At 38.7% G+C, this 72,089-nt stretch overlaps 1 protein-coding gene across 1 annotated transcript; it reads left to right on the top strand.

Annotated features, from left to right (window-relative positions):
- Positions 1-39,035: 39,035 nt before the first annotated feature.
- On the top strand, positions 39,036-39,488 carry LOC140015107 (uncharacterized). The gene has a single exon (XM_072066991.1). The coding sequence runs from the start codon at positions 39,036-39,038 to the stop codon at positions 39,486-39,488; it is 453 nt and encodes a 150-aa protein (XP_071923092.1).
- The last annotated feature ends 32,601 nt before the right edge of the window (positions 39,489-72,089 follow it).

The following is a 72,089-nucleotide window of genomic DNA, read 5'->3' as shown; positions in this document are numbered from 1 at the left end:
TCAACTATATCTTAAGCTACAAGCATAGGATTGAGGTACTTCTTATACCATTTTGAAGCTAAGAGATAGATCTACATTTTCCATGAAGACATCAAAATCCAGTTCAGTTGTTTTCCTCATCAAAATGTTGAAATACGGAAGTGGATTTTTATGGTCGAAAGCTGAAATAAACTTTTCTAACTAGTCAAGGGTATTTTGGTCATTTCTTGATCCACAGAGCTCCAATTTGAATGATTCTTAATGCATTGAAAAGTAACGCAAAGGGATACAACTTTTATGTTTTATACAAAATCTAGTTCAACCTATAACATCAAGAAAATATCAGTTGAATTTGGACCAAAAACAGAGCAAGGAAGAATTCTGCCCAGAAAAGTGCAAACCTACAAAAGAGTAAAACGGGGGGTCAAAACGTAAGCACAGGCCTCGTTTTATTCCCGCGTTTTAGTGGATTTTGGCTGCAAATTGCTCTGCAACTTGTGCTCTTTTCACACAACCTTTTTTACCACTTTTTCTGCAAAGATTCCGACTGGAAATGATCAGATGAGCATGGAAACTTTGAGAAGCAATCTTTGAGAGTTTCAAGAGTCAAAAATGATAACTACAAACAACTCCTTTGGCTCTTGAATTCCTCTATAAATATAGGCCTTGGAGACCATTTTCACAACTTTGGAAGGCTAGAGAAACTCACTAAAAATATAGTTTTCACTAGAATTTCCTTAGTTCATTAGTTAGGGTAGTATAGTATAATTAGAGTAGTTTATCCTTCTTGTATTTGTAGTTAGATTTGGATGAAGAATTGGGGAGCAAAGATAGAGAGTTAGAACTCATGTAATAAGGGTGATTTCTCTCCTATCACATTCTCTTTTGTATTTAAGTTCATGTTTAACTATAATACAAGTTTGGATCTTGTTTTTTATGTTTAGTTAAAGTTTATGCCTAGAGTTATGGATGAACTTTCTATATCTTGTTAGTGATGTTTACTTGGTTATTTGACGGTATTATTTTGAGCAAGTTATTTATCACTTTTACTTTTCTAATCATGATTAACCGGCCATTAATTGTGATAATCTTAAGGTGTTAAGTTTGCAATGAGAATTGGAATTTAACACTAGTTCAAGGAATTGATAAACCTAGGGAGTACACTCAAGAGAGTAGAGGTGCACCTTTGTGGCTTAACTGACTTGTTTCATGTAATTTCATACAAGAAATGAACTTGTAGTTAATTCATAACCACGAGAGTAGGTATGGCTTAATAACAAGTATAGTTGATTCACTACAAGAGTAGGTTTCACATACATTAAAAAATTACGCCATAACTAACCAAGATAATAGCATTCCCTTAACTAGTAACTTCACTTGCAAGAATAGTAAGGAATTCCATACCTCTAAGAGTTTTCTATTGTATTTTTGTTACTTTTATAGTGTAGATTTAATTTCTTGTACTTGTGATAGCTTAAATAATAAAGGAGTTCGAAAAACATCGGTAATTGAAAATCTTCCTTGTGGGATCGACACCTATACCCCTATACTCAATAAACAACTCGTATACTTGCGAAAAGTCACGTATGGGGTATTTAGTATTTTATAAATGTAAAGTTTGATTGTGGATGAGCTAATTGATATATGTATACCCCGTGCTCGTCAAGTTTTTGACACCGTTGCCGGGAAAGATTTGTGAATATTGATGCTAAGAGCAACTTTATTAATGTAGACAATTTTTCTTGTTTTTGGTATTTTTGCTATGTCTTATGTGTTATATGACATTTTTAGTGTTTTGTTGAGTCATATTTTTTGTTTTCTATTTTAGTTTGTGTCTTTTAAGCTATCCTTCTTGACTAATCTTGTTTTTTAGATTGTTTAAAAGTAATTTTAGTTGATGAGGAGGGTAGGTCAATTTGGAGAATAATGCATGAGAAGTGGAAATTCGGCAATGAATGGTTATTACGTGCAAAACTCCATGAATAGAGGTAACCAAGAAATTACCAAAGGTATGTCATTTGATGATGCCTTGAGGTGCTTAAAGGCTAAATGCAATTATATAACATTAAAAGTTCAATTGCACACCATTACAAATATACTTGAATAAAAGGGAAATTTTAATGCTTTCAATTCTTATCATGAGATTTGTGACTTGTGTGGAGGTGATCATACTACTTATATATGTAGGCAAGCACACAATGAACGTTATTATGATGAATTGGGGCATTACAATCCTATTTTGATCAAAATTGACTTAATTGGAGTAATTCTTATATTTATGGTAGGGATAATCACTGTACTTATAGTGATTTTTCATATTTTTATGATTACCAACCCGAATTTGTCCAATATGAATCTAAACCATCTTCGGAATTAGCAATAGAAAAGTTAGTTAATACACGTTCACCTTGAGAATTAGAGAGTGAACCATTAGCTAATGATTCTAATGCATCTTGGGAGCTAGCCATAGAAAATTCTTCTAATGAATTTGATTTAGCTATAGAAAGGCTAGCTAATGTGACCTCTGATCGTTTTACTAAGATTGAAGAAAAAATAGATGAATTAGCTTCTCACTTTTGTAGAATTCAAGAACAATTACATGTTTTGTATAAAATTATTTCTTCTAACAATATGCAAATGATCCTAGCATGAATGGTAGGAATGTTGTATGTGAAAATGGATTATATTTTGATCAAAATGATGAATCCAATTTGAGTTTCAATGAGGAAATGTTCATTTCACAAGATAATATCTTTGGAACTAACTTTGAATCTCAAGATATGAGTATTAATGTCTCATTTTTCAACCCCTTCAGGAATGTATTGAGAATATAGGTTTTAAAGGTATTATTCCCCAAGAAAGCCATGCGGGCGTTCCTTTGGTGGGTACTCAAGTGATGCACATTCAAAGTAATATTTATGAATCACTTGAGATAGGTAAGCCACTTCCACCTCTCACATCATTAGAATACGTGGCTTTTGTTGTTAAATCACCTTTAATGATCCACCACGTCCAAAAATGGTGGATTATTCTTTAACAAAACCTCATTGAAATATAAGGTGAAATAGTCAAACTAATAACTATAAAAAAGCGCTAGTTGGGAGGCAACCCAATGCTTATTTAAATTTATGTTATTTTGGTGTGATTTTATGTTTAAATTATGTGTTTAAGTTGTTTTGTTGTTTTTCATTTGTAGGATTGGGAAATAGAAGCAAAGGTGGCCAAATGAGGTGAAATAGGCGAAATTTGACCAATGATGTCAACACCTCAAATTGAGTAATTATGATTTTTGATGCATTAAAGAGGTTTAGAATACATGTTTAGATCATCTTACATGTGCGTGAATTGTTTATTTTGACAAAGAAATGATCTACGATGTGTTTTGGACAATTGGGGTCATGTGCGCGATTTTTAGAAAATTGCAGAAATTTCTGTACTAAAAGTGCAGAAATGGAAAACGCACCCATGAAAACGTGGCCAGCCTCGCGTTTTATGGTCACATTTTAAGCTATCTTCAAGAAAATGAAGAAAACGTGGGCAAAAACACAATCCTACTTGCTTTTTGACCCTCGTTTTTAGCCTGGATCACAAATAGAAAACGCGGGCCATAAAACACGACCTCTGCCGCGTTTTCTTCCCTCGTGTTTTTGATTCTGCAAGGACAAAATGAAAAAACGACACATAAAATGCGACCCCCACCCCCCTCCCCGCGTTTTAGCCCACGTATTTTCTCCTCCTCTTTTAAAACAAAGAAAACGCAGCCATTGTTCTTCTCTTCTTTTTTCACCCTCAAGCCGCGTTTTCTTTCTTTCCCATACCCACCTTCATATATCACCAATATTACTTCATTTTCTTGCAAGAAATTATCAAACCAAAAGCATTTAACCTTCATAGACCTTTTTTAACTGATTAAAATCCAACAAAAATACCTCAAAAATCGGCTTTAAGGAGATTGAAGGTTAGGGTTTCTCAACTTTTATCTAAACAATTGGGAGTCAATTAGAGGGTGTTTCGTAGGGTTTTTTTGCATTATTAGCATCACCAAACATCCTTCTATGTGATTGACGTAAGTTTCTTCATCAAATTTTTGAATTTTAGAAGTTGATATTTTTCAATTTCCTGAACTTTTTGACATCTTTTAATTTTGAATTTTTGATGATATTTATTGGTGTTTTTGGCCTCCATTATGTATTAAGGTTGATTAAGCATGTTTACATGTTCAAATGTAATAAATTGATGAATTATTAGTTGTTTAAATTTTTAATTTACTATATTTAGAAAAAATTAGAAAATTAGCTTTGATTGTTATTGAGCCCTTTTTAATGGATGTTGATGATTAAAAATGGTTAGTTGATGATATTTTAGCATGTACATTGTGTGTAGAGAATAATTTTGATGAATTTTGTGATTTATGTAGATAATTTTTGCTTAATCATATTTATAGCTCAATGTGGATTATTGTTACTAATTAATGATTGTTATAAACTTGATTATTGCTAATTTCATTAATTGGAACATATTTGTTGCCTATTTTAATAAATTGCTGATTTTGGCAATTTTTGATAATTTTAATGACATGTCTCTCATGTTATAATATCGAGCATTATTGAATATTTAGTTAATTCTTTACAATATGGAGATGTGTATTTGTGGTTATTGGTGCCAATTTTAATCCCTATACATGAAAGATAATTGTATAAAATGGCTACATTTACTATAAATGGAAAGTTTCTTCTATTAGGTGTTTTATAGAATTTAATTCTTGTATAATGTGAGTGTGTGCTAAACTTTAGAAAGGTGTATGGGAAGTTTAATGATTTTTTTTCTTTTTAGACACCATGGTAAGAAGAGGACGAGCTATTATTCGCGAATCATCTAGCGAGAAAAGTGTCGAGAGGACACCATCTCCGGTGCCCCAACAAAGAAGATCGCGAAGAAGCTCATCTAGGCGACCACCTCCTCCAAACTATGATGTTGAGCGATTCACGTCAAAAGATAATCAAAATTGGTTCGAGGAGCGTGAGCACATGGAATTTATCTATGAGATGCACATAGTTCCGGACATCGATGTCATATATCAGATTACGAAAGCTTTTGAGCTATTGGAATTGGCGCCTATTCTTAATCTCCCTCACCACATATACCCTGAGTTGGTCCGAGAATTCTATGTCAATATCGACAACAATTGTGGTGAAGAGATTAGATCTTTTGTTTGAGGGAGGCGATTGACCATCACTAGAACTACAATTGCTCGAATTCTTGAGTGCAATAATCAAGAACCGGTCATTGGTTTGAAGAAGGGATTTACTTCACCCAACAAGCATTGGGATCCTTCACATACCATGACAAGATTTGGTCTACAATACCAACCGTTTCGTTCATCGAGGAAAGAGGCCATACTTGCACGAGTGTTCAACTATCGACACCGCCTCATTATTTATATCATGGCGCACAATGTGATTCTCAAGAAATGCTGTCAAGGAGAGGTTCGACATAACGATATCTATTTCTTGGATCACTTGTTCCATGACTGGGAGTCTCCTTATGCTCGTATTCCACTGCCGAATATCATAATTAGCAACATAAGGACAGCCACCCGACAAAGTACGACTTCCTATCGATTGGGGTTTTCACGTATCGTATCCTTGATTTTTGAATGGGAAGGCGTCAATTTGGAGGGCACCCACAAGCTCCGGTGTGACCTATGGATGAGTTAAATGTTTCTACTTTCATTGGCATGGGCATTCCTAGGACAATTTACCTCGTCCAGGAAGAGATAGATCAAGATAAGCTGGTCACACTGAGCAAGGCGCAGCCGGTCCCTCTACTTCTACTAGTACATCGACTTCTGTCAGGCCATCTACTTCTGCCCCACCACCGCTGCCACCTCCTCCACCTCCACAACGTTCCAACTGTCAGCAACTCTTTAATATTCTAGACTGCCATCAAACTCAAGTCATTGAGCGACTTGATAGAATCGATTCTCGCCTAGATTCTTATGATGTTAGGATGTGTCAAATAGAGGATCATTTAGGCATCACTCCTCAACTTTGTCCTACTCCTGGAGATAGTGGTGATGGTCACGAATCCGCTAGTGAGGGAGGCATTGGGCCGATACATTGAGCTGCATTTTGTTTTTCTTTTATGTTCCTTTAGTTTTTCTTTTCTTTTCTTATGTAGGGTGACGTTCAGTTTTTCTTTTCCATTTAATCTTTTGGGACAGTGTTAGTAGATGTTTATGTCTTTTGGCGAAGGTTCGTGATTCATGGTTGATCTAGATTTCAGCCATTACACTGGGGGTAATTCTTTCTATCTTTTGTTGTTTTTCTTTCTCTACACATTGAGGACAATATGTATTTTAAGTGTGGGGAAGGAAATGTGTGGTACTTATAGTATTTTTGTGCTTATTGCTTGGACTTGATGTTGGAATATGAATTGCACTTGAATGTTGTCAATCTTGGGTTTGTTGGCAGGGAGTTTCATCCAGTTTTAAGGGGAAACTCTGCCAAAATTTTTTCAAAAATCTTGTCCAAATTTGCCCCAAAAAGTTTCAAATTCTTTTTACTTCTGAGATAAATATATGTGACTTGAAAATTTCTTTTCTCATTTAACTTGGAAATGACTATTATATGATTATAATTTGTACATTTATAGGAAAGTATATCTTGCAAAGTGGAGAAAATTATGTTTACATTTTACAAATTTGACGAAATTTCTTCTCTTTACTTGATTTTACATAGTTAAGTGATAAATATGGTCAATAAGTGCAATACTCTTCTCATGATTATATATTTGAGGGACTTACTTTGAAAAATGAAAAGAAGAAACAATGAAAAAAAACAAAAAACAAAAAAAAACAAAAAGAAGAAAAAAAAACGAATTAGATTTGTTCTACTCCAATGGTTCTTGTACTTAGTAATCGGGAGTCTTCATCTACAAATGTCAACTTTCGCGTAAAATGGTGCTTGAATTAAGAGTATGCAAGGCAACTTGAGTATATGAAGTGTTGAGTAACCGACGATTTTCATCTAAAAATGTCATTTTTTGGGTCAAAAGGCACTTTCACAATTTAAGTAGATATTTAGCTATGTTATATGAATAAATCCCTCTTTAAGTTGAATAAGAAGATGATCATGGGTTTAGGAAGCATTTTTATTGATAAGATGAGTTACTTGGTTGTGAAATTGAGTTGAACTAGTTAAAATTATGGCATAATTGGCTCTCCTTTACTTGATATTATGAGTACTTGAACTTAGTTAAGTGATTGCATAATAGTTCTTTACCTTGTTTTTGAGGAAATGAAGTTGAATGGTGCACATATGTTTATTTTCAAAATTTTGGATCATTATTGGTTTGTATTTCTTATTACTTGAGGACAAGTAATGGTTCAAGTGTGGAGGAGTTTGATAAGTATGTGTTTTTAGTGTATTTTATTAGTTAGTTTTGGTGTATTTTAACTACTTGTATAGCTAATTAACTAGGATTCTAGTGAAAATATGTATTTTGTGATTTAAGTGGTAAAAATTGCATTTCTATGGATTTTAATGATAAAAACTTCATGTTTTTATAGGTTTGAGGATTCAATCATCAAATGGCATAAATTGAAAAGATAATTGGATGATTGATGATGATTTGAAATGATAAAAAAGAATATGAAGTGCAAGAGATAAAATGCAATTAAAGGAATTTTTCTAGTTTTGTTATCTTGTGGTATTTCAGCTATATCTTGAACTACAAGCATCAGATTGAGGTAATTCTTATATTTTGAAGCTAAGAGATAAATCTACATTTGGTATGTAGACATCAAAATCCAGTTCAGTCGTTTTCCTAGTCAAAAAGTCGAAATACAGAAGTGCATTTTCATGGTCGAAAACTGAAACAAAGTTCTGACTAGTCAAGGGTATTTTGGTCATTTCTTGGTCCACAGAGCTTCAATTTGGATGATTCTTGATGCATTGAAAAGGTAACTCAAAGGGTTACAACTTGTATGTTTTAACAAGAGCTAGTTCAGCCTGTAACATTGAGAAAATATCCATTGATATTGGACCAAAAATAGAGCAAGGAAGAATTCTACCCAGAAAAGTGCAAACCTGCAAAAGAGTAAAACCGCGGGGGAGGGGTCAAAATGCAGGCATAGACCGCGTTTTATACCCACGTTTGAGTGGATTTCGGCTGCAACTTGCTCTGCAACTTGTGCTCTTTTCACACAATCTTTTGACCACTTTTTCTACAAAGATTCCGGCTGGAAATGATCAGATGAGGATGGAAACTTTGAGAAGCAATCTTTGAGAGTTTTAAAAATAAAAAATGACAACTAGAAACAACTCCTTTAGCTCTTGAATTCCTCTATAAATATATGCCTTGGAGACCATTTTCACAACTTTGGAAGGCTAGAGAAACTCACTAAAAATAGTTTTCACTAGAATTTTCTTAGTTCATTAGTTAGGGTAGTATAGTATAATTAGAGTAGTTTGTCCTTCTTGTATTTGTAGTTAAATTTGGATGAAGAATTGGGGAGAAAAGATGGAGAGTTGAGCTCATGTGACAAGGGTGATTTCTCTCCTATCACATTCTCTTTTGTATTTAAGTTCATGTTTAACTATTATTCAAGTTTGGATCTTGTTCTTTATGTTTAGTTAAAGTTTATGCATAGAGTTATGGATGAACTTTCTGTATCTTGTTAGTGATGTTTACTTGATTATTTGATGGTATTATTTTGAGTAAGTTATTTATCACTTTTGCTTTTCTAATCATGATTAAGCGGCCATTAATTGTGATAATCTTAAGGTGTTAAATTTGCAATGAGAATTGGAATTTAACACTACAAGAAAGTGATAAACCTAGGGAGTACACTCACGAGAGTAGACGTGCACCTTTGTGGTTTAAATGACTTGTTTCATGTAATTTTATAGAATAAATGAACTTATAGTTAATTCATAACCACGAGAGTAAGTATGGCATAATTAGAAGTATAATTGATTCACTACGAAAGTAGGTTTTATATACATTAAGAAATTACGTCATAACTAATCAAGATAATAGTATTCACTTAACTAGTAACTTCAGTTGCAAGAATAGTAAGGAATTCCATACATTTAGGAGTTTTCTATTGTATTTTTGTTACTTTTATAGTGTAGATTTAATTTCTTGTACTTGTGATAGTCTAACTAATAAAGGAGTTCAAAAAATATCGAATTGAGCATGATTGTATGTGTAATAGCATCTACTATATCAGGAATATCAATGAACCCGATTATTGCAATTGCTCAGGATAGCCTTTTTTAGCTTCTAGGGTCTATTTCTTAGTTCAAGATCCCTCTTACTAACTGGAATCAAAGAGGAGGCTCATTTACTTATGTTTTCTCATATGAATCTTTTGTCTCTAACTATTGGGGATCCCATTTCAGTACCAACTCAAGATATGCTTATGGGGCTCTATGTATTAACGAGCGGGAATCATCGAGGTATTTGTGTAAATAGATATAATCCATGGAATATGAGTTGTGGATTGGGGAAAGTAATAGGGTCACCTGGAAGAAGCTTGTTTCACCAAGAACTTCTTTACATCCGGCTGAACCTCCACAACTGGAAAAAACTAAGCTTAAACAGATGCATGCAGTCATGGGCCATGGGCAGAAGGGTCAGCCTTCCATTTCTTAGCAGGGAAATGAGCAGCAGGTGTTGATTGCAGAGACTGAATCTGTTCAAGATGCTACGCTCATGCAAGAAGAAGAACTAGGGCATGGGTTGGAGAAGGGAAAGACAAAAGTGGGAGAGGAAGCATTGAATTCTGCTAGGTTAGAACGGAGAGCTGTATTGTTAGTTGCAAAGGATCCTTGTGCTCAGCCTTCTCTTCAGATTGTGTCTGTTCTTCAGCAACCTCCTTTGTTGCTTGAATCAACAAGAAATGAGGGGAATGAGCAGCCTATCTCCAGTGATGATTGGGATTCAGAGGAGGAAGTTGTTGTTGCCACATCGAATTCATTTTAAGTGTTGTAGGAATTGGAGGAGTGGCATATGGCAGTGGGGAAGCCTGCGATTCGATTTTGATCCAAGTCGCCTCCTCCAGTGGTAGGCAACTCTTTTGGTGTATCTGGGGGTGGATTTCGGAGGAGGTCTCTTACTCAGCTTCCTGAGTTAGAGGTTTCCCTTATGTAGTTGAAAGGATTTCAGAAAGAGGTTGATTCCAAATTGCACAGCCAAGAGCTTCTAGAAGTGGATTTCCCACGTGTAGATTCTAAGGATGGAAAAGGCTTTCGACAGAGTAGAATGGCTGTTTTTGTTGCACATGCTGTGAGCATTTGGTTTTCAGGAGACTAGTGTTGACCTCATTTATCGCATTATTTCTAGTAATTGGTTTTCTATCTTAATTAATGGAGAACAGTCTGGTTTCTTTAGATCTTCTCAGGGGGTTAGACAAGGTGATCCTCTCTCCCCGGCTTTGTTTGCATTAATGGTATAGTTTTTGGGCGGGGGTCTTCAACATTTGTTAACGACAAACGAGAGTTATTCCTTCGTCTCGGCTGGGGAGCATGTATCATATTTATCCTTTGCAAATGATATTCTAATTTTCACTAGGTGTTCGTGACATTGCTTGGAAGCATTACGGGGATTTTTGGGTCATTATCAGGCTATCTCGGGGTAAAAGGTTAATGTGACCAAGAGCTCTTTCATTTGCTCCCCTAGGGTTTTAGATGCTCACCTGTCATTGGTTCAAAGTGTCTTGGGGTTTCAACAGTTGCAGTTACCTTTTGTTTATTTAGGAGCACAGCGGTTTTGAGTTTAGATGCTAAATCTTTTATATTTATACGTAACGTGGTTGTAAAAGAGTAATACTCCTCGATCATGTATGTTTCATTATTTTGGATTGATAAGTGCATATTTTACATGTTTTTTAGAGTGTTTTATTATTTAGTTTTGGTGTGTTTTAATTACTTTTATAACTAATTAACTAAGTTTCCGTGTGGACCCGAATTTTTTCTTATTTTTTTATTGGCTTATTTAATCATTTATTCATCCGTTTATCTCAAATAATTTATTTCATCCGTTTCAAGTCCATTTGTATGTAAAAATATCCCTTTTAAAATTTTAAAACGTTTCGTTAGCAAATTTAATTTTTCTACGGCTCGTTTAGCGAGAAATAATGAGTACACGTTTTTCGAGGCTATGTTCGGTCCGAGAGTGCAATAACCTTGGAGAATTAAGAATGATCAATAGTAGACTAAGAAAAGTTAATTGAGGGATTGGATGTGAGTGAGTTCAAATTAAGCTTTTACCGCACGCGCGTCAATAATTTCCCGAAAGTCATGCTGGTACGACTAATTAGAGATTTGAAGAATTAATATTAGACTACTAAGAGTGAATAATTATGGTGTTGAAGGAATTACATTTGAGGATTAGTGCTCAAGTGAAACAAACAAGAAAGAAAAGTGATAGTACGGGACACTATTCGCGCACTATTCAAAGTTGACCTTGGACACCTTTTTGCACCTTTTTCCCTCCAATCTTCCAAGGGAAGATTCACAACACAAACCCTTCTCTCTCTCCTCTCTATTGGTCGGCCAAACAGCAAAGGAAAAGAAGAGAAGAAAGCTCTCTTCATCTTGCACCATTTTTGCTTCCATTTCCCTCACAAATCTTCACCCAACTCACATACTACTTGGAGGTTAGTTCTAGCTTGGAGAAAGACATCATCTAGTGGAATTTCTTGGAGGTTTTGTGGTGAAAATTTCTGGTTTCTTCAAGGGTTAAAGAGGTAACCCTTCACCTTCTTCAATATTTCAAATTTCTTCAAGAATCATGGTTAGTTTGCATGGGTTTACAACTCTAAGCAAGGAATAGGCTAGCGGACTTGAGGTGTTTCATTTCTTACTTTAATCTTTAAGGTAGCGGCCTTGAGGTGGATTATAGATAGCTAACTTGAGGATTAAATGCTTGGTTGATGTTGTTTATGCGTGATAGGGTGTAGTTTGTTAGTAATTTTTATTAGTAATTTCCCCTTTTATCCCTGATAAATAGTGTGCTAATTTCTGATATTTACTCATATTTGGTATCTGGACTTAATTTCAGGAATGAAGCAGGAAACCACTAAAAAGGAAGGACTTTATGGAAAATAGGGAGACTTCTAAGGGCTTCAATTCTTGGGTCCTTGAATTGGTGGGGGACCACAAGCTAGTGGAAGGCATCTACTCCTTTGGGCTCCTAAAAGAAAGCTACGGAAAGAGACTTGGGGCAAGAAATACTTTGAAGGTTTTGTCCACATGTGTGGGGACCACCTAGATAGCCTTTAGTCATCTTTCTTTTATTGCTTAAAAATAGAGATAACGGAGAGTAGCAGGGACATCTCTAGTTTTTAGTCTTTTAGTGTAGTTTTAGTTTTTCCTTCTTTTGACTGGCCTCTGACACACGCCAGGTGTTCGACAAAATTTCCCAACGGGAAAAACACCTTTTATTCCTTGCTTCTTAATAGAAAACGCTATGCCTTTGCAATCCATTAATTCGTGTGGTGATTTAATTATGCGGCGTGGCTAAATCTCCCATCTAGTCAAGGGTCAACTCGACGGCGCAGTCCCGAAAATCTGTGAGATCTAATTAGTTTTCACGTGTTCCTTTATTTATTAATATTTGCACGTTATCTGCTTGAATTTTCATGGGATTATTTTATTAATTGGATGTCAAGGGCCCGATGTTCAATGTGATTTATTAATCTCGTGCCAATTTAGTCAATTAAATCCGTAATTGTTTGATTGATTAATGTTAGTGGCAACTGGTGTGTTTACACATTAGGGGAACGTGCAATCTAATTTAAATAACCCTCGTAGCGTGTTATTGGTTAGGGCTAGGTTTTTCTAGTTATTAATGCAATTGGAAAATTAATTCCTACGGTCGTACCTAGGAGTACTTTTCTGGTTAGAGGTGATTAATGGTCGTACCTTGGTCATCTATAATTTAAGGAAAAATTGGTCGTCAGACTATAACTAGCCTATTAATACATTAAGTGAACCTCTCTTGCATCAATGATCGGATGATTGGACTGTGCCTGAGTAGTTGTATCCTTGGCTAGAATTTATTTATTCTTGATTTAATTCCTGCTCTACTTGTGCTAGTGATTTATTTATTTTTAATTAAATTATTTAATTATTTTTAGTTTCATTCCGGTGAAATCCCCCCTTATCAATTGGACTTTAAAAAGAGACAGATATCCCCAGTCCCTGAGGAGACGACCCTACTTGCCACTGTCTACTATTTAGTAATTTTTGTCAATTAATTAATTCTGGTATATCGGGTTAAGCAAACTCTTCGGGAACAGGGTGAATCAAGTAACCCATTGCACACCTAGAGTCCCTGCTCCAGTACCTAGGATTAATTATTGACTGCTTTTGGTGGTAGTTAGGATTTTATTATTATTATTGCACAGGCTGACGACCTGTCAATTTTTTGCGCCGTTGCCGGGGACTGGCGTCATTATTTGTTTCTTTATTAAGTTCATTTTTGCTCTAATTTTCTGGTATTTTTTCTAGTGTATGCCTCGGTCTTCTCGTATAGGTAATTTGGTTTTTGACCCTGAGGTAGAGAAGACTGCGCGTAGGACAAGAAAAGAGACCAGACAGCTCAGAGAGGAGCACTCCAGTGCTACATCTCAAAGACCTGAGTCAGAAGTTGAACCAACAGATTCATTTGGTGATACTTCGAGTGACTCAGAGCAAGAAGAAATTTCCATGGCTAATGCACGAACATTAAGGGAGTTGGCTGCCCCTGATTTAAATCAGCAGCCTTTATGCATTACTTTCCCGAGTTTGAGTGATAACACTTCCTTTGAATTGAAATCAGGTCTAATTCATCTTTTACCTTCTTTTCATGGCTTACCAGGTGAGGAGCCGTATAAGCATCTGCAGGAGTTTGATGTCGTGTGCAATAGTATGAAACCCCCGGGAATCACTGAAGAGCAGATAAAAATGAGGGCGTTCCCCTTCTCCCTGAAAGATTCTGCGAAGGACTGGCTGTACTACCTGTCACCAGGTAGCATCACCACGTGGGACCAATTGAAGAAAAAATTTTTAGATAAATATTTTCCTGCATCCAGGGCTGCAAGCCTAAGGAAAGAAATCTGCGGGATCAAGCAACATCCAGGGGAGTCACTCTATGAGTATTGGGAACGGTTCAAGAACTTGTTACACAAGTGTCCCCAGCACCAGATAAGTGAGCAGTTGCTCATTCAGTATTTTTATGAGGGGCTCCTATTCAGAGATAGGAGCATAATTGATGCTGCAAGTGGAGGGGCACTGGTGAACAAGACCCCTCAGGAAGCACGGGAGCTAATAGAGGGGATGGCAGAAAATTCACAACAATTCGGTACGAGAGAGGATGTCCCAATACGCAAGGTGAACGAGATAGAGACACCATCTGTCCAGCAGCAGCTAACTGAGTTAACCTCGTTTGTGAGGCAACTGGCTGTAGAGAGAGCAACTCAGGCCAGGGTGTGCGGGATTTGCACAGGTATGGGACACTCTGCTGACATGTGCCCAATGCTTCAGGAAGAAACTGCAGAACAGGTGAACATGGCTGATCACGCGCCCGCGCCAAGAAGAGCCTATGACCCGTACTCGAATACGTACAATCCCGGCTGGAAGGACCACCCAAATCTCAATTATGGAGGAAATAGGCAGCCCAACTATACACCGAACAGGCAGTCTAATTTCGTGCCAAATAAGCCACCAGGGTACCAGCAGCAGTACCAACCCCGACCACCTCCGCCCCCAAGCTCTGGTCCATCTTTGGAGGAGATGATGAAACAAGTGATGGCAACCCTCACGCAAAATCAGCAGAGGACGGACTCCGAAATGCAGGACATGAGGAATCAGATAAGTCAAATGGCCACAACAATCAACCGTTTGGATTCCCAAAACCAAGGTAAATTGCCGTCTCAGCCCGAATTAAACCCGAAGAATGTTAGCGCCATGACCTTGAGAAGTGGCAAGGAGGTCCAAGGACCTGACCCGGTGATTCCTAAGGACAAGGACGAAAATCGAATTGAAAAAGAGCTGGAAGAGGAGGGCGGTGACAATAAAAATTCAAAGGTAATCCCGGACCCACTCATGCCAGTTAGATCCACCCCACCTCCCTTCCCAAGCAGATTGGAGAAACCAAGGAAGCAGGACAAGGAGAAAGAGGTCCTAGAGATCTTTCGCAAAGTGGAGATCAACATTCCTCTTCTAGATGCGATTAAGCAGGTACCCAGATACGCAAAATTTTTAAGGGACCTGTGTGTCAACCGAAGGCGATTGAAGGGAGATGAGAGAGTGGTAGTGGGAGAAAATGTGTCAGCGATCCTGCAACGAAAGCTTCCACCGAAATGCGGTGACCCAGGTATGTTCACTATTCCTTGTAGAATAGGCAATATCTTGATTGGAAGGGCTATGTTAGATCTAGGAGCCTCAATTAATGTGATGCCCAAGTCTATATATGCCTCGTTGAAGTTAGGACCTCTGAAAGACACTGGAATAATAATCCAACTGGCTGACCGGACCAATGCATACCCTGACGGGTTGATTGAGGATGTTTTAGTGAAAATTAATGAATTGGTTTTCCCTGCTGATTTTTACGTGCTTGATATGGATGATGAATACTCTCACGACCCATCACCTTTACTGTTAGGTAGACCCTTTTTGAGCACAGCTCGAACTAAAATAGATGTTAATAAGGGCACCCTATCTATGGAATTTGATGGTGAGATTGTTCATTTTAACATTTTCGAATCTATGAAGTATCCGTCAGAATCACATCCTAGCTCTGTCTTCTCTATAAATGCTATTGATTCTGCTGTACGTGAAGTTTTCGAAATTGAAGGCAGGGATGAGCTGGAAGTTGCCTTGACCAGGCACTTCGAGTCAGAGATGACCGCTGAGATAAAGTTGAGTGAAGAGCTCAAATGTGTGATTGGAGCGTTGCAGACGTTGCCAACCACAAAGATAAGGTATGACCTCGCACCCGTTTTTACACCTGAACCTCACCAAAGGCTACTTCCATCTGTGGTGCAGGCGCCTGTCTTAGAGTTGAAACCGCTGCCAAAACACCTAAAGTATGCGTACTTAGGCGAGGGGGAGACACTCCCAGTGATTATCTCCGCCAGTTTATCAACAGTCCAAGAAGACAAATTGATTCGAGTTTTGAGGGACCATAAGCAGGCGATAGGATGGACTATCGCCGATATCAAGGGAATTAGCCCCGCGGTATGTACACATCGGATTCGACTCGAAGAGGGCGCTAGACCTATTCGGCAGGCTCAAAGGAGATTGAATCCTCTCATGATGGAGGTAGTGAAGAAAGAGATCCTAAAACTATTGGATGTGGGGATAATTTTTGCTATATCAGATAGCCCCTGGGTAAGTCCAGTACAGGTGGTCCCAAAGAAGGCAGGGGTGACGGTAGAATCAAATCAGGAGGGTGAGCTCGTGCCAGTCCGGAAGCCCACTGGGTGGCGGCAATGCATAGATTATAGGAAATTGAACGCCGTCACGAAAAAGGATCATTTTCCCCTTCCTTTTATTGATCAAATGGTAGAGCGATTAGCAGGTCGAGCTTATTATTGTTTTTTGGATGGCTTTTCAGGTTATTTCCAGATTGCTATCGCACCTGAGGACCAGAAGAAAACTACCTTCACGTGCCCGTTTGGAACATTTGCATACCGGAGGATGCCATTTGGGCTATGCAATGCACCTGCCACCTTCCAGCGCTGTATGGTAAGTATTTTTTCAGAATATGTTGAGAAGATTATTGAGGTTTTTATGGATGATTTCAGTGTGTATGGGGATAGTTTTGATAACTGCCTAGATAACCTGAAATTAATTCTAATAAGGTGCATAGAAGCTAATCTCGTACTCAATTGGAAAAAATGCCATTTTATGGTCGAGCACGGGATAGTTTTGGGTCATGTGGTATCGTCTAGGGGTATTGAGGTTGATAAGGCAAAAATAGATGTTATATCTACTTTACCTTACCCCGCGAGTGTGCGGGAGGTACGTTCTTTTTTGGGTCACGCAGGTTTCTACCGGAGATTCATAAAGGACTTCTCCAAGAATGGAGCGCCCCTGTTCCAACTTTTGCAGAAAGAGGTACCCTTCGAGTTCAATGAGTCATGTAAGGGGGCGTTTGATAGGTTAAAGGAGCTACTGACCTCCTCACCTATTATCCAACCCCCTGATTGGAACCTACCGTTCGAGATCATGTGCGATGCCAGCGACTATGCCGTGGGCGCAGTCCTGGGTCAAAGAGTGGGGAAGGCAGCCCATGCTATATACTACGCCTCTCGAGCCTTGAACGGGGCTCAGTTGAACTATTCGACCACCGAAAAGGAGCTTTTAGCTGTAATTTTCGCTTTAGAGAAATTTCGGTCCTATTTACTTGGTGCTAAAGTTATTATTTTCTCTGATCATGCAGCCCTGCGGTATCTGTTGACCAAAAAAGAGGCGAAGCCGCGACTGATAAGGTGGATACTACTGCTCCAAGAGTTCGACTTGGAGATCAGGGATAAGAAAGGGGCTGAAAATCTGGTAGCAGATCATTTAAGTCGAGTGCAAGTCGTAGAAGATAATATCCCATTGAGAGAAACTTTTCCCGATGAGCATTTATTTTCTATTAATTTGTCTTTGCCCTGGTATGCGGATATGGTTAATTTTCTAGTTACTGACAAGTTTCCTGCAGGATGGTCTAAGGCAAAAAGGGACAAATTAAGGAGTGACGCAAAGTTTTACATCTGGGATGACCCGTACCTTTGGAAACGTGGCGCTGACCAAATCATTCGTAGATGTGTAAGTGAAAATGAATTCCAATCTATTTTAGCTTATTGTCACTCTTTTGCATGTGGAGGTCACTTTGGACCAAAGAGGACTGCTCGTAAGGTTTTAGAGAGTGGATTTTATTGGCCGACCCTCTTTAAGGATACCTACTTATTTTGTAAGTCATATGATAAGTGTCAACGAGTAGGTAATATTTCTCGAAGGGATCAAATGACCCAGACCCCAATGATTTTTGTTGAGATTTTTGATGTTTGGGGTATTGACTTTATGGGCCCTTTTCCTTCATCTTTTGGTTTTTTATATATATTGCTTGCTGTAGACTATGTCTCGAAATGGGTGGAAGCAAAGGCCACCCGTACTAATGATTCCAAAGTAGTTGCAGAATTCATCAAGTCTAATATCTTTGTCCGCTTTGGGATGCCGCGAGCAATTGTAAGTGATCGGGGTACCCATTTCTGCAACAAGACAATTACTGCACTTTTTAGGAGATACGGGGTCTTGCACAAAGTCTCCACGTCTTACCATCCGCAGACAAATGGTCAGGCGGAAGCATCGAACCGGGAGATCAAGTCGATTTTGGAAAAAATGGTTCGACCTGATAGGAAGGACTGGAGTGTGAGACTTGAAGATGCCTTGTGGGCATATAGAACGGCGTACAAGACACCAATCGGCATGTCTCCTTACCGTTTGGTATTTGGGAAGCCATGCCACCTCCCTGTCGAGTTCGAGCATAGAGCATTTTGGGCGGTCAAGCAATGCAACATGGGTATCGAAGAGGGCGGAATTCAAAGGAAGCTACAGTTACAAGAATTGGAGGAGATTCGCAATGAAGCCTACGAGAATGCTGTGATTTATAAGGAGAAAAACAAGATTTTTCATGACCAACAGATCTCTAGGAAGACGTTTGAATGTGGACAAAAAGTTCTACTGTATCACTCCAAATTGAAGTTATTTCCAGGTAAGCTACGTTCTCGTTGGATTGGTCCCTTTGTTGTAACTAATGTCTTTGATTATGGTGCAGTGGAGATCCAGAGTCTAAAGACGGAGAAGAAATTTGTGGTGAATGGTCATCGCCTCAAGCCATATTATGATGAGGTTCCAGTTGAGCGGGTAGAGATGATGCATTTGGAGGACCCAATTTGCTTGGTTTAAGCAGATTATGGGCTATGTCTAGCCAAAGACACTAAAGAAAGGCGCTAGTTTGGGAGGCAACCCGAATATTAGTTTTGTTATTTCTAGTTGTTTTGGTATTTCTAGTTGTTTTTCTTTTGCATTGGGTCATTTACTCGTTGGGTAGTATCAATACTAATATTTCCTTCACTGAATCAGGAAGTGAAATCTTGGCGTGCCCACGCGGTGTTGGTGCCCCCTGAGGTCAGTAGATGAATTGCAATCTTGGCGTGCCCACGCGGCGTTGGTGTCTCCTGAGATCAGAGGACGAAGACCAATCTTGGCGTGCCCACGCGGTGTTGGTGCCTCCTGAGGTCAGTAGATGAATTGCAATCTTGGCATGCCCACGCGGTGTTTGACGACCTAAAACATGAAAAAAAAAATTTTAAAATTAAAATTAAAAAAATTTTATTACTATTGTTATTATTATTATTATTATTCTTTTTGTTTTTGTTATTCCTTTATAAAAAAAAATATATAAAAAAAAGGGAAAAAATAAAAAAAAAATTTAAAATTTAAAATAAACAATGTCCGATTTCGGATTTTCGTAAGCATTGTTTATATAATAAAAAAAAAAAGGAAAAAAATTTCTTTTTCTTCTTTTCTTCTTTTCTTTTCTTTCCTTCTTCTTCTTTCTTTCTTCCTTCTTCCCCGCTACCCTGCTTTCCCTTTTCCTTCTTTTCTTTCGCTTGGTCAGCCGCCGCCGCTAGCCATTTCCGCCGCACACCATCCGCCCTCCATTGTGCGCAGCTCAACCTCTCGCCGCCACCCACGGCCTGCTCCACCACCAACTCGCCATCGCCGCTCCTCGCAGGCCACCTCTAAGCTCGCGTCGCCCTGCGACCACCGCCGCCACCCAGCCCGCGCGCCGCAGCTCCACCAGCAGCTCGCGGCCAACAACCCCAGCGCCCGCCTCACCTCTGCAGTCGCGTGGCCTCAGTCACGCCTCTCTACCTCCACCAGATCTCCTCCACCGCGCGGACCACCCACGCAACCCCAGCTCTCCTCCAGCTTCGGCCAGAGTCCACGAGCCCGCCGCCGCCGCAGAGCCCCATCCGACGCCACCAGCCTTCCTCTCGTGCGCGTCACTGGCCTGTCCAAGAGAAGCTGCGCCGCCGCTGCCTTACGCACCTCCATTGCAGTGCATCACCACCTGCTTAAATTAGCAGGTGGAGGTATTGTGATTTCTTCCCCGATTCGCATTAATTATTGGATTTTATGTGTGGGTTTCTTGCGGGGTAAACAAAAGGGTTGATTTGGGTAATTTCTAGGGTAATTTTAGACAGAATTTGGGGGTAATTGCTGCCATTTGTGGGAGAGTTTCTGATAGATATTGATTGAGTTGGCCTTTTGCTAGCACCCTATGCAACCTCACAATTTCATCTTAGTATAGCAAGTTTCTCCAAGGACTACTTCATGTTAATTGGCAAGTAGTGTGGTTGCTGATATTGCCCATTGCTTGGCTACATTGCTAATTTGGTAAATGGTCTTGGGTAATTGACTGTCCAGTTAGTGATAGAGGTTCCCTCTTTGGGTCCAGCTGTGTCTGATTCATATCTTTGGTGTCAAATTTTGGGTGCTTTGCTGCTTATATTTGCTTATTGGGGGCGCCCGTGACGCTTATACTTGTTTATTGGGGGCGCCCGTGACGCTTATATTTGCTTATTGGGGGCGCCCGTGACGCTTATATTGCTGCTTGATTGTTTTGGGTTTGCCTGTTGGTCACCATGGTGAAGCCTCGATCTTCTTCCAAGTCTAGGACCCCTAGGACTCCTCAGCCCCCTCCGCCCCAGCATTCCATTCCCGCCTCTGACCCCTCACACGATCCTTCCTCCTCTGGGAGGCGGGCTCGTCTTGGGCGACAAAGAGGCGTCCATATCGCTGACCCTGCACATTTTGGGGGTCATTTGGCCTTCACCCGGGCAGCCGACAAGCGGCGCTATGAAGCGGCTTGTGAACGACGGATCATTCCTTGTCGTTATCGGGACCCCGCCACCTTGGGCCTTCTAAATATTAGCGTTCCCTTTCACGATTTGATTGAAGCGATCGGGTGGCGCCCCTATTCTCGTATCACTGACCTTCCGGCTTTTGTCGAGTTGGTTAGGGAGTTTTATGCCACGTTTGAGTTTGACCTTCCCACTAATTACACAGTTTCTACCCCTGATGTCATCCGCTTCCGTTTAATGGGCCAGGAATTCCACCATTCCATAACCGACTTCAATCTGGCCTTCGGTTTCATTGACCCTGCTTATGCTGAGTCTAGGGAGTATGCCGAGAGTGCATGTGACTATGTCCAGCCGTTTTTCTCCCGCTATCGCTTTCTTTGGGATGATATGTCTGTAGACAGGGATAACTATGACCATCGTCTATCAAAGGGGTCCTATCTGAAAGACCCGGCCTCTCGCTATATCCACCGTTTTTTGGCTTACAGTTTCTCTGGTAGGCGAGATAGTTCGGGCATTCTGTCTAAGCCAGAATTTTTCTTTATATGGTGCATGCAAAACAATATTAAGGTTAATCTTGGGTGTTGGCTCGCGTCTCAATTCAAGTCCATTTTGCCTAAAAAGAAATGCCCCTTGATTCTTGGTTCTTACATTACTCACTTGGCGATTAATTTGCATGTACTTGATATTTCTAACCATAACTTGCATATAGCCTGCCAAATGGAGCCTTTGGATATCCCGTGCCTAGAGAAAATGGGCTTAGTTCGGGAGGGCGACAATGGTTGGGAGGTTGTTCCCCCGGGACCGCTACGCCCTCCCCCTCGATCATCCTTTGCCGGTGCCTCCACGGTGGGCGGCGACCCCGGTCCCTCTTCTTCCATTCCCCCCCATTCCGGCCATACGGATGAGGAATGGAACCACCTACGCAACACAGTCGAGCGGCTTGAGATTCGGCAGAAACACATGGACGTTAACATTCACAATATGGCGCAGAATCTAGCGGCATTTATGCAGCAGGCCGGGTTCCCTCCGCAGTTTCTGCCCAATCCCCCCTTGTCTTGACGACGTCAGGGAAGTACCGTTGCCCCTTCCGTTTTCTCTGCTATTATATTATCACATTGAGGGCAATGTGCCATTTAAGTGTGGGGGGGTCTTTGTTTGAGTGCTCGATATTTCCCATTTCCGTTTCTGGGGTGTTTTCCTATGTCTTTAGTTCAGTGTTTTCTGTTTTGTGTTTTCCGTTTTAGGCGTTGTTCCTTTATCCCTTTTAGGTGTTTGTCCCTTACTTTTGTCTTGGTGAATATGTTTGGCAGCTTACTTTTCCATTGCTAGTGGTAGTTTATACTATGAATTGGGTTTTAGTGGCGAGTAAAAGCCCGCTGTCTTGATGAATGCTTTGAGTTTAACGACTTGGTGCAATTTATGGCTAACTTGTCTAGGCAATGCAAATATTTTGCTGGCAATGTTGTGTGGATTGGTCTCCTGTCGACCTTAGTTCTCCATATTTAGGAAATGACGCAGGCTATGATCTTTAAATACTTGGTATTTTGGTGTTATTGGTGAATAACGTATGGCTTTACTCCGCTAGTGTCGCCACCCAGTAACCGGGGTCTTCACCACACGTGTCGGCTCTCGCGTCAAAAAGTGGCGATATCTATGAGTAAGTGGTCCTGGAGCTGTGAAAAGTTGAGTAACTGGGCTCTTTCATCCAAAAATGTCAGAGTTCACGTCAAAAGACTTGAATAGCTCGGGACTAAGCATTATTCGTGCAATTTATTAAAAAAAAAAAAAAAAGGAAAAAAAGAGAAAACGAAAAGGAAAAAATCAGATGTGGAAAATGTGAGTTTATGATCATGTTGGCCTGCCGATCCTTGGTTCGCACTGTTGAGATTTTGGTTGTCAGTTGACTGAATTGCTGACTGTTGCTAGTTAATATTTGAATTTCCTAGGTGAGTTAGCCATGAATTGGACAGGTCTAGGAACTTGGGAGCTAACCGGGAGGGATATGTCTTGACACTTAGCCACTAGATCTTGATTTCGGTACAAGCACAGCTGGCAATGATATTGTTTAAGCTGGCCATTGTTGGGTTGAATTGTCCTCATGCTTGAGGGCAAGCATGATTCAGGTGTGGGGGGAATTGATAGGGTGTAGTTTGTTAGTAATTTTTATTAGTAATTTCCCCTTTTATCCCTGATAAATAGTGTGCTAATTTCTGATATTTACTCATATTTGGTATCTGGACTTAATTTCAGGAATGAAGCAGGAAACCACTAAAAAGGAAGGACTTTATGGAAAATAGGGAGACTTCTAAGGGCTTCAATTCTTGGGTCCTTGAATTGGTGGGGGACCACAAGCTAGTGGAAGGCATCTACTCCTTTGGGCTCCTAAAAGAAAGCTACGGAAAGAGACTTGGGGCAAGAAGTACTTTGAAGGTTTTGTCCACATGTGTGGGGACCACCTAGATAGCCTTTAGTCATCTTTCTTTTATTGCTTAAAAATAGAGATAACGGAGAGTAGCAGGGACATCTCTAGTTTTTAGTCTTTTAGTGTAGTTTTAGTTTTTCCTTCTTTTGACTGGCCTCTGACACACGCCAGGTGTTCGACAAAATTCCCCAACGGGAAAAACACCTTTTATTCCTTGCTTCTTAATAGAAAACGCTATGCCTTTGCAATCCATTAATTCGTGTGGTGATTTAATTATGCGGCGTGGCTAAATCTCCCATCTAGTCAAGGGTCAACTCGACGGCGCAGTCCCGAAAATCTGTGAGATCTAATTAGTTTTCACGTGTTCCTTTATTTATTAATATTTGCACGTTATCTGCTTGAATTTTCATGGGATTATTTTATTAATTGGATGTCAAGGGCCCGATGTTCAATGTGATTTATTAATCTCGTGCCAATTTAGTCAATTAAATCCGTAATTGTTTGATTGATTAATGTTAGTGGCAACTGGTGTGTTTACACATTAGGGGAACGTGCAATCTAATTTAAATAACCCTCGTAGCGTGTTATTGGTTAGGGCTAGGTTTTTCTAGTTATTAATGCAATTGGAAAATTAATTCCTACGGTCGTACCTAGGAGTACTTTTCTGGTTAGAGGTGATTAATGGTCGTACCTTGGTCATCTATAATTTAAGGAAAAATTGGTCGTCAGACTATAACTAGCCTATTAATACATTAAGTGAACCTCTCTTGCATCAATGATCGGATGATTGGACTGTGCCTGAGTAGTTGTATCCTTGGCTAGAATTTATTTATTCTTGATTTAATTCCTGCTCTACTTGTGCTAGTGATTTATTTATTTTTAATTAAATTATTTAATTATTTTTAGTTTCATTCCGGTGAAATCCCCCCTTATCAATTGGACTTTAAAAAGAGACAGATATCCCCAGTCCCTGAGGAGACGACCCTACTTGCCACTGTCTACTATTTAGTAATTTTTGTCAATTAATTAATTCTGGTATATCGGGTTAAGCAAACTCTTCGGGAACAGGGTGAATCAAGTAACCCATTGCACACCTAGAGTCCCTGCTCCAGTACCTAGGATTAATTATTGACTGCTTTTGGTGGTAGTTAGGATTTTATTATTATTATTGCACAGGCTGACGACCTGTCAATGCGTTATATGAAAGATTTACGGTTGGAAAATGGAGAGAAAGTTGAGAAATTTGTGAGAGGTGTGCTGGCCGAAACTGCCCTGTTGCTATCTTGCTTGTATTTCAAACTTTTGATGGTTGTTTGACAGTGAAATAGAGTGATATATGTTGTATATTATGTGTAGAAAGTGTCTACCAAAGATCGTTTCAATTGGTTGCTCAAAACTGGAAAATGTGGGAAATGTCGCAAATGTGGAAAATGTCGAAAATGTCGAAAAGAACCAAATCTGGAAAATGTGTTGTAGAGGTCTCGGACAGTGCCTCTTTGTTCGAACGTATATCTCTGTAAAAAAATCAAAATTGAGTGCCAATAGTAGCATTCAAAACTAGACATTCATAGCTTTCTAACGGTATAAAAATCACCCATTAGTTCATTTTGAATCAACTGTAGTGATTCGACAAAGTTGACTGTCCTGTTGTAACTGTCTATCCGAGAGGAATGGAGAAGCTGCATTTTGTGGCCTGATTTTCTCTCACTTGTGTACTGATTTTGTGAACGTTTCCTTCTAATGAAATGTAGCATTTTGAACCTAGTTTACAACGCCACCAACCATTCCCAATTTGAGCTTGTATGGAGTGAGATGTGGTCTGATTTCGAAAGTGCAACAAAGCTGGAAAACTGAAAGTTTTTCCTTTCTTGCTGACCGAATGGTCAAACTTGTTTTGGGATGTTTTGTTTCAAAAATTTTGACGTCAATTATCCACCAAATGTCTATTAAATGTTTTTGGACCCTTGGTTTAAAAAATGGAGTGAATTGGGATTGATTTCATTGGACAAAAACCTTCGGAATGAAAGAAAGAGTGAGTTGGCAGTTTTGCTTTGAAAATTTCACGAACTTTAGTCATTTTGTTAACTGCCTTCCCACGTGATTTTTTGTGTGAAATTTGGTATAGAGGTAGCCCACTTATGGAAGTTTAAGTGTACCAAATTTGGTGAAATTTCAAAACCATTTCGATACCCAAATAATGCCCCAAAGATGGCTCTTCAAATCTGAAAATTCACTGTTCATGTAGTGAAAATCACCCGACTTTGAACTGTTATATCTTGTTGTTCAAAACTCCGAATTTAGTTCTGTTTATTGTGATTGAAAATTTATTTAGAACTCTTATTGTGTTACGAATTTCAAAGCTTGATTCATTTTTTATAAATTTTGCCAAATTTTCAAATATCGCCGAAAAACAAAACTGGTTCTGTCTTGCTTGTTTAAATCAGCAACTTTGAACTGAAAAATGAATGCTTTCTGTTTGGAATCATCTAAAAGTATCTTCTAGGAACTTTTAGTACTTTGGATCTAGTTTTCAATGGTATAAATTTTTCCATTTTTGGACATACGAAACTCAAGATCTGATTTTTACCAAGTTTGTCGCGCAAAACTGAAATTCTTGATTTCTTAGAAAATGAACTTTTAAGAACTTTCCATCATCCTTTGCAATTATTAGACGGTTTTAGGTGTAATTTCATGATGGAATACACGGTTCCATTAGAATTTTAAACCTTCATTTCAAATCTTGGTTTCCGAAGGTTAAACCTTTCCTAATGCGTTTTCTTGGTTGTTCCACTTTCTTGGTTAATGACACCTTATTTTATACTTGAACCTTGGAACCTTAGTTTTGATATTTTTTCTATGACATGAGTGGAGTTTTGGATATGTTTGACTTCATTAGCTTGAAAAAAATGTGAATACTCTTTACCTTCTAAAGTTTGGACATGAGATTTAAAGTTTTGGAAAAAAACGAGAACCATTTACTTCTTTTCCTCGATTTTTGTGCCAAAAGTGAAAACGGTGCTATTTTTGAATTTGAGATTTCTTATCACGAGTTGAATCAAAAACCACCTTTGAATTCTCTTGAGCATTATTTTAACGATTTAGCTAGAAAAACTTCTTTAATTTAGCTCAAACTTGTGACTTGGAGAGTGAGTAGCGAGAAAATGTCTTTCTTTGTAACCTTGGTTGAGCACCTAGGTAATTATGATTGTACATGTCTTAGGTGGTCACGAAGAAGCCGAAGAGCTCGTCTGACAACTCGCTTTACTCTTAACTTGTCCTTGACTTGTGGTGAGTGTCAAGTGCATGTTAAATGCTTATGTGGTTGAAATGTTAATTGTACAAGTGTTATACATGATGCGTAAACTCGCTGAGACGAGGGTGTACCTTATCGCTATCGTCCTCCCTCTCTTTTAATTACGTGATACTTGTTACATGAATACATATGTTTGAAAATTATACATGAATATGTTTAACTTGTGAGTTTTGAGTGGATGCATGTACCACACCCTGTTCGGGTGGGAGGTGCCTCTCATACCATCTCAGTGCTATAAGCGGTTCTCTGAGCGATAGCATGTACCACACCAATTCGGGTGGGAGGTACCTCTCATATCGTCTCAACGCTATAATTGGTTCTCTGAGCAGTAGCATGTACCACACCAATTCGGGTGGGAGGTACCTCTCATGTCGACTCAGAACCATAAACAATGATTGGTAATTGTATATTAATATGTTTAACTTGTGAACTCTGAGCAGATGTATGTACCACACCCTGTTCGGGTGGGAGGTACCTCTCATATCGTCTCAGTGCTATAATCGGTTCTCTAAGTGATAGCATGTACTACACCAATTCGGGTAGGAGGTACCTCTCATGTCGACTTAAAACTATAAACAATTCTAAGTCAATTGGAGTGATGTCTCATCGATCACTTATACTTCTGGGGGGCACTCCGACCTATTGCCCAACCGTGTAACTCGAGCCTGCGAGAGCTCCCGTATCCTTATTGAGTATGTCTATTTTAAATTGTGAATTGATTGAATGTTATAACTTTATTTCTCGCATAAGTGCTATTGCTACTTGACTATGTGTTTGCATATTTTTCTTGGCCTCACTGAGCGTTAGCTCATCCCATTAATTTTGTTTTCCTTAACAGGAGTCGAAATGAAAAGAATTGGAGAAGCCAACTTGATGGACTTTTCATTAGGGTTCTGAATGTAATTGTTTAGACAGTTTTTCGAGGTTGTATATTTTGGGAAATGTTGATATACTTTTGGTAACTTGTGATGTAAAATTTAAAGGTTATTAAGGAAGCGACGTTTCTTCACTCTGACTTTTATTAGTCGGTTATTTATCCTTAACTTTGAATTGAAATTGTATCAAGTCCTGGCGGGAGTTTGGCGGGCGTCCTGCCGATACCCTTGTGTTCGCTCTTGGGAGAAGTGGGGGCGTCACAGTTGGTATTAGAGTTTAGGTTTCAGATCTTTGTATTATATCTTAGGCTAAAAGTTTAGGATGTCGGACTGTGGGATTTGATTGTATATTAAGTGCAATGTGACCTTGGTGCTTGATGTTTTAGCGAGTAATATTGAAGTGTTTGTGTCTAATTAGAGTGATGTTGAATGCTAATATTTTATTTTGTTGGAATTAAATCCTTATACATCTATGATTTAATGTCTTGTGGACCCCATTTTGAGCTTGAAAATGAAACATCTTTTGCATTTCTTTTGGTTTGACTTATTACTCTAACCTGTATAGGAACTTTCACTCTGAATTTAGGGAGGAAAAACTTGTATTCATTGGAAGTTTTAGCCTAAGGATTTAGAAAGTAGTTTGGGCTTTTGAATGGAATTTGGATTTTATAGTCAATCGAATGATGTGGCTTGGTATCATGGATTCTTCTAGTTCTTTCCCTAACTAGGTTTATGGTTCTCCTTCTTTTGATCCTGCCTAGGATAGTAGGGGTGGTGCACGCCGTGAGGTCTTTTGTATTTTGCCTGCATATACTCCTATATTTTGTGGCACTTACTTGCCTATATCCTGTATTTGATACTATTAACTCGTTGTATGCACCTTGACATGTGACATGACTTCTAGTTTATGTAAATATCTATACTTTGATTTAAAGTATTCTTGCAATGTGTACATGTTTTTTAATTTATATGCTTATATTTCCTCTTTTATTATGCGTTTAGAATCCTGCTAAAAGGATCGGCGAGGAAGTGGACGGGGCGTGGGCGTGGGTTTCGGCAATCCCGCACTCTCGAGAGAGGTGAGAAATCCGCGACTGGACCAAACCAAAACCCTAGGAATGAAGGGAATGACCAAGTGTCTACGGCCCTTAACCGCATAACTGATGTTTTCGAGCACTTAGTTGAGCGCTAAGACCCAGAACCAGTTAACCAGCCTAGGAATCAAGAGAGGGGCGAGGATAGAACCCTAGATCGATTCTTGAACTTCGCTCCACCTAGGTTTCATGGAGGGTCTGATCCCGAGATAGCGGAAAATTTGATTGATAGGATGATTGAGATTTTTGCTGCTTTAGATTATACCGAGAAAAGGCAAGTGAATTTTACCATTTTTCAGTTTGAGGGAGCGGCACGCTCGTGGTGGAATGTTGTAAGAGCGAAGTGGGAAAGAGAACAAACCCCTTGGACTTGAGTAAACTTTGAGAGGGAGTTTAATGTCAAGTTCCTCCCGCCAATTATACAAGAAAAGAGGGAGGACGACTTTATTAAGTTGAAACAAGGATTACTAAATGTGGCCGAATATGAGGAGCGGTTCACTAAACTTTCGAAATTTGCCCCTGAGTTAGTGATCACGGAGCGCAAAAGGATAAGGAGATTTATTCAAGGATTAAACGTAGAAATCCAAGAATTTTTAGCAACCGCCCAGATCACCACTTTTACGGATGCCTTGGATAAGGCACAGAGGGTAGAGAATGCTAAATCTCAATCTAAGGCCTTTCATGTTAGAAAGAGGGGTAAAGCAAGCGATACCCCTGAACAGTCAGAGAGATCTACTCAACCCCTTAAAATGGGAAAAGGGGTTGGAGGAGTGAATGTGAGAACCCGTAAATTTTTTGATTTTCTAGGCTTTATGTTATTTAATTGTACGCCTTTTATGCATTTTCTTTATTAGAAAAATTTTCTAAATAATTTTTATGAGTAAATATAGTTTTTAAATGATTTTTCTAGTATCGGTTGGTTTTTGAGAAATTAAGAGCATATACCGGACGTGGGACCTGCTAGTGCGGAAAGTTCAGAAAAATTTGGCCAGTTAGGTTAAGTTTTGGATACCGGGTTTATTTTACCAGGTGCTAAGAGATAATTAAAGGTTGTTATATGGATGAGAGTGGAGAGACAAAAGGATAACCATGTATTAATTGAAGTGACAAGTGTCACTTGTTGATTACTTCTTACATTTTGACCATAAGACCATCTTATCACCTTTACCAAATAAATACCAAAAATTGGCCAAAAATCCTCTTATTTTTCCCTCTCTTGGCCGAATTTCTTGGAGAGCAAAAGAAAGAAAAGCTATCAAATTTCTTCTACTCAATCTTGCTCAATCTTTCATTCCAACCGGTTAATCTTTAAATTACTCCATAAAACCTCTTAGTTTAGTGGTATTAAGGTTGGTTGTGAAGTGGTTTGGAAGGCTAAGGTACCAAGTTGCTTCTTTTCTTGGTTTTGCAAGGTAAGTGACCAAGGAACCTTTCCTTTAATCTTGTTAATGTTCAATTGATGGCTTATGAGAGTTAAATCGATGGTTTTAGGTGTTGTTTCATGCCTTGTGGTGGAAATTGGTGAATTTTCATATTTATTCATGATTTTCTGTTTTCATATGATTAATATTGTGTGGCCATGGATGATGGTCTAGTATGGGTTAGAATGAAGCTTTGGTATGATAATTGTAATGATTAGTGGAAAATTTCTGACTTGAAGCAAAAATTTTCAGATTAGGGTTTCCATTTTTCCCCTTCTGGCCGGTCCTATTACCCATAGTTAGAGGTCGAATTAACCTTAGGTTAAAACATGAAAGTTGTAGAGAATGACGTTTTGTAGTTTCCTAAAAAATTTCAGCTTAATCGAAACAACGTAACCTGTAAAAAGACTGAAATACCCCTGCTGCCCTGTTTCTATCTGAACATGCTAATCAGATTCTGTAATTGGTTGTTGTGACCAGGAATACTACTGATTTGGTTGTCGATATCTTCTTAAGACTTAAATCCTTGTATCTTAGCTTGCAATTGGCTTTGGAATCACTTGAATTGGAGTTGTATATGCTGAGATATGACTGAATGAATCAGGACTGCCACAGTAAACTTCGAATTGGGAAAATCTGGAGTTGTTTTGGTAAATTTGACCTAGTTAGGGTGAGAACTGGACTGAGTGGTTTTCATGAAAGTTATAGCTCTCTGTCTTAGCTTCGAAACAGTGTAAATTGCACCCCAATCTGATAAGTGTAGCTCTAGTTATGTCCATTCCGCTTAATGACGTCAAAACTATCTTTTGGTTCTAGGGTTTATAATTGGGGTTTTTCTAGGGTTTCTTTGTTGAGCTACCATTTGGTTGTTTTGAAGGGTATTGTGGCTCTAATTAAAAGTGTTTAATAGTTTGTGATTGGGTGTTGAGGTTTGGTTGGAAAGGTAAAGAAGATTAGGGGATGTGCTGTCAAAATTTTCGCGGGAGCTTCTGCGCAGTCTCGGGAGATTTGCTATATCTTGATGTAGAAATGTTAGAATTGAGTTCCGTTTGTTGCATTTTAAACTAGATTCATAGGGCTATGAACCGTGTAAATTTCAGACCCTGTTTCTGTCTGTGCAATCTATGGTGATTCTTCAAAATTGACTGAAATATTGTACCTGTTCTGTCTTTTACTGGTTGAAGCAGCAACTTAAGGCTCGAATTTGACTGCCTTGTGTTTTGAATCTTACAATGGTGTTTTCTGGAAAGTTATAGCCCTTTAAATGTATTTTCCAATGGTATAACTTTTACTAATTTTGAACTTACAAAACTTGAGATATGATTTTTCATATAGGGTTGCGCGAAACTGGAAAATCCTGTTTTCCTAGTATCGATTTTACTTTCATTTTCTACTTCAAATTTGGAGTTGGTCAGTAATTGTAGGTAGGGCTTTGAGGTTGTTCATGCCTTTAAGACTAATTGTTACCTTTTCACTCCGAGGTCACCTCTTTGCTTTGCATTAATGGCTCTTTTGACTAGGCATATGGCTCGTAACCGAGTCTCACTTGCGAATTCCATACTAGGTCTTGGAGTCGAGTCTTAAGTGTTTGCCTTGATTGTTCTAGGAGGTGCCGTCGATTGAAGCCACACTTGGGAAGGAAACTTTTGAAATTATCCTTATTTGAACTGGTGAGTGTACCACTCCCCTGAATTATTGCTAAACTAGTTTCCTGTACTTGCAAATTGCTCGTTGAATGTCTTCCTGACTGTTTATCTTGTATGAGACGAGGGTGTACTTTATGACACTCGTTCTCTTGCCTGTACTGAACAAACTGGAATCTATTACTTGTACTTGTCATGTACTTGAACTTGTTACTTGCACTTGTTATGATGTCGTTTGGAAGAGTATCCAACGACCTTCCTGTTAAACCTGAGTTCAACCTCATGGGGAGTTAATTAAATCGAGCCAGCGAGGGCTTGGTCGAGATAATTGACAATCCATGGGTGCCTGTTCCTGGGGGAATCTTTGGGTATTGAGACTCTTGATTCCGGTATACTCGAGTATTACCATTCCTGTTCCTATTTGGCGTTCGGGCCCGGTAAGGGGTATGTTTGGTGAACGGGATTTTGGCGTTAAAGTGGTGATCTACTGGATTGGTTCCTTTATTTGAACGTTGACGGAGGGTCAACAAGGCTGGATCAAGTATTGCCACGGGGATTTGGCTCCTGAGAGCCACCTGTATCCTTGAAATTGTGATGTTCGTTCATTTCTTTTACTTGATGCGGATATGTGTCCTATAAATATTTTCTCATGATTGCTACTGTTATATTTTTGGTATCTCACTGAGCTTCTAGCTCACCCCGTTTCGTTATCCTTGTTTTCCTTACAGGAAATCACCTTGTGAAGACTATGATGTTTGAAGCATGAGTTGAGCTAGTTTTAGTATTCTTTTTGAATAGCTCCTCAATGGTTGGAAAACTTTAAATGTATTTTAACCAAAAATTTCCCTTTTGAATTGTAAATTTGCAACCATGTGTATCTAAAAGTGTTTAACCATGTTTCTAAGTTGATTTGGTTTGGAAATGTTCTTTTCTAGGGTTATCTAAAGTAGTTGTGCATGTTTGGGTTTCGGATAGTGAATGTTATCTTCTCGAAGTTCTTTTGAGCGGTTGGTAGGGTTTATGCTCGTTCCAGATCCGTAGTCCCGGTGAGAGTTGGGCAGGCGGTCCGCCGAACCCTTTGGTTCGCCTTAGGGGAAGGTGGGGCTGTCACAGTGAAGATGTCTAAAAAACTCGGAGAAACTTCATCAAGCGAAGCCCCGCCAAAAGAAAATCAGGGTAGGCGAAATCAACAAAAGGGAAATTCTCAAATTGGTCAAGTCGTGACTCCTCACGTAATTTGTGGATACTATGGCAAGATTAACCACACCGAAGTCGAGTACTGGAGAAAACAAGAAAAATGTCTAAGGTGCGGTAGTACCGAGTATAAGTTTTCGAATTGTCCTAAAACTTCTAAGGGAGGAGAAAATTCTCAACAACCTGCTAGGTCCACTGCAAATCAGTTGAGTGCCAGAAGGAGTGATTAATGCTAATGATTGTAAGAGGGATCCAAGTAGTGGAAACTCTATGAGTAGGGATGGATCTGACCCCACTCGACAGATCGGGATTGTAGTTTTACCCTAACTTAGACTGGTACTTTTAGAAGTTGTAATGTCGTATAGGGGATGACTTCCTTTTGTTGTTTTGTATATTACGACTTAGCACGTTTCGCTATGATTTTGTTGTTTCCCCTTTCTTTTGGAATGATTTGATGAAATTACTCTACCTCGATAAAACTATTACGATCTTTTATAATATATGAAAAATCTACTTTACTTTAATTAATTTTACGGCTTATATATATATTTAATTATTGTTCCACACCTTTAGACCTGTGATAAGATCATGAACGGCACCTGAGAATAGTTTTGAAAATTTCGAGAGAGCACCAACTTTTGTTAAGGTCAATAAGTGTGAGTTTTGAGTGGGAGAAATAGGACTTGCTGGGAGGTAAAGATTTCTGATCTAAAAGTGAAGGAGTTAAAACACAAGCAAATCCACTAGTGAAGGTCTTATGGAGAAATCATGAAATGGGGGTAAGTGACTTAAGATGTAGAAGAGGAGATCCAGAAGAAATATCCAGAGTTTGTTCCTAGATCAAAATATGAATTTCGACGACGAAATTCTTTTAAGGAGGGAAGGTTGTGAGGACCCGAATTTTTTCTTAATTTTTTTACTGGCTTATTTAATTATTTAATCACCCGTTTACTCCAAATAATTAATTTCATTCGTTTCAAGTCCATTTGTATGCAAAAATGTACCTTTTATAATTTTAAAACGTTTCGTTAGCAAATTTAATTTTTGTATGGCTCGTTTAACGAGAAATAATGAGTACACGTTTTTTGAAGCTATGTTCGGTCCGAGAATACAATAACCTTGGAGAATTAAGAATGATCAATAGTAGACTAAAAAAAGTTAATTGAGCGATTGGATGTGAATGAGTTCAAATTAAACTTTTACCGTGCGCGCGTCAATAGTTTTTCGAAAGTCGCGCCGGTACGACTAATTGGAGATTTGAATAATTAATATTAGACTACTAAGAGTGAATAATTATAGTGTTAAAGGAATTACATTTGAGGATTAGTACACAAGTGAAACAAACAAGAAAGAAAAGTGGTAGTACGGGACACTATTCGCGCGCTATTCAAAGTTGACCTTGGACACCTTTTTGCGCCTTTTTCCCTCCAATCTTCCAAGGGAAGATTCACAACACAAACCCTTCTCTCTCTCCCCTCTCTTGGTCGGCCAAACAGCAAAGGAAAAGAAGAGAAGAAAACTCTCTTCATCTTGCACTATTTTTGCTTCCATTTTCCTCACAAATCTTCACCCAACTCACATACTACTTGGAAGTTAGTTCTAGTTTGGAGAAAGACATCATCTGTGACGGCCCCACCTCCCCCTAGGGCGTACCCTAGGGTTTAGTGAGTCGCCTGCCCAACTCTGGCCAGGACTCACTCACTCACATCAAATAAAATAGGGTGCAACCTCAATAATAAACGAAATAACAGTTCCCAAGTTTGGGACATACAAATACATTCATTTCTATCTCAACCATCCATACAATCTCAAATACATCAAAAGATTGGAGTTCTAAATACACTCAACCCTAATCAAGCGACTAGTGTAAGTACAATTACAAAATTCAAAAACTAGACAACGCTAGTCTGTACCAGTCCCACGCCTCGCTCGTACCCCCTGTAAGGAAAACAAATGACGTGGAATGAGCTAAAAGCCCAGTAAGATTCCAAATAGCAAATCGACCATTGTTTATAAGTACAAGTTTCAATGTAGCAAAATAATTAGCATGAAAAGTTCATAAAAGTGAGCAATAACACTTCAAGTAGCAAATCTCAAAAAGAGCGAGTGTAAAGTTTTTCTTTTAAAATCAAACAATAACACGATAAGTACTAATCATTCCAAAGTATAAGGATACGGATGGCTCTCAGGAGCCAAATTCCCATTGCATCACCAGAGCTTGATCAAAACTGACTGCTACTCAAAGAACCCATCTTTAAAGCCGCCCCGAAAGTTAGAAAAGAGTGCTACCTCTAGCCAGGTCTACATCCCCAAGACGCAATCTGATAAGGGCAAGGCGATTCACGGTGTTGAACAGCAAAGCACCGTGGCAGAACCGGTGATGCAGCAGGACCAGGTGATAAACTCTTTGGACCCAGAGGGGGGAGGGCCAGCAGATGGCCCTTCCCATGCGCTCGCGGCACCGTCACGGCCCCAGCAGGATCAGAAGAACGTAGAGGGATTAATCAAGGAACTACCTGATAACTCTGTACATGACCAGCAGCGCCAAGGGGCGCTTCCGCACCCAGACCCAGAGGTCGGAGTGCGGCAGCAGGCCCACGGTGTTGCGGCCAACCTTTTGGGTGAGGTGCATTGCAGTGCGGAGGACAACACGCCTCTGCAGGAGGAGAGCGGAGGATATGCTCGGACACCAAAGGCCTGCCGGGCGTTAGTAGCCACGAACCTCACACTCTCCAACTCGTTTGCGGCTCTGGGGGACTTGGGGGAAGAGCAGCCAGGGGTAAAGATTACGCAGGCTCAATCAGTACCCCCCTCGCCACCGTCATCACCAAGAAACGCACCCCACTACGCAGGTGCAAGTCGGCGGTCTGGTTGAAGGTGGCCAAGATCTCGTTAGAGGATCCTCAGCAACTCATGCACGGTTTTCCGGACCAGCTGAAACTTGAAAAGATGATCGACCCACATTTACCTCATCGTGCGGTTTTTGACGCGAAGGACGTTGAACTGCTCAGTAGACTTGCAAAAAAATCTGGACGCCCGACCAATTATAACAAGAAACTTCACCAGTTTCTCTCTCAAGTTAAGTCCTCTTTACTACCTCATGATTAATTTCATTAATTTTCTTGTGTGAAATATACGGGGTGTCACTAGGGCTGACTCGCAACGCTTTCTTTATAAGTTATGTTCGCAAAATGGCATTCGGGTATTGATTCTGTTGGAGCCCATAGCAAGCACAGATTTATTACCATCTCTGTGTCGCCGCATGCATTTTTCCAACTCTCAATCGTTTCTTGACAGTAAACTTTGGGTATTTTGGAGTGATGACTTGTCTTTAGTTCCCTATGAGCTGGGGGATCAGTTGGTTCACATGGTGATCTCATGGGTTGGTTTTACTTTGCAATTCTCGGCAACCTATGCCAAGTGTACGAGGGTGGGTAGGAGGGTTCTGTGGCAGGCAATGAAGGAGGTTAAAGATCGTTTTTCAGGCCCTTGGCTAATCGCGGGAGACTTTAATGTGATCTCCAATATTAACGAACAATCTGGTGGCGCCCCTCCAAATGATCGTAATATGGAGGAGTTTAATGAAGCCATAACTGATTGTGGTCTCTCGGAGGTCGCCTTCGACGGGCCAGCTTTCACTTGGACGAATGGCAGAGTATGGCAGCGGCTTGACAGGGCAATGGCAAATGAGGGTTGGATGGAGGTATTTGAAGTCACCAAGGTATCTCACTTGGTCCGCGGTAGATCAGACCATGCTCCGCTTCTAATAAAATGCGGCGGGAGCAGAGGGAGGAGCTCAGCGTTTCGCTTTTTAAACGTTTGGACTAAACACCTGAGCTTCAGAGACGTTGTAAATGAAGCTTGACAAGTCCCTGTTAGCATGGTGGGTTTTCACCAGCGCCTATTGAACGTCAAAAGCCGCCTTCGTGAATGGAACAGACGGTCCTTTGGCAATATCTTCCGAGCAGTGCTCGAAGCGGAAGAGATGCTACGGGTTCGCTAGGCGGAGTACGATGCGGCCCGGGATGACTCGTCCCGAGTACGGTTAGGGGAGGCTCTGGCAAAACATGCGCAGGCACTGTCCATAGAATGCGAGTATTGGAAGCAAAATCGGGCGTTAAATGGCTTCAGCAGGGGGATGCAAACACCAAATTCTTCCATTCGGTTGTTAAGCAGCGGCGGAGCATTAATTTCATCTCGCGGATTAAGGATGATGCAGGACGGTGGGTGGAGGATGAGGAGGCTATTAGGGGCTCGGCGGCCTGCTTCTTCGAGCAGTTGTTTACATCGGAGCGTGAGGGCAGGGCCACCCCAATCATGGAATTTTCGTTGCCATCTTTGACTCCAGAAGATAACGATGACTTTCAGCGATTGCCGTCGCTGGCTGAACTACAAGAGGCGGTCTCCACCATGGCAAGGGACAGTGCCCCGGGACCGGACGGGTTTGGAGCAGCTTTCTATCAAGAGTGTTGGGCGATAGCTCACAAGGAATTGCTCGAAGCGGTTCAGGAGTTCTTTAAAGGGGCCCCCAACCTAAGGGTTTCTCTAGTTCACTGATAGTCCTAATTCCAAAGGTGGCCGAGGCATCTAAATGGCAGGAATTCAGGCCCATCAACTTGTGTAATTTAAGTTCGAAGATCATCTCAAAAGTTTTAATGAACAGGCTCAACCGCTTACTCCCTAAACTAGTATCGCCCTGGCACTCGGGGTTTGTCCCTGGTAGGAGCATCGCTGACAACATCCTCCTCGCGCAGGAACTAGTCTTGGATCTCGATAGGAGAGTGAAGTGCCCAAACTTAATGCTGAAATTGGACATGGAGAAGGCTTATGACAGGGTCGACTGGAGCTTTATCATTTTTATGCTTCGTCGTTTTGGTTTCCATGAACGGGTGGTGGACTTGATATTCAGAACTCTGTTGAATAACTGGTTCTCGGTTTTGGTCAATGCAACCCCAGCGGGCTTCTTCAAGTCAACGAGAGGAGTTCGTCAGGGTGATCCCCTCTCCCCTGCTCTGTTTGTGCTGGTCGCGAAATTTCTAGGTAGGGGCCTGTATCACTTATTCTGCCAGGATAAGAGTCGGTTCTACGTCTCTTCGGGATCGCGAGTTCCTTACCTTGCCTTCGCAGATGATATACTAATATTCACCCGTTGCTCGGAGGGCGGTTTAGATGCTTTGAAGGAATTTCTGGAGTCCTACCAGGCATATTCAGGGCAGAAAGTTAACGACAGCAAAAGTGCTTTTATCATGGCCACCCGGGCAACTGGCGAGCAGCAGGACATGGTGGCCTCAAAGTTGCATTTTCAGTAGTAATACCTTCCTTTCACTTACCTAGGGACTCCTATCTCGGGAGGCAGGGAGAGATGCATCTTGTTCGACGCTATTGTGTCACGGATGCGAGACCGGCTGTGCCATTGGAGCTCGAGGCTTCTTTCATCTGGGGGCAAACTTATACATTGAGTCATGTTCTTACTTCCATGCTTATGTATCTTCTGCAGGTGCTGGAACCGCCGAGAGCAATTTTGACCAAGTTGAGTAGGATTTGTAACAGCTTCTTATGGGATAAAGATGCTAGGGCCACGGGCATACATTGGATGTCTTGGGAGAAAGTCTGCTATCCAGCGGAAGAAGGCGGGTTGGGTTTCCGTTCGTTTGAAGACATGTGCACGGCTTTCGCTTGTAAATTATGGTAGCGCTTACAGAAAGCTGACTCGGCCTGGGCGGAATTCATGTACTCCAAGTACATCAAGGGCTGTCATCCTCTCCAGGCCCAGGCTGCTAAGCCTTCCTCTTTATGGAGACGGCTGGAGAGAGTCAGAAGCGTTGTCGAGCGCAACATTAGGTGGTGCGTCGGCAAAGGCTTTGTGGACTTTTGGTATGATTGGTGGCTCGGGGACTCCCCACTGGCAGAGCTTCTCTCCATTAGTGACCCGCCCCACATGCTTCTAGTAGAATTCTATGGTGGCGGGGCTGGAGAATCAATCACTTAAGGAACTGGCTACCTGACCACTTGATCCAGCAAGTACAGGACGTTATTCTACACCTTGAGCAAAGGGATTGCATGATCTGGGCGTGTTCACCCTCGGGCAAATTTTCAACTGCATCGGCTTGGGACCTTATCCGCTAGAGACGGGCTCCGTCGCTGGTGGATGACCTCCTTTGGAGCAATGTTGTGCCGCTTAAGATGTCCTTCTTTGTGTGGAAGGTACTGCGTAACTTGGTGCCAGTGGACATCAATTTGAAACGAAGGGGGATATCGCTAGCATCACGGTACTCATGTTGCCTATCGCATGTGGAAACTGTGGGCCATCTTTTCGCTACGGGGCCGGTAGCGATGGCTGTCTGGGGGTTTTTCCAAAGGAGATTTGGCATCCTGAAGGCCCAACCCTCCTCGTTGTCTGCAAGGGTGTTGTTATGGTTTAGCTCGGCTTCCCCATCATCGAGGGGGCACATTAGGACAGTAGTCCCGGTACTAATACTTTGGTTTTTATGGCAATCTAGGAACAGCGCCAGGTTTGACGGAGCCTGTTTTGGAGCTGGCGGGGTTGTCGCAATGATTGACGATTTTGAGGAACAGCTAGGGGTGGCAAAAAAGCTCTTGAGATGTCACTTTCGTGGTGATTACGAGGACAAATGAGCTCGGCTGGGAACCCAAGTGGCACAGAGAAGAGAGGTAGTTGTGGTCTCCTGGAAACGGCCACCAAGGTCAGCGTCAAGTTGAACACTGACGCCAGCGTCGTCCTTGACCAGGCGTACGGAGGTGGCTTACTACGGGACTCTGACGGGTGTTTAATTTTTGCTTTTCATAAGGAGCTTGGAAAGCTGGTTGTGTTAGAGGCAGAAGGCTTGGCATTGCTGCACGGACTTCGTTTCTGTGCTGGGGTGGTGACAGGGCCTTTATTGGTGGAGGTCGATTCGGAGAGCCTGGTTCGCATGCTGCATTCGAGTGGTGTTGCCAAGTGGCCACTCTGCACTACACTAAGGAGAATAAGAAGCCTATTGGATTCACTATCGGCCTCCATTTCACACGTGGTACGAGAGGCAATCTCGGCGGCAGATAAGCTGGCAGGATTGCGGTCGGAGCTGTACTGCACTTCATATTCTCAACTTTCGAGGTCTGTCAGGTCGGCGGTCCTCTTAGATAGCAGGGAGTTTCCCTTTCCACGATGCCGAAGTGTATGGGGCTAGCCTCCTAGTGTCGGCTCTTTGAACTTACACTCTTTCATTATCTATAACTCCCCACCACTTTTATCCAAATAAATTAGGGGCTGGCATCCCCACCCCTAGGATGGGGTTTTGCCAAAAAAAATAAAATAATAATAATAGTTGACACTCCGTCAACTTTCAAGTAAGTAACCAATCCAGTAGAGCACCACTTAAACTACTTTCTGTTCACCATCCAAACCCCCTACTGGGCCCAAAATCCTCAATAAACACTGGTGATAATACTCGAATATACCGATTAGTCCAGAAGATATCACTCCACTTGATAAAACAAAAGACCCAGGGTTTGTTACCCAATCGACCAAGCCCTTGCCGGCTCGACTCGAGTAACTCACCACAGGGTTTCTGGAATTCCAGGAAGTGCGCACCTTATACACAAATATATCAAATCCATTGGAACAATAAACAAATATATATCATATTATGACAAGTGCGATAAAATACACTCTTGCCCGATTAAACAAATTACATATCATTAAATCACATTGGTCAAGTATTGAAAACAAGGGTCCAGTTCAATCAGGTATTTGGAAGCACTTACCAAAGGTCTAGTGCCTCTCAAAAGTCACGTTCAGGTCCAACTCCTTGGTTGGCGTCCAAATCTGCGATAAAATATCATTTGCGAATGTAAAACTCTCTAGACTTCGAAACATAGGAGTTTCGCTTCAAGAAAATCAAGTAAATGCAACTCGTTTAAATAGTATTCAAGATACTTATCAAATTTCGAAAAATTCATGCTCGCTCTTAAAACTTTGTAACTTTGAAACAATTATACTTTGAAATACCATTTGAGTCGAAGAAATGGAGAAAATGTATTTCTATTAGTCGTAAATTTCATTTTTCCAATGGTACAAGTTTCGGCCGAATACTAACTTATAGACCTCTATGAAACAAGACTTGAATACCCTAGACGATTCAAGTTCGATTCGTCCTCAAACCCTTACTCAAGTCGTGAGTATATCTACCTAACTTTTGAGTGAAAATTTGGCAGCACGCCCTTTGTGTTTACCTATTTTTCAGCCATTTATTACTTCATTGTTTTTCTTAATTCAGCCCCAAAACACATACAAATAATCTCATCACAATAGCCGTTCAATAGGCTCAAAATCATCCAAATACAACACAAGTATAATAATCCAATCGGAAATCAAGTTTTGAAGGCAAAAGACTAAATGGCAGATTCGACATCTTATCACATTTTGGTCACAACTAGAGTTACGTTTATTGGATTGGTGTGAACTTTATAGCTTTCGAAGCTAAGACAAAGGGCTACAACTTTCATGAAGACAACTCAATCCAGTTCATAATTGATCTAGGTCGAAAGTACAGATTACGGAACCAGAATGTCCTTGTCAGTACGGTTGTCAGTACTGAATTCAAATAACAATAACTCAGGCTACACAATGCCGTTTCAGGCATTTTTAGATGCGTTAGAAAGCTGAAACATAGGGCTAAAATTTTTGTGTTTTGGCCAAAGGCTAATTTGATGCGGATCAAGGTGAAAAAATGCAGCCAGAATGAGGAAATGTCAAAACTGTCCGTAAAACTATACCTATGGCAGTCAAGGGTATTTTTGTCATTTCAAGTGCTACAATGCTCGGATTTAGGTGAAATTTTACAGAAAGCTATATGACATCATTTACTACAACTTTTATGTTTTGAGCTAAGCCCAATTCAGCCTCTAACATACACGAATAAACTGGTCAGAACCGAGCAGTTTCAATCCTTAAATCTAGAATTTAATGCATTCAAGATATAAACTTCACATTTCTAACTTGAACCACTACTTCAACTTCCTATACAAGCTTATCATCATCATATGATATATAAACAACAAGAAACACCATTGAACAACTCAGACCCTAGTTCAAAAAGCCATCATAATCATCAAAATTACTTAAATAGCTATCGTAAGCCAAGAATACAAGTTGCTACATAAACTTAAGCAAGATGAAGGGAAAGAACTAAGATGGACAGCCATGATACCTCACTAAGATGCTTGCAAAAGAAATCCACCACCTCTCTTTGTAAAACTTTTAGCACCCCAAGCTTTCCAAGTACCCAAAGAAGAGATTAACCGGTTTGGATTCTTGATTTTCACTCAAACTAAGCTAAACTCTAAGATGAAAATGAAGTTTCTTCTCTCTTGTTTGCTCCCTCAAGAGTCGGCCACCATGGAAGAAAAATGGGGAAAGAATGAAGTCCAAGAAAGATAAGAAACTTGGACTTGAATTTGGTCAAAGATAGTTGGATGGTCTCCAAGTGTCCATACAAGATTTGATCTTGAAATTTTCTTCTTTTCCTTGGTTTTTCTAGTCAAAATTTTCGGCCATCATATGCTGATTAAGGGCTGATATTTTGGCTCTACTAACAATGAGATTAAGTTAATGAAATGGTGGTCAAGTGGTGTGTTCAATCGGTAGTGAACGATACCCGTCGGTTCAAGCCGATTTTCCTAAATCGCGTGTACTAGGGTTTTAATTTATGATTCACTAACTTATTATTATCACTTCCAATCACACACTTAATATCATCTAAAACTCACTCTTAATCACTAAATTTGATACACACTCCGTACCGACGAAAAGGCGTAAAAATCCTAATTTACGATAACTTGAAAATGAAAGGAAAAACCCTTGATTCTATGTTTATTTGCACTTATTGTGGGGTAAATAAGTAGTAAGGCTATTCTAAAGTAATAAATTCCAAATAAAAGGGGATTTGAAGAAAAATATAGGGGATTTTACAAGTCCTCACATCATCTAGTGGAATTTCTTGGAGGTTTTGTGGTAAAAATTTCTGGTTTCTTCAAGGGTTAAAGAGGTAACCCTTCACCTTCTTCAATCTTTCAAATTTCTTCAAGAATCATGGTTGGTTGGCATGGGTTTACAACCATAAGTAAGGAATAGGTTAGCGGACTTGAGGTGTTTCATTTCTTGCTTTAATCTTTAAGCTATCGGCCTTGAGATGGATTATAGGTCACTGACTTGAGGATTAAATTCTTGGTTGATGGTGTTTATGCGTTACATGAAAGATTTACAATTGGAAAATGAAGAGAAAGTTGAGAAATTTGTGAGAGGTGTGCTGGCGGAAACTACCCTGTTGTTAGCTTGCTTGTATTTTGAACTTTTGATGGTTATTTGACTGTGAAATTGAGTGATATATGTTGTATATTGTGTGTAGAAAGTTTCTACCAAAAATCGTTTCAATTGGTTGCTCAAAACTAGAGTTTTCGAAAAGAACCAAATCTGGAAAACATGTTGTAGAGGTCTCGGACAGTGCCTATTTGTTTGAACGTATCTCTCTGTAAAAAATTCAAAATTGAGTGTCGTTAGCTGCATTCAAAACTAGAAATTCATAACTTTCTAACGGTATAAAAATCACCCATTAGTTCATTTTGAATCAACCGTAGTGATTCGACAAAGTTGACTGTCCTGTTGTAACTGTCTGTCCGAGAGGAATGGAGAAGCTGCATTTTGTGGCTTGATTTTCTCTCACTTGTGAACTGATTTTGTTAACATTTCCTTCTGATCAAAGGTAGAATTTTGAACCTAATTTACAATGCCACCAACCATTCCCAATTTGAGTTTGTATTGAGTGAGATGTGGTTTGATTTCGAAAGTGCAACAAAGTTGAAAAACTGGAAGTTTTTCCTTTCTTGCTCACCGAATGGTCAAACTTGTTTTGGGATGTTTTGTTTCAAAAATTTTGACGTCAATTACCCATAAAATGTCTATTAAATGTTTCTGGATCCTTGGTTTCAAAAATGGAGTGAATTGGGATTGATTTCATTGGACAAAAACCTTTGGAATGAAAGAAAGAGTGAGTTGGCAGTTTTACTTTGAAAATTTCACGAACTTTAGTCATTTTGTTAACTGGCTTCCCACGTGAGTTTTTGTGTGAAATTTGATAGAGAGGTAGCCCACTTATGAAAGTTTAAGTGTACCAAATTTGGTGGAATTTTAATACCATTTCGATACCCAAATAACGCCCCAAAGATGGCTCTTCAAATCTGAAAAATTCACTGTTCACGTAGTGAAAATCAACCGACTTTGAACTGTTATATCTTGTTACTCAAAACTCCGAATTTAGTTCCGTTTATTGTGTTTGAAACTTTGTTTGGAACTCTTATTGTGTTATGAATTTCAAGACTGATTCGTTTTCTATGAATTTTGCCAAATTTTTAAATATCGCCGAAAAACAATACTGGTTCTGTCTTGCTTGTTTAAATCAGCAATTTTGAGCTGAAAAATGAATGCTTTCTGTTTGGAATCATGTAAAAGTATCTTCTACGAATTTTTAGTACTTTGGATCTAGTTTCCAATGATATAAAGTTTTCCAATTTTGGACATACGAAACTCAAGATCTGATTTTTACCAAGTTTGTCGTGCAAAGCTTAAATTATTGATTTCTCAGAAAATGAACTTTTAAGAACTTTCCATCATCCTTTGCAATTATTGGACGGTTTTAGATGTAATTTCATGATGGAAGACACAGTTCCATTAGAACTTTAAACCTTGTTTTCAAATCTTGGTTTCCGCAGGTTAAACCTTTCCTAATGCGTTTTCTTGGTTGTTCCACTTTCTTGGTTATTGACACCTTATTTTATACTTGAACCTTGGAACCTTAGCTTTGATATTTTTTCTATGAAATGAGTGGAGTTTTGGATATGTTAGACTTCATTAGTTTGAAAAAAATGTGAATACTCTTTACCTTCCAAATTTTGGACATGAGATTTAAAGTTTTGGAAAAAAATGAGAACCATTTACTTCTTTTTCTCGATTTTCGTGCCGAAAGTGAAAACGGTGCTATCTTTGGATTTGAGATTTCTTAACACGAATTGAATCAAAAATCATTTTCGAGCTCTCTTGAGCATTATTTTAATGATTTAACTAGAAAATCTTCTTTAATTTAGCTCGAACTTGTGACTTGGAGAGTGAGTAGCGAGAAAATGTTTTTCTTTGTAACCTTGGTCGAGCACCTAGGTAATTATGATTGTACATGTCTCAAGTGATCACGTAGACGCCAAAGAACTCGTCTGACAACTCGCTTCGCTTTTAACTTGCCCTTGACTTGTGGTGAGTGTCAAGTGCATGTTAAATGCTTATGTGGTTGAAATGTTAATTGTACAAGTGTTATACATGATGCATAAACTCGCCGAGGAGAGAGTGTACCTTATCGCCCTCATCCTCTCTCTCTTTTAATTACGTGATACTTGTTACATGAATACATATGTTTAAAAATTGTACATGAATATGTTTAGCTTGTGAGGTCTGAGTGGATGCATGTACCACACCCTGTTCGGGTGGGAGGTGTCTCTCATACCATCTCAGTGCTATAAGTGGTTCTCTGAGCGATAGCATGTACCACACCAATTCGGGTGGGAGGTACCTTACATGTCAACTTAGAACCATAAACAATTCCGAACGGATGTATGTGCCACACCAATTCGGGTGGGAGGTACCTCTCATGTCGATTCAGAACCATAACCAATGATTGGTAATTGTACATGAATATGTTTAACTTGTAAACTCTGAACGGATGTATGTGCCACACCCTGTTCGGGTAAGAAGTGCCTCTGATACCATCTCAATGCTATAATCGGTTCTCTAAGCGATAGCATGTTCCACACCAATTCGAGTGGGAGGTACCTCTCATGTCAATTCAGAACTATAAACAATTTTAAGTCGATTGGGGTGATGTCTCATCGACCACTTATACTTTTGGAGGGCACCCCGACCTATTGGTCAACCGTGTAACTTGAGCTGACGAGAGCTCCCGTATCCTTATTGAGTGTGTTTATTTTAAATTGTGAATTGCTTGAATGTTATAGTTTTATTTCTCGCATAAGTGCTATTGCTACGTGACTATGTGTTTGCATGTTTTTCTTGGTCTCACAGAGCGTTAGCTCATCCCATTAGTTTTGTTTTCCTTAACAAGAGTCGAAATAGAAATAATTGGAGAAGCCAACTTGATGGACTTTTGATTAGGGTTTTGAACGTAATTGTTTAGATAGCTTTTGGAGGTTGTATATTTTGGAGAATGTTGATGTACTTTTAGTAACTTGTGATGTAAGATTTAAATGTTTATTAAGGAAGCGACGTTTCTTCACTCTGACTTTTATTATTCGGTTATTTATCCTTAAATTTGAATTGAAATTGTATCGAGTCGTAGCGAGAGTTGGGCGGGCGTCCCACTGATACCCTTAGGTTCACCCTTGGAAAAGTGGGGTCGTTACTGTTGGTACCAGAGTTTAGGTTTCAGATCTTTGTAGTGTATTTTAGGCTAAAAGTTTAGGATGCCGGACTATAGGATTTGATTGTGTAGTAAGTGCAATGTGACCTTGGTGCTTGATGTTTTAGAGAGTAATATTGAAGTGTTTGTGTTTAATTAGAGTGATGTTGAATGCTGATGTTTTATTTTGTTGGAGTTAAATCCTTATACATCTATGATTTAATGTCTTGTGGGCCCCATTTTGAGCTTGAAAATGAGACATCTTTTGCATTACTTTTGATTTGACTTATTACCCTAGCCTGTATAGGAATTTTCATCCTAAATTTAGAGAGGAAAAACTTGTATTCATTGGAAGTTTTAGGCTAAGGATTTAGAAAGTAGCTTGGGCTTTTGAATGGAATTTTGAATTTATAGTCATTCGAATGATGTGGTTTGATATTGTGGATTTTTCTAGTTCTGTCCCTAACTAGGCTTATGGTTCTCCTTCTTTTGATCCTGCCTAGGATAGTAGGGGTGGTGCATGCCGTGAGGCCTTTTGTATTTTGTCTACATGTACTCCTATATTTTGTGGCACTTAGTTGCTTATGTCCTGTATTTGATACTATTAACTCATTGTATGCACCTTTACATGTGACATGACTTCTAACTTATGTAAATATCTATACTTTGATTTAAAGTGTTCTTGCAATGTTTGAATTAAAGTGTTCTTACAATGAACTTATGTACATATTTTTCAATTTATTTGCTTATATTTTCTCTTTTATTATGCGATTAGAATCCTACTAAATGAATCGGCGAGGACGTGGACGGGGGCGTGGGCGTGGGTTTCAGCAACCCAGCACTCCCGAGAGAGATGAGAAATCCGCAACTGGACCAAACTAAAACTCTAGAAATGAAGGGAATGACCAAGTGGCAACGGCTCTTAACCGCATGACTGATGTTCTCAAGCGCTTAGCTGAGCGCCAAGACCCAGAGCCAGTTAACCAGCCTAGGAATCAAGAGAGGGGTGAGGATAGAGCCCTAGATCAATTCTTGAACTTCGCTCGCACATAGGTTTCATGGAGGGTCTGATCCCGAGATAGCAGAAAATTAGTTTGAGAAGATGGTTGAGATTTTTGCTACTTTAGATTATGTAGAGGAAAGGCAAATGAATTTTGCCGTTTTCTAGTTTGAGGGAGCGGTACGCTCGTGGTGAAATGTTGTATGGGAGAAGTGGAAAAGAGAACAAACTCCTTGGACTTGGGTAAACTTTGAGAGGGAGTTTAATGTCAAGTTCCTCCCGTCAATTATCCAAGAAAAGAGGGAGGACGACTTTATTAATTTGAAACAAGGATTACTAAGTGTGGCCGAGTATGAGGAACGGTTCACTAAACTTTTCAAATTTGTCCCTGAACTAGTGATCACGGAGCGCAAAAGGATAAAGAGGTTTATTCAAGAATTAAACGTAGAAATTCAAGAATCTCTAGCAGCAGCCCAGATCACCACTTTTACGGATGCCTTGGATAAGGCACAGAGGGTTGAGAATGCTAAATCTCAATCTAAGGCCTTTCATGCTAGAAAGAGGGGTAAATCAAGCGATACCCCTGAGCAGTCAGAGAGATCTACCCAACCCCTTAAAATGGGAAAAGGGGTTGGAGGAGCAAAGATGCCTGAAAAATTCGGAGAAACTGCATCAAGCGAAACCCCGCCAAAAAGAAATCAAGGTAGGCAAAGTCAACAAAAGGGAAATTCTCAAATTGGTCAAGCCGTGACTCCTCACGTAACTAGTGGATACTGTGGCAAGATTAACCACACTGAGGCCGAGTGCTGGAAAAAATAAGAAAAATGTCTGAGGTGCGGTAGTATCGAGCATAAGTTTTCGAATTGCCCTAGAGCTTCTAAGAGAGGAGAAAATTCTCAACAACCTGCTAGGTCCACTTCAAATCAGTTGAGTGCCAGAAAGAATGATTAATGCTAATGATTGTAAGAAGGATCCAAGTAGTGGAAACTCTACGAGTAGGGATGGATCTGACCCCACTCAACAGATAGGGATTGTAATTTTACCCTAACTTAGACTAGTACTTTTAGATGTTGTAATGTCGTATAGGGGATGACATCCTTTTGTTATTTTGTATATTGCAACTTAGCACGTTTCGCTATGATCTTGTTGTTTCCCCTTTCTTTTGGAATGATTTGATGGAATTACCCTAACTCGATTTAATATATGAAAAATATATGAAAAATCTACTTTGATTTAATTGATTTTACGGCTTTTATATATATACATTTAATTATTGTTCCACACCTTTAGACCTGTGCTAAGATCATGAACGGCACCTGAGACTAGTTTTGAAAATTTCAAGAGAGCACCAACTTTTGTTAAGGTCAATAAGTGTGAGTTTTGAATGGGAGAAATAGGACTTGCTGGGAGGTAAAGATTTCTGATTTAAAAGTGAAGGAGTTAAAATGCAAGAAAATCACTAGTGAAGGTCTTATGGAGAAATCATGAAATGGGGGAAAGCGACTTAAGAAGTAGAAGAGGAGATTCAGATGAAATATCCAAAGTTTGTTCCTAGATCAAAATATGAATTTCGATGACCAAATTCTTTTAAGGAGGGAAGGTTGTGAGGACCCGAATTTTTTCTTCTTTTCTTTACTGGCTTATTTAATTATTTATTCACCTGTTTACCCCAAATAATTTATTTCATCCGTTTCAAGTCCATTTGTATGCAAAAAGTCCCTTTTTAATTTTAAAATGTTTCGTTAGCAAATTTAATTTTTCTACGGCTCGTTTAGCGAGAAATAATGAGTACAAGTTTTTCGAAACTATATTCGGTCCGAGAGTGCAATAATCTTGGAGGATTAAGAATGATCAAAGTAGACTAAGAAAAGTTAATTGAGCAATTAGATGTGAGTGAGTTCAAATTAAGCTTTTACCGCGCGCATGTCAATAGTTTTCCGAAAGTCGCGCAAGTACAACTAATTGGAGAATTGAAAAATTAATATTAGACTACTAAGAGTGAATAATTATAGTGTTAAAGGAATTACATTTCAGGATTAGTGCTCAAGTGAAACAAACAAGAAAGAAAAGTGGTAGTACGGGACACTATTCGCGCACTATTCTAAGTTGACCTTGGACACCTTTTTGCACTTTTTTCCCACCAATCTTCCAAAGGAAGATTCACAACACAAACTCTTCTCTCTCTCTCCCCTCTCTTGGTCGGCCACACAGCAAAGGAAAAGAAAAGAAGAAAGCTCTCTTCATCTTGCACCATTTTTGCTTCCATTTCCCTCACAAATCTTCACCCAACTCACATACTACTTGGAGGTTAGTTCTAGCTTGGAGAAAGACATCATCTAGTGGAATTTCTTAGAGGTTTTGTGGTAAAAATTTTTGGTTTCTTCAAGGGTTAAAGAGGTAACCCTTCACCTTCTTCAATCTTTCAAATTTCTTCAGGAATCACGGTTGGTTTGCATGGGTTTATAACCCTAAGCAAGGAATAGGCTAGCGGACTTGAGATGTTTCATTTCTTGCTTTAATCTTTAAGCTAGCGCCCTTGAGGTGGATTATAGGTAGCTGACTTGAGAATTAAATGCTTGGTTGATATTGTTTATGCGTTATATGAAAGATTTACGGCTGGAAAATGGAGAGAAAGTTGAGAAATTTGTGAGAGGTGTGCTGGCGGAAACTACCCTGTTGTTAGCTTACTTGTATTTTGAACTTTTGATGGTTATTTGACTGTGAAATTGAGTGATATATGTTGTATATTGTGTGTAGAAAGTTTCTACCAAAAATCGTTTCAATTGGTTGCTCAAAACTAGAGTTTTCGAAAAGAACCAAATCTAGAAAACATGTTGTAGAGGTCTCGGACAGTGCCTATTTGTTTGAACGTATCTCTCTGTAAAAAATTCAAAATTGAGTGTCGTTAGCTGCATTCAAAACTAGAAATTCATAACTTTCTAACGGTATAAAAATCACCCATTAGTTCATTTTGAATCAACCGTAGTGATTCGACAAAGTTGACTGTCCTGTTGTAACTGTCTGTCCGAGAGGAATGGAGAAGCTGCATTTTGTGGCTTGATTTTCTCTCACTTGTGAACTGATTTTGTAAACGTTTCCTTCTGATCAAAGGTAGAATTTTGAACCTAATTTACAACGCCACCAACCATTCCCAATTTGAGTTTGTATTGAGTGAGATGTGGTCTGATTTCGAAAGTGCAACAAAGTTGAAAAACTGGAAGTTTTTCCTTTCTTGCTCACCGAATGGTCAAACTTGTTTTGGGATGTTTTGTTTCAAAAATTTTGACGTCAATTACCCATAAAATGTCTATTAAATGTTTCTGGATCCTTGGTTTCAAAAATGGAGTGAATTGGGATTGATTTCATTGGACAAAAACCTTTGGAATGAAAGAAAGAGTGAGTTGGCAGTTTTGCTTTGAAAATTTCACGAACTTTAGTCATTTTGTTAACTGGCTTCCCACGTGAGTTTTTGTGTGAAATTTGATAGAGAGGTAGCCCACTTATGGAAGTTTATGTGTACCAAATTAGTGGAATTTCAATACCATTTCGATATCCAAATAACGCCCCAAAGATGGCTCTTCAAATCTGAAAATTCACTGTTCACGTAGTGAAAATTAGTCGACTTTGAACTGTTATATCTTGTTGCTCAAAACTCTGAATTTAGTTCCTTTTGTTGTGTTTGAAAATTTTTTTAGAACTCTTACTGTGTTACGAATTTCAAAGGCTGATTCGTTTTCTATGAATTTTGCCGAATTTTCAAATATCGCCGAAAAATAAGACTGGTTCTGTCTTGCTAGTTTAAATCAGCAACTTTGAGCTGAAAAATGAATGCTTTCTGTTTGGAATCATGTAAAAGTGTTTTCTAGGAACTTTTAGTACTTTGGATCTAGTTTCCAACGGTATAAAGTTTTTCATTTTTGGACATACGAAACTCAAGATCTAATTTTTACGAAGTTTGTCGCACAAAACTGAAATTCTTGATTTCTAAGAAAATGAACTTTTAAGAACTTTCTATCCTCCTTTGCTATTATTGGACGGTTTTAGGTGTAATTTCATGATGGAATACACAGTTCCATTAGAACTTTAAACCTTCATTTCAAATCTTGGTTTTCGAAGGTTAAACCTTTCCTAATGCTTTTTCTTGGTTGTTCAACTTTCTTGGTTAATGACACCTTATTTTATACTTGAATGTTGGAACCTTAGCTTTGATATTTTTTCAATGAAATGAGTGGAGTTTTGGATATGTTTGACTTCATTAGCTTGAAAAAAATGTGAATACTCTTTACTTTCCAAAGTTTGGACAAGAGATTTAAAGTTTTGGAAAAAAACGAGAACCATTTATTTCTTTTTTTTGATTTTCGTGCTGAAAGTGAAAATGGTGCTATTTTTGGATTTGAGATTTCTTATCACGAATTGAATCAAAAACCAACTTCGAGCTCTCTTGAGCATTATTTTAACGATTTAGCTAGAAAAGCTTCTTTAATTTTGCTCGAACTTGTGATTTGGAGAGTGAATAGCGAGAAAATATCTTTCTTTGTAACCTTGGTCGAGCACCTAGGTAATTATGATTGTACATGTCTCAGGTGGTCACGAAGATTCGGGTAGGAGGTACCGCTCATGTTGACTTAGAACCATAAACAATTTTGAACGGATGTATGTACCACACCAATTCGGGTGGGAGGTACCTCTCATACCGTCTCAGCGCTATAATTGGTTCTCTGAGCGGTAGCATGTACCACACCAATTCGGGTGGGAGATACCTCTCATGTCGACTTAGAATCATAAATAATGATTGGTAATTGTACATGAATATGTTTATCTTGTGAACTCTGAGCGGATGTATGTGCCACACCCTATTCGGGTGGAAGGTGTCTCTCATATTGTCTCAGTGCTATAATCGGTTCTCTAAACGATAGCATGTACCACACCAATTCGGGTGGGAGGTGCCTCTCATGTCGACTCAGAACTATAAACAATTCTAAATCGATTGGAGCGATGTCTCATCGACTACTTATACTTCTGGGGGGCACCCCGACCTATTAGCCAAGAGTGTAACTCGAGCCAGCGAGAGCTCCCGTTCCCTTTTTGAGTGTGTTTATTTTAAATTGCGAATTGTTTGAATGTTATAGCTTTATTTCTCACATAAGTGCTATTGCTATGTGACTATGTGTTTGCATGTTTTTCTTGGTCTCACTGAGCGTTAGCTCATCTCATTAGTTTTGTTTTCCTTAACAGGAGCCGAAATGGAAAGAATTGGAGAAGCCAACTTGATGGACTTTTGATTAGGGTTCTGAATGTAATTGTTTAGACAGCTTTTGGAGGTTGTATATTTTGGGGAATGTTGATGTACTTTTGGTAACTTGTGATGTAAGATTTAAATGTTTATTAAGGAAGCGACGTTTCTTCACCCCGACTTTTATTATTCGGTTATTTATCTTTAAATTTGAATTGAAATTGTATCGAGTCCTGGCGAGAGTTGGGCTGGCGTCCAGCCGATACCCTTGGGTTCGCCCTTGGGAGAAGTGGGGGCGTCACAGTTTCTAGTGAAAATATGCATTTTGTGATTTAAGTGGTAAAAATTACATTTCTATGGATTTTAATAGTGAAAATTTCATGTTTTTGTAGGTTTAATGATTCAATCATCAATTGGAGTAAATTGAGAAGATAATTAGATGATTATTGATGGTTTGAAGTAATAAAAAGAGAATATGAAATGCAAAATAATCAAAGGATGAAATGCAAGTTTTCTAGTATTGACACCTTATGGTATTTTAGCTATATCTTGAGTTACAAGTCTCAGATTGAGGTGCTTCTTGTACCATTTTGAATATAAGAGGTAGCTCTACATTTGGTATGAAGATATTGAAGTCCATTTTAGTCATTTTCCTAGTTAAAAAGTTGAAATACCGAAGTACAATTTCATTATCGAAAGATAAAACAGAGTTTTGACCAGTTAAGGGTATTTTGGTCATTTCACAACCCACATAACTCTAAATTGGATGATTCTTGAGGCATTGGAAAGATAACTCAACGAGCTAAAATTTTATGTTTCATACAAGAGTTAGTTCAGCTTCCATCATTAAGAAAATATCAGTTGAATTGGACTAAAAACAGAGCAAGGATGAAATCTTTCCATAATTGAGCAACCTGCGAAAGGCAATACGTGGGATACAATATGATGTGTGCACGGACCTTAGCCCAAGTAATGACCCAATTCGAGTTCCATTGGATCCAGTCACACGAGCACGGGCCAAATACTTTAAGGAGTCACTCCAAGCCCTTGTGCGAAATGTCCAAGACCAACAAGAAGTCCATAGGGACATTGAAGGCTTAGAAGGGGATAATCAAGTTGTCTATACAATGATCCAAGCACATGAAGAATCAAGTGATCCTCCAAGTGGGATGGCCGACTAGGCCTTGGGCCTTAGTGCTAGGTTCACTTGTTTAGAGTTGGATTAGATTATTTCATTTCAGTCATGGGCCAGCCCACCTTGTCCAAGGAGTGGCCGAACCTCCTTTAGCTAGTTTCCTAGGGTTTCATTAGCCTCTTAGCCTATATAAAGGCTTACTTTGTACGGTCAACGGGTACACAATTTTCATAATAAAATTCTGATTTGTTTCTCTTCAATTATTGAGAGCAATTGATCCTTTACTTGCTTTTGGCAAGGGTTCTTGAGCAATCTCGCGAAGGTCCTTGATTGTTCTACCGACCTATCCATTAGAGTAATCACCTCTGTTGGAGTCGTCGTTCTACTACCCTTCAACCAATTCGTGTCGTCCGTTTTGGTTTTAGGTCCCGCAATCCAAGTGTTGGACAACCTCGCTAGATCCTTGGGCAAACGTGCTACGTGTCTCGAAACGAGTTGATCGAGGACCGCATCAGTTGGCTTCAGAACTTAGGTGGAGGTATCTTTCGTTATATCCTTATTTTTCGTAGTTGTGTTGTAGGGTTTTTGTGTTTTGTCCGCTGCCTTGTTAATAATAAAAAAAAAAAGACACTGTTCATCATTACTGTTCACCGATACTGTTCATAGACACTGTTCACGCTACTGTTCATCCGACCACAAAATCTCTTGGTGTGTTATCCCTTTTGTGTTTGTGTCTAGTTTGTCGATAATTTCTGTCCAAAATTTGCCGTAAGGTTGTGTTCCCAAAACTGTCTTGGTCGTTTGTCATCACTTGAACAACAAGAAAACAAGTGAGGTGGCGGCTATGGTTTTCCTTGCGGCTAGGGTTTCTACTTGCGGCTAGGGTTTCATTTGCGCTAGGGTTTCTTTGTTTCAAATCTGTCCAAGTATTGCTTGCTTCATCCAAATTGTTTACTAAATTTTCCAAAACTAACTTGCTTTCCAAAGTCAATTAGGAAACTAAGTAAAGCACTTGGATAACTCTTGTCTCACTTGGATACTCTCCTACATTTTGGGAACACTCTCTTACATTCTCTCCTACATTTTAGGAACACTCTCCTACATTCTCTCCTACATTTTAGGAACACCTTCCTATATTTTAGGGACACATTCCTACATTTTAGGAACACCTTCCTATATTCTAGGAACACACTCCTACATTTTAGGATGCTAGGTTTTCATTGAGATTTCTTTCACACTAGCACCTTACTCAAATCTGTCCAAAACTTTCCTTCAAATTCCAGCCTATTAAACGTTGCAATCTTGGAGTACTTGGAGAGAAGTTGATTGAAAACTCATTGAGGAGTTCCATTTCTTCAAGGGGAACAATCTGTGACTTGAGAAGTGTCGTGAGAGCATTAGAGTGACATCCATATACACGAGTGCGAGTGGATACACGTAAAGGAGCGTTAAAGGCAATATCTTCGGTTTCGTTGCTAACTTTTTACACGTTCCCTCATACGTCATTGCGAGTACAAGACGCATAAAAGCTAGCCCACAACATTGTCTTCCTGATCCTAAGGGAGTCAAAGAAGTGGCATTACGTGGTGTAGATGAGCAATTGGACCTCGTCAAATCTCAGTTGCTTGGTTGGTTTTATACTCGTTGTGGTGTCAAAGATAAAATCTGTAACTTGGCCATTGATGGGAGTTATGAAGTCAACCTTGCAAGTGCTATCATGGTTGAGAAATTAAATCTTCCAACCATCGATCATCTTCAACCGTATAAGTTGATGAGTACTCATGATGTTGTTTGGGTTACTAAGCACACACTTGTACCTATTCAAATCGACAAATATGTGGATGAGGTGTTGTGTGATGTAGTCCCAATTCAAGTGACACATGTGTTGTTGGGCAAAACATGGATGTCGAGGCGAGAAGTTAAATATGACGGACATACTAATAAGTATTTCTTCTTATTTAATAGTCGTCGTTTTGTACTTGTATCACTTACTTATGACCAGCTTTGTATTGATCTAACATACATGAAAAGTGAGCTTGAGCGTTATAGAATGGAGAAAAAGCTAGATAAGAGAATTGTGCCTGAAGAGGTAAAACCCGAGGGAGCTGAAAGTAATGAGATGAAAGGGTCAGCTGTTGAACTAGAAAAAGAGATGAAAAAATCTGATGAGATGGGTGGTAAAAAGGAAGAAAAGAGAGAAAGTAGGTTGATCTTGAGCAACCCGGTGAAGGCCTATTATTTTTCTAACGAACTTACCTTTTCTTTGTTTAGTGTTTTTTCTTTTATATAGATCAAGCAAAGGCAAGTTGAGCTGATCTTGGTGTGTTCCATTCGAAAATCAATTGTAGACTTTGCAAGCCTCCATGGAGTTGGTACTCTAAGAGTTAAACCCCGTTGGTATTCATTCATGGAACAATGTCAACTCAAACCAGTCCACACCAAATGGGAGTTGATTCGAGTTCATCTTGAAGGGAACACTCCACATTTTGGGGATGGTTGTGTACCAAGGGTTCGTTTAAAGAACAAGTACCTCAATGATCATTATGATTTTCGTCTTGCTCTTAGTCCACATGAAGCTCCAATATCACCAAATCCGCCTTGGTGCCTTGCAAGTGTGTTCGAGCCGGAGTTTGATTTCATGGGATACACTTCACACCACTTTGAGGACCCTTATCTCATGACCACAAACGATCAAGTTGAGCATACATTGAAGATGGTTTGTGAGATTCAAGGTTCGACAAGGGTTATTTTCCAATTTAGCACGTGGGTTTTGCATTGGATGACATCTGTAGCCATCAAAACAAGATTGAGTCGAAGGCATATAACTCGTCTTGTCACCATTCGTGCTTCAATTTATGGGCAAATTGCTTTCAAGAGGAGGGGAATGATAATGATACGAACAAGAGGAGCCATTGGAGTAAAGCTATGAGTTTTCTTGGCTGGTTGTGAACATTTTCGAACTAACCAAGAGACATGAGCACCGAATCATAGTAATCATGACGTATGCAAGTATCATTCAGTCTAAGAGAGCCAATATGTGGTGGCATTAGATTTGGGGTTCATACTACCAACTCTTGTAGTATCATCCATTTCCATCCAAATTTGAGGACAAATCCTTCTCAAGTGGAGGGGACTGATGTGTGCACGGACCTTAGCCCAAGTAATGACCCAGTTCGAGTTCCATTGGGTCCAGTCACACGAGCACGGGCCAAACACTTCAAGGAGTCACTCCAAACCCTTGTGCGAAATGTCCAAGACCAACAAGGAGTCCATAGGGATATTGAAGGCTTGCAAGGGGATAATCAAGTTGTCTATACGATGTTCCAAGCTCATGAAGAATCAAGTGGGCCTCCAAGTGGGATGGCCGACTAGGCCTTGGGCCTTAGTGCTAGGTTCACTTGTTTAGAGTTGGATTAGATTATTTCATTTGAGTCATGGGCCGGCTCACCTTGTCCAAGGAGTGGCCGAACCTCCTTTAGCTAGTTTCCTACGGTTTCATTAGCCTCTTAGCCTATATAAAGGCTTACTTTGTACGGTCAACGGGTACACAATTTTCATAATAAAATTCTGATTTGTTTCTCTTCAATTATTGAGAGCAATTGATCCTTTACTTGCTTTTGGCAAGGGTTCTTGAGCAATCTCGCGAAAGTTCTTGATTGTTCTACCAACCTATCCATTAGAGTAATCACCTCTGTTGGAATCGTCGTTCTACTACCCTTTAACCAATTCGTGTCATCCGTTTTGGTTTTAGGTCCCGCAATCTAAGTGTTGGACAACCTCGCTAGATCCTTGGGCAAGCGTGCTACGTGTCTCGAAACGAATTGATCGAGGACCGTATCACAACATGCGACCTGATGAGCACGGGGTATACATATATCAATTAACTCATCTACAATCAATTTTACATTTATAAAATTTTACATTTCCCACACGCAATTTTTCACAAGTATATGAGTCATGATTGAGTACAGGGTATTAAGGGTCGAACCCACAGGGAAGATTTTCAATTACTGGTGTTTTTCGAACTCCTTTATTATTTAGACTATCATAAGTGCAAGAAATTGAATCTACAGTGTAAACATGAAGTAAAAGTAATAAAAATAACACTAGAAAGCTCCTATAGGTATGGAATTCCTTACTACTCTTGCAAATGAAGTTACTAGTTAAGTGAATACTATTATCTTGACTAGTTATGGCATAATTTCCTAATGTATGTGAAACCAACTCTCATAGTGAATCAACTATACTTTGTAATTAAACCATACCTACTCTCGTGGTTATGAAATTAACTACAAACTCATTTCTTCTATGAAATTACATGAAACAAGTCACTAAAGCCACATAGGTGCACCTCTACTCTCGTGAGTGTACTCCCTTGATTTATTACTTCCTTGAACTAGTGTTAAATTCTAATTCTCATTGCAAACTTAACACCTTAAGATTATCACAATTAATGATCGGTTAATCATGATTAGAGAATCAAAAGTGATAAATAACTTGTTCAAAATAATATCATCAAATAACCAAGTAAGTATCACTAACAAGATATAGAAAGTTCATCCATAACTCTAGGCATAAACTTTAACTAAACATGAAGACAAACACCAAACTTGTATTATAGTTAAACATGAAATCAAATACAAAAGAGAAAGTAATAGGAGAGAAGTCACCCTTGTCACATGAGTTCCAACTCTCCATCTTTGCTCTTCAAATTTTCATCCAAATCTAACTACAAATACAAAAAGGAAAAGCTACACTAACTATACTAATCTACTCTAACTAATGAACTAAAGAAACTCTAGTGAAAGTCGACATTTTTGTGGAGTTCCTCTAGTCTTCCCAAAATTGTGAAAATGGTCTCCAAAAGCTGCTATTTATAGAGAATTTAAGCTCAAGGTGAGTTGTTTCTTGCTTGGCAAAGTTGGCTTTTGAACTCACTAAGAGTTGTTCTCCAAGCTTCCACACCCTTCTTGGTCAGATATAGGCGAAATTCTAAGTTGTAGATGAGCTAGAAAGGTTGTGTGAACAAAGAACAAGTTGCAGAACAAGTTGCAACTGAAAATAACGAATGTACAATCTCGAATACGTGACCTTAGGTCACGTATTGTATCTCACGTTTTCTCTTTTGCAGGTTTGCACTTTCCGGACAGAATTCATCCTTACTCTGTTTTTGGTCCAATTCAACCAATAGTTTCTCGATGTTAGAGGCTGAAATAGTTCTTGTATAAAACATGAAAGTTGTAGCTCTTTGAATTAGTTTTCCAATGCATCAAGAATCATCCAATTTGAAGTTCTGTGGACCGAGAAATGACCAAAAATACTTTCAACTAGGCAGAACTCTGTTTCAGCTTTCGACAATAAAATTGCACTTCTGTATTTTTAATTTTTTACTAGGAAACGACTGAACTGGACTTCAATTCTTCATACCAAATGTAGATATATCTCTTAACTTCAAAATTGTGTAAGAATCACCTCAATTGGATGCTTGTAACTCAAGATATAACTAAAATACCACAAGGTGTCAAAACTAGAAAAACTTGTACTTCATCACTTCAAATCATCATCAATCAACCAATTCTCTCTCAATTCATGCCATTTGATGAGTGAATCTTTAAACCTATAAAAATATGAAGTTTTCATCATTAAAATCCATAGAAATACAATTTTCACACTTTAAATCACAAAATGCATTTTTTCGCTAAAATTCTAGCGAATTAGCTAGAACACTAAATAAAACATACCAAAACTAACTAATAAAACACACTTAAAACATGTAAAATATGCATTTATCAAACACCCCCACACTTGAACCATTGCTTGTCCTCAAGCAATAAAAAATACAAACCAACAGTTATCCAAAATTTTGAAAATAAACATATGTGCACAATTCAACTTTATTTTCTCAAAACAAGGTAAACAACCATTATGCAATTACTCAACTAAGATCAAATACTCATAATATCAAGTAAATGAGAGTCAATTATACTATAATTTTAACTAGTTCAACTCAATTTCTCATCCTTATCCAATTTCACAAGCAAGTCATATGGTCAATAAAATGCTTTCTAAACCCATGATCATCTTTTTATTCATATTTAAAGAGGGATTTATTCATATAACATAGTTAAGTATTACTCAAGTTGTGAAAGTGCCTTTTGACGTGAGGATCGACATTTTTAGATGAAAATTACTTGTTACTCAACATTTCACATTTTCAAGTTGCTTTGCATACCCTTAATTCAAGTACCGTTTTATGCGAAAGTCGATATTTGTATATGAAAACTCCCAGTTACTAAGTACAAGAACCATTGGAGTATTACAACTTTTATTCTCTTTTCTTTATATTTTTTCTATTTTTTTCTTTTTTTTCAAAGTAAAGATAATAAAGATTCCCTAAAAAGAATAATCATGAGAAGAATATTTGCATTCATTGATCATATTTATCACTTAAGTTATAAAATCAAATAAAGAGAAGAAATTTCATCAAATATGCAAAATGTAGGCATAATTTTCTCCGTTTTACATGATATACTTTCCTATAACTGCACAAATTATAATCACATAATAGTCATTTCCAAGTTAAATGAGAAAAAAAGTATTCAAATCACATATATTTATCTCAAAAGTAGTAGGAATTTGAGTTACTAATGATATGGAACTTATTGTCCTTTGGATAAAATTGAAAAAATTTGAAACGTTTTAGGGCAATTTTGTAAATTTGGACAAGATTTTGAAAAAATTTTGGCAGAATTTCCCCTTATAAAAAATGGACTAAACTTCCTGCCAACAAACCCAATTTTAAAAAATTTTAAGCACAATAACATTTCCACTATCAAGTCCAATAATTTCAACCAAAATTCAATCACATACAATGCCAATAGGTTCAAGGTTTCCCTCCCCCACATTTAAAATACACATTATCCTCAATGTGTAAAAAGAAAACCAAGATAAAGAAAGGAATACTCCCCTATGTTGCGATTGACGCATCAAGAAATGTCACAATTTGTTGTCCGCTTATCTCTAAAACTGTGAGGACCCGAAAATTTTCTTATTTTTATCGAATGTTATTGGTTTATTTAAAATTTATTCACCCGTTTTCTCCGAATAATTTATTTCAACCATTTTAAATCCATTCGTATGGAACAATGTCTTCCTTATGTTTTTAAAACGTCCCGTTAGCAAATTTAATTTTTCGGAGGTTCGTTTAAGTGAGGAATAATGAGTACACGTGTTTCGAGGTGATATTCTATCCGAGAGTGCAATTATCTTGGAGAATTAAGAATGATCAATAGTAGATTAAGAAAATTTAATTGAGGAATTAGAGGTGAATGAATTCTAATTAAGCTTATACCGTGTTCGCGCCGAAAGTTTTCGAAAATCGCACCGCGCGACAAATTGGAGGCTTGAGGAATCAATATGTGTGAGTACTCATATTTTTATTTCTAAAATAACTATTTTTATGATTAATTACCCTAGTAGTAGTTACTTATATTATCGTTACAAGAATTCCTTTTAAGTTTCACTTTATCGCGTGTGAATCGGAAATTCGCGTAAATCGAGCCGGAGCGGCTAAGTGGAGATTTAAGAAACTTAATCTAGACTACTAAGAATGAATAATTATAATGTTTAAGGAAATGCATTAGAGGTTTAGTGCACAAGTGAAACAAACGCGAGAGAAACGGACACGAAACACGAGCGCGCGATTACTATTGATAGTTGACTTTCACCAAACTTTGGCCCCAAGTTTTATCAAGCTTCCAAGAGAAGCTTTAGCCATCAGATTTTTCACTCTCTCTTCCTCTCAAGCTGGCCGAAATTCTCAAGGCAAAGAAGGAGCCAAGTTCATCTCATTTTACTTCAAATCTTCTAACCATTTCACTCCAAATTCATCACACAAACTCACAACAACTTGGGACTCACTTGGACAAGGAAGAGAGCATCTTTCTCATGCTTTCTTGGAGCTCTTAGTGACCCAAAATTTCTGATTTTTCATCATCCAAGAGGTGGTAATCATCTGACCTTTTAAACTTGTTTCTAGTGAGTTAAATTTGACTTAGAAGCTTGTAGCTTCATGTGGATATCTTTATTTGATTGAAAATCCTTTGAGTGGGTTCTATGAAATTCCACAATGGACATGTTGGACTGATATGATGATTATGGGTGTTATTTATGTTGATTAAGTGTTAAACAAGTAGAGATAAGTTGAAAAAATGGAAAGAAAATCAAAGGAAAGTTGCATGAGAAGCTTAGCCGATTCTGCCCAAATTTTGCAGAGCCCTTGGTTTGATTTTTTTTGTGATCAAATGACCTTGAATTTGTTGTAGATATGTTGTATAGGTTGTGTGGAAAGTTTCCACAAAAAATTACTTGATTTGGTTAGGAAAAAGTTGAGATTTGAACAAGAACAAACTGGAAATTCGCGTAACAGGGGTATGCTGGCAGTAATCTTTAAACGATCATAACTCTTTGTTCAGATATCGAAATCAAGTGCCATTTGAGGCATTTGAAACTAGACACTTTTAGTTTTCTAACGGTATAAAATGCATCCCCTGATTCGACTTGAGTGATCCGTACCAGTTCTTTAAACTTACCTGTTTTGTTTTATTGCTGTGCTCGAGAGTCAGTGATGAGCTGAGGCTTGTTTCTTGAATTTGAGTTAGCTATGAACTGAATTTCAAAACGATTTCTACTGATGAAATGTAGATTTATGAATTTAGTTTCCAACTCCATCAACCATGCCCAATTCCAAGTTGAATTGATTGAGTTATGGCCAAATTACAGAACTACACCAATGATAGAAAACCCTAATTTTGGCTAGCTGAATGGCTTGGCTCGAATTGGGACTTGTTATTTTGAAACTTTTGGTGTCAATCACCTACCAAATGCATGTTGGATGTTTCTCAGACCTTTTCTTCATAAATGAACCATGTTTGAGATGATTTCATTGGCCAAGGGTTCGATAAAGAAAAACGGAAGCATGGAGGCAGCTTTGTCTTCGGATTCCCTTAAATTTTGGTAGTTTAGTTAACTACCTTTACTTGTGAATTTTCAAATAAAATTTGGTAGAGGAGTAGTCCTCATATGGAAGTTGAATTGTACTAATTTTGGTGTCATTCTAAGACTGTTTTGATGTACAAATAAGTTACCAAAGTTATTCATCCAAATTTGGAAAATTGCCCAACAGCTTTCATTTTGAACCAACTTTGAGCTGTATATCTTGGCGCTCATGTAGACACCAAATTTTTAACTATTTTTATTTTTATTTTTTAGTATTATCTATTTTATTTATTAATCTCATGATTTTTGTTTTAAGGCACCTTTTAGCATTTTATAGCATTTTAGATTGTTATTATTTATTTTTATTTTATTTTATTTTTATATTCATTTTGATCATTTAGTCGTTTAATTATATTTTAAGGTTTTTTAGTGTTAAGAGTTGCCGGAAAATGGTCACAAAAATATGCCTTATCTCTGTTAGATTTTATTTTATGCAAATTTATTGTTTATTTAATTAAAAAAAAAAAGAGAAAACCAAGCTCATGCGCCCTGAGCTGCACAGGGTCCTAGCCCATTTTCTCCATATCACATTTCAAGCACAAACATGCACACGAGTACAGGAAAATTTGCAGCGGCAATATGGATTCCATTTACACCCCTTGGCTCGCATTTTTCTTTTCCGTTAGAGCCCCTCAGTACAACAGACAAATCTTCCTCTAATTCTTATCCCAAATCCATCATCCAAAGGCTCCGGATAATGACCAGAAATGCAGAAAAACCAGCACCATTAGATGTAGGTTTAGGTGTCTTTAGAGATACAAAAAGGAGAAGTGGGGCTGAGAAACGGAACTAAGAAAAACGGAGGAGAGGTTCTTAATGACGGCTGAGTGAGACTGAGGGAGGAGAGTAGGGTTGGCGGCTAGGGTACTAGAAAATCCAGAGAGAGAGCTGAGAGAGGGGGAGACCGAAGAAGAGTAGAGAAAAAGAAAAGAGCTTTCAGGTCAGGAAAAACTAAAAAAAAAAAGCAAAAGAAAAGAACGAGAGGGATAGACCGAGAGCTTTGGAAGGAAGAAAAGGCAGCCCAACAAGCTAAGTAAGAGGGAGTTGCAATTGGACAAAAGCTTGGAGATTTCTGGCCAAACAGAGAAGAAGGAAAGGAGCTATTACTCAAGTTTTTGCTGCTAAAAATCCATCAGAAAATAGCATTGTAAGGTTTCTTTCCTTTTCCTATGCTGAACTATGAGTCGATTCATGATCTACTGCCCGAAGATGTTGCCTTTCTACATTAGATTTTTCCTCGGTTGTGTGTTTAGCAGTGATTCGTGAGGGTTGTATGGAGTTTGTGAGTACGAAAGAATCTGGTTGCAGTAGCTATTTCCTTACCGTGATTTGCAAAGCCGCGGTCTTTTCTTGTTATGTTACTCGATAGGCTATGTTAGGGTCTGAAATTTGTTTGGTGTGGATCATATTTCATCCCTAGGCCATAGTTTAGTAGCAAGACCCCAACTTTGAAAAGAAAAGACATTTACATAGCCTGTACGTTTGAAACGCTGGATAGGTGGTGAAGGAAAGTAGCCTTTTTCATTCCCTTTTTGAATCTGTCTTGGCCCGTCCGGATGTTGGAGTCGTGCTCTGGTTATTGCTGAAACTTTTGATTTGATTGAAATCTGGGATTTGTTGTTCAGTTCATATACCACATGCATGTCTAAACCGAGTTTATCCTCGTACATCTTTGCTGCATCAGAACTGCAAAAAGCCTTCGGCTTTATGATTTTTGTCATGTTTGGATTCCTAATGTTCCCTTGGTTGCTGTTTCTTTGGTGTCTTTGCGATGTTAATGATGGCTTTTAGCAATGAAAGGCTTAGATAACATGATTTTTTGTTGGTTTGGAAATGGGTTGGAATTTCTGGTTTCGAATTTTGCATATTTGAGCAGCCAGTTCATGTTACCTTTCTGCGTTTTGTGTCCGAGAGTGTCTGTTGGGTTCCTTCCCCCTCCTTTGCCTCATATTCTCTCATTTCTGGCCTTGGACAAATTGGGAACTGCATGAAATCATTTCCTTGGTATGTTAAAATTGCATGAGAAACTAAAAGCTGCTGCATTCTCTTCACCGTTTTTCTTTCTCGAAGCAGCCCGCAAAGATGAGCTTCCGCTTGTATGTTTACATGCTAAGCTCCAGTAGGCTTTTGTTTAGATCAAAGTTTTGATGTTTGGTTGGAATTTGTTTTTGTTGAAGTTGTGTTTTGAGGCTAAGATCCATGCTTGAAAAAATGAAAACTGGTAGCTAGTTTTGTTGCAGAATTTTCTTATCAGCTACCGAGAATTGCAGAAATTTTATTTCCAGTTTTGCACGCTTTCTCTTCCTGAATTCTGTGTTTCAAATCCAAAAGTTTTATGTTGAAAAATAGGAGAAATGTTTGATAATCCTGTTGCCTGGATTCAGTTTGCATTGCGCTTAAATTTGCGCATACAAACCTGCTGCAACAAGCCACGCTTGAAGCTCTTGGTCCTGTTGCAGCAGCGTGCGCAGCCCCTTTTCCCTTTCCTTAGAGTGCCGCAAGTTTCACCTTCTCTTTTGCTGCATTTCATGCCCTGCTGTTTCTATCAGTTTATGGGGGTTAGATGATTATGCTTGGGGATGTTACATGACAATAAGTTGAAGCTGCAAAAATTGGCAGCAGAACAGAAAAAAAAAGCTCTCGCATTCTCTTTGCTGTTTTCTTACCTGCACTTGCTCACCAAAGTTTCGGCCATCCAGTTTGCTGGTTGACCTTATGTTGGAAAGAGGAATTAGATAAGGGGTGTTGGGTTTGCATTTTTGGGGGCTGGAATGCTTGAATCATGTTCGAATGCTTACCAAAAGAGTGAATTTCAGGTTGCCAAACCATTTTACATGAATGTTTTGTCCAGAATTTTTTTTTTTTTTTTTGCATCAGTTCCTTTACTGTTTCTTGCTTGTTTGGAGTTTGAAGTTATGTTGGTGTTGTTTAGTTTGAAGTTGTGATGTTGGTTGAAAGAATTTGGATCAAATGCTTGCATGTTGGGTCGGAAATATGCATCCGAAAAGTGAAAGCACAGCAATTGGTTGCATAAGGTGTCTTCATAGTGGTTTGCATGGCATTTGCATGAAAATCTTTCAATAATTTCACTTTGACCCCTTGGCTTCTAACTAATGCTACTATGACCCAATCAACTGAATAATCTCCTCAATTTGGTCCTTGGTAGTTTTAATTTTACAACTTCATTGCTTGTTTGTTTCGATTAACTACTATGCTTTTGCTTCAATTGAACTTAAGTCATGACTTTAGGGGCTTCATGATCAAGTGAGCTTTGTATTTGCACATTTCTTTTAATTTTTCTTAACTAAAGTGGTACCTTGACCCTTTTATTGTTTTGAAGCCATTTTTTCCTTCCTTTGGTTACCATTGCGAGGGAGGTACACTCTATCCTTCATTTCTTGACTTTATTTGACCCTACGTGCATATATGTGTCTTATGTGTGCAATTGCATGACTTTAAGTGTTTATTTCATTTTTACCTTATTTATTTCTTTAGTTGCTTAGTTTTGCTTTAATTTTAGTTCAATTTCATCATTTGGGAGGCACTCGAATGCCAAAATTGTAATAGTTAGAGATTTAATTATTTTATTCCTTCTATTTCCCCTTTTAGATTGTAGTAGGCCTTCCCCCCAAAATGTAATAGTTAGGGCCTTAATTGCCTTGTGTGTTTTGCATGTCTACGTGCTATGTGTTTAATCGCTTTCTTAGGTTTTGGCATCCAGATATGCATGCTTATGTGTTATGTGAATTACGTGCTCACATGTCTACTTGCTTTAATTATGCACATTACTTATATATGTGTATGATGGATGCAAATGCACGTAGTCGTGGCTAGTCCAATGCTAGTCATGATTGTCCCCTCGAGCTCTTGCAAGTCCAATGCTTGTGAGAGAGAGTTAGTGAAGGACTAGTCCAACGTTAGACCATTAGGAGCCTTTCGCGCGTTAGATCATGATTGCATGATAAAAACACTTCATTTCATGCATGTTTGCACTTTTTAGGGCCTTTTATCATTTTGTATGATATTCCCCTTATACGTATAACCCTTATCCCTAATTTTCCTATATATATACCCCTATGTATGATACATGACATTAGAATTGCATTTCATGCTAGAAATAGGATTAGGGTAGTGCATTTGCTCGATTAGATTAGGGAATAGCCCCTTGGATATGGGATATGGACGAGTTTGGTTTTTCTAGCCTTAGCACGCTCGTATTCCCTCTATTAAAAGGAAAAATTGAGTCACAAACATTAGTCCCCCGTACCCGACATGATGCATTCCTTTAAGACATGTATATTTCTATAATTATTTTATCCTTTTCCTTTTCTTAGAGTCTCATATTTTTGCATTATTCGTGACCTCTCCAAAGAGTCATTATTGGGCATCACAAATAATGTGATTGACACCATTCAAGCTTTGAAGAGAAATTTTGACCCCCGATACCCTCTTGGGTCTAGGGTTGCATTCATATAGCACATCCAAATGTGATAAATCTTAAGGTTAAAACAAGAAAATCTTTGACTAAATCATGCAACTAGCCTTGGCTAGGTCGAAGGGGTGCCTTGAATTTTTATTTTTGCCTTCCCCTTCGTCAAATGTGACTCCCGAACCTTTCCTTTGATTTTCGTAGACTAGGAGTCGTTTAAAAAGGGTTTTCTATTTTTTCGAAAAATTCATTTTTAGGTGACTTGGTACACCTTAACTCTATACCAAGTGGCGACTCCATTTTTCATTCAATAAACCCTTTTTAAACTATATTTTGGGTCGAATCGTCGCATTTTCAAGTCCCATTTAGACCCATATTTTTCTTCATTTTCTTTGTAAATCAAAATTCATTTTTCAAATAAAAAATTCACTTTTTTTAAACCATTTATTTATTTATTTATTTTACAAAAAATGGGGCGCGACAGCTGGCGACTCCACTGGGGACTTAGAGAGTCTTTAGGGTTTTGCATCAACTCATTCACTCACCCATTTGGCGTACGATTGTTTTGATGGATGGATGGTTTATTTATGTGATTTCGCGCTTTGCATTGCATTTGGAATGGGGGGTTATTACCCTAGAGCCTCGCGTTGGTTCTCGATCCCTTCCCTCCAAACGAGCACTAGCATACGTGCATACGCTTTAATTTTTTACCCCTCATTTATTTTTCTTTTAGTGGCTTGTCACGCCACTCCACCCTATTAGGATTTTAGGCGACTCACTTGGACTTGTGATCGCGACACGATGTGTGCGTAGCATGATCCGAGGGGTCACTCAATCTTCCATTTTAAGCTTTGGGTTCATAACCTTTAGCTTTTAGTTGAAGGTTGAGGATTTTCGATAGATTCACTCATGACATGAAGCCGTGACACGATGTGTGCGTAGCAATGTCTGGGGAATCGCTCGAGCCACCGACAAAGAACCTTGGGATTGATGACCCTTGGTTTCCAAGTCTGAAGGCTCGGGAACCTAAAAATCTATCGAGTCTAGATGCATTAGTGAGCCCCAGCCTCATGCATCCATGATAGTTTACCTAGGATAGAGTCTGTCTTACCCTATTAGGGACACTATTCATGAGGGGAGGGATTCCAACCCTCTCACCTTATTTCTGCTTTCTATATTTTATTATTATTATTATTTGATTGCCACAATGTGTTATGTGTTGAGCTAACTTTCCTTGTTTCTTACTTTTTGCATTCATAAACATTAAGAGATAAAAGGTCTGGCATGATCTTCTTTTAGGACCTACCCTTGTAGATAGGCTATTGCACGTTTAAGAAATTTTGGTATATTTCGTTCATAAATTAATAATGTCATATCATTTTAGGCCTACCCTGGCAAATAAGGGGCTCCCTTTAGGTCATGTTTCATTTGTGTACTACAAATTTATGCGCTTTGATAAAATGGCATCATGCATAAACCCTAGAAAGGGAATGCCATTTAGGGGATCCCGTGTTAGGAATAAACTACCCTGTGTCTCGGATATTTAATCCAATGAGACTTGCACGTTTATATTTTTGTACCGTCCAAAGGGGTAGTGCACAAGGTAAGGTAGGATCCGACCCTTTCCATGACCCTGGGGCGATCTTTGCACATTAGAATATGGGCATCTAACAATCATCTTTTGGCCATTTTAAGCAAAATTGGTAAAAATTTCCTTGCTTAAAGGACATTAACTTGAAGAAATTCGCAAATAATTTCTCATTTTTGAGATGGTAAACTTATTGAGGCCAAATCTTGATTGTAGGAGGCTCATAGGCTAATGCATCGCAATGCATTTTTGAAACTACCAAAGGGGAGATAATTCCATCCATTTTTGAATAAACCATCAATTCCATTCAATTCATTTGATCAAATTATTTATCAATTTCATTTTGTCAGTTCATTCATTTTAGGACAATTTAGTCAATAAATCATCAATTCCATTCAATCCACTGGACCATTTTATTCATCAATTTCATCCAGTCCATTTTATCAATTTGTTCATCTTTAGGGCAACCTAGTTGATTTTGAATTTGACTAGTTTACCCATTTTAGGGCAATCTAGTCGATTTTGAATAGATCACCAATTTTATTCAATTCATTTGATTAGTTTACCCATTCTTAGGGCAATCTTATCGATTTTGAATAAATCATCAATTTTGTCCGATCCATTTGACCAGTTTACCTATTTTAGGGCAATTCGGTCGATTTTGAATAAATCATCATTTCACTCGATCTATTTGATCAATTGATTTCATTCAATTCATTTGATTAATTTAATTCATTTTTAGGGTTATCCATTCAATTTTGAATAAATAATCAAATTTCATTCAATGCATTTGACCATTTTGCCCTTTTTAAGGTAATCCGGTCAATTTTTGAATAAATCATCAATTTCATCCAACCCAGTCGACTAATTAGGGTTTTAATGTCAAATTTCAAATTGGGAAACCTAGTCGATTTTGAGAAAACCATCCATTGTATCCAGCCATTTGATCGGTTGGGGTTTTGACCCATGCTTTATGAGAAAATTTGTCAACGAATTTCAATCTCTCTGATAGGAAGTTCGTCAAGGTCAAACCGGTGCGTTTTTGCAAATTCTAGGATCGATCGAAGTGATCGATCCATTCGGACGTTGTCCTCATTGTGACAAATGTGTCTCGTCACTTCAATTGACCAAATTTTTTTTAAAATTATTTTTCACTCAATCAATTGATCGGATTCATCAGGTATGTTATGATACCTACCCTAGAGGATTGCATTTTCATGCTAGGCCTTCCCTTGGCACAAAAAGGGTTCCCCCATAGAACATGCATACCGATTTTATAATCTTGCTTACTAACTCTGGTTATTTTTCTTTTATTTTTCCCCCTTCCCCTGCATTCATAAAAATAAAAATGCTTCAATAAGGTAAAGAACATTTTTCTATATCTGATAGCAATTCTGATCTAATAAAGTGTGAAAATTACAAGTATTATTTGATTCTTGGGCAGACCTTGCAATGAAAACACGAAGGATCTATCTGGAAGCGTTAGGCTAAAGCCTCTAAGAGACTTCATAATTGCTTTTCAAAGAAAAATTCTGTTTATTGGATTTGTTAATACATTTTTGTTCCAAAAGAAAAGAAGACAAAAAGTGTATATGTGGAGCTCCTTAGGAGTTTTTCTCTTCTCATTTGTATTGAACAAGAAATTTTGTTTCAAACTTTTTCAGCAATAAAGTTTTCTTTTCATTTAAGCAATTATTGTTTTGTGTATATTATGTACATTTCATTCTTATTTTTGCTCATTGGAGATTTCATGATGAATTTTAAGAAATAAGACTAAATTGGGATTTTTTCAACCTCCAGCCTGAAAATTCGTAAGTGTATGCTTTCTAAAATCCTTGTGTACACTAGATTGGTGATCCGAGCTACACAATAAGAGTGCTCAAAATTAAAAGAGGTCACTCAGAAGGCCCCATGAGATACCTTTCTCCTTCACTTAACCCCAAAATAAAATCAGTCACATTGAATGATAAATTGCAAATTGGGGCGATCTTTGCTTGAGAAATGTCCACTGTGTCTAATTATATTCAATTCACATCTAAGTGAAAGCAAAATGTATATTATTCTTGTTTGTTTTGAAAATTTGGAATGATACTTCGAGCATGCATTTCTCTACCTATACAGATTTTATCATTTGCTCTCCCATTTGAGCCTATAAAAGAATAATTTCGTTTCAAATAAGCGTCTTGATGATCACTACCCTTCATTGGAAAATTTTCAAAATATCAAAAAGGGGAATGGATTCTCAATGACCATTTCGTTACTTTGGTTGTCATGAGGTGTAAGAATGATGTTTTGGCCATCATTTCTACAATCTAAACACTATTTATCCATTGCATCCTCTTTTGAGCTAAAATAGGTGGTTCTTTTCAAAAGCACTTATGATCGTACCCCACACCGGGGAAGGAGATTGGAGGATTTTTCAAAAGAAAGGAAAAAGAAGAAAAATGGGGCAAAAATGCTAAAATTCAAGAAGAATGAGGGAACCGCAAATTGGGGAAATTTGATTCCACTTGGGTTTCAATTTTGAAAAAAAGAGAAAAGCGAAAAGAAGAAGGAAAAAGTGTCCGGAAAATCACCTATGCTTCACAGATGTGGATGAATGGGTGTCTTCCTCAGTCAGTTAATTCAGATACATGCCAGAAATTTCGCATTAATGAAAGTTTCCTTTCAGAGTTAATGTAGGGAACGGAATAAAAGTCAGGCCCTCTTCTTTCCCAATTTAACATTTTATCCCTAGTTATCCCTTTTGAACCTTCAGAATAAACTATTTCATTTGGCAACCCCTGAAAATCGCAAACCCCACACTGGGGCAAGTTTGAGCAGAAAAGGGAAAAGTTTCAAGAAGTGAAAAAGTGATAATGCAACAAAATCAAAAGACAAAAGAAGAAAAGAGAACCTCAGTTCAAAAATAAATTGGGGCAAATTTTTGTGAAAGTTCAAAAGAATGGCAGAAGGCCGAAAAATCAAAAGAAGAAAGAAAAATGAAAGAGAAAAGCCTCAATTGAGCATAAATTGGGGCAAATTCTGATTTAGCCCTAAAATAGGGTTGGCGCAACAATGCGATCTCGGATTCTTCAAACCGCTTTTGAAATCCGTTTTCAAGCCTTAACTTTTCTAAGCACCCCACCTGACCCCATTACAAAAGTCGAAAGTCCTGACTTCTGTTCTTTGCAATATCTCTACCAAGAAATTTTCTAATTGGCAAGTGATGCTCCTATACTGATGCCAAAAATTTTTGGATGTATTTCTGAATTGATTAGCTTTGAAATTGACATTGCTCATCATCTGAAATTCCGCCAGGGCACCTTTGAAAAGAAAAGAAAAGGAAAAAGCGAAAA

This window comes from Coffea arabica, chromosome 10e (genome assembly GCF_036785885.1).
Source record: "Coffea arabica cultivar ET-39 chromosome 10e, Coffea Arabica ET-39 HiFi, whole genome shotgun sequence".
Classification (NCBI taxonomy): domain Eukaryota; kingdom Viridiplantae; phylum Streptophyta; class Magnoliopsida; order Gentianales; family Rubiaceae; genus Coffea; species Coffea arabica.
The sequence above is the reverse complement of the archived record's forward strand: the minus strand, read 5'-3'. Positions and strand labels throughout refer to the sequence as shown.

Excerpts from the sequence above, each read along its gene's own strand:
- LOC140015107 (XM_072066991.1), top strand. The coding sequence starts at position 39,036 with ATGTCCTTCTTTGTGTGGAAGGTACTGCGTAACTTGGTGCCAGTGGAC.